Raw genomic sequence first — 71,543 nt, 5'->3', positions numbered from 1 at the left:
AAAGGCAGCTTGTATCATCCCCGAGGCCTCCTTCCAATCCCCCCTACGTCAGTCTCTCTCTCTCTCTTCTCTCGTATATTTCCTTTTTCTTCTTTTCGGTTCTCTCCCTGACCTCCCTCTGACCTCTCACTGCCCTCCTTCTGACATGCGCCCCCCGCAAGGCAGCTAAGCTGCTTCTCCCCTTTTTTTCGTTTCTCCCTCTTTTTTTCTCCTTAAAGCTGCCTTCTTATTTCTCCCGTCTCACTCCTTTTCCCTTTTTTTTTTATTATTTTCTTTTTCTGGCAGCTTTGCTGCTCTCCTATATTATATCCCCCTCTGACCTGCCTTCCATCTCCTTCTTATTCTTTTATTCTTTGCACTCCACTTCCTTCCTTTCAATTATATTTTTCGTCCGTGCTCTCCCACTTCTTAAAAAGGCAGCCATTTCAATTCACAATTAACGATCCACTTGCTCCATCTTTAATTCTTTTATTTGCTCCATTATTTTTCTAATGGTCCACCCGTGTTCCACTTTCCTGTTTATTATTTAAACCCATTTGTGCTAATTTTATTTTCTTTGCATAACAAATCCTATAAACACAAAAATAACGTAAATAGCTCAAAAATATAAGGAACTAACTAAGAAAAGACGAGTGAATTCGAAGTAAAAATATATATAAATATGATCCGATCAGATACGTGTCACGCTATGATTGGCTTCTGATATCGACACGTGTCGCGCTGTGATTAGCCTCCTAGTTTGAGGGAAATTCTTCTGGGTCCTTGACGGTATAACGTTGACTGGTGCTCAGTAGTTTCGGGATTGGTCAAGTATGGTACAAACAGTGCTCCCCTAAGTTCCCGAGTGAGGGAAGCTCCTTGGTTGGGGACTCGCAAGATCCAAGCTATTGAGTAATCACGAAACTTCTAAGTACCAAAGTGTGGTATCATTTTCACTTGCCATATATGTCTCATATATAGATGTGGCATCTTCTCTGTAAGTACTTTTCCTTCATCCAGGGATGGTATCTTTAACCGATGAAGATGCACAAGGTAATGTATCAATTTCACTTGTAGTTTACTTGTAGTTTCGGGCTTGGTCAAATGCGTACAAACCCTATAGTAGGAGTCCCCCAAGTCGCCGAGCTAGGAGATTTACCAAATGAGGTAATAGACAAGGTAAGCAATCAGACTTCCAAGCAAGCAACCTGGATTGGAGGTTCGACTTCAGCTTTCGGTTGATTGTTCTCCTTTTACTTGTGTCGTAAACAACAACAAAGATAAGGAGAAGCAAATGGAGAAGAGATGATATGAGATACTTTTGCTTTTGAAGAAGTAACTTTCCACAGTCTTATTCTGGAACTGGGCTGGAGGGTTTACTGGTTTCCTCGAAAGTATAAGGCCGACTCAAGAATTTGAGAGTCAAAACAAGTCCATCAAATCTAGAGTACGTTCGACCCTGATGATATGGGATATTTTTGCTGTTGACAAAGTAGTGGATGTATCGGTACGTGTTCTGTTAAGCTTGTCTCCACATGCTTCCTTGTATCATTCTCACTTGCCCTATCTGTTCCTCAGGCAGATGTGGTATTTTCTTTGGAAGCATAAGATGTTGAAGATGAGTACTCGAGAGCAATGCCAGGTAAGTAATCAGGCAAGGGGTTCTAAGCAGTCAGTTCTTGACTGGAAGCTTGATTCCAAGTGCTGATTTATTGCTCTCTTTCTCCTTGTCTAGTAGGTAAGAACAAGGCCAAAGGAAAAGACAAGGAAAAAGCATGATATTGGATACTCTTGCTTTTAACCCTAATGCTTGTTGGCAGAGGTATTATCGGGGGGAAAAGAAGCTGGGTATTTCGAGAGACTCTGCTGAGAGTGCCCTCTCGGATGTGAAGAAAAGTTGAGCATTTTTTTTATTTGCAGGTCTGCCTGGCTGTGGAGGATGAAGGTTGACATATATAGGAGTCTCTCTAACAACAAGTAGTAGTGTTATTCCTTTACCCTTCTTGGTCATAGTAATATAGTGGGAGCTACAAGCTAGCTTCACGTGTTTTAACTTTGTCAGAGCACTTTGAAAAAGTGGTATGTGGTATCTGGAAAACTGATGTTACGTGTGAAGATTGTAGACAAGCTTTATCCAAGGAAATCTGGCTTTCGAAGTTCGGAGAGTGGTGCCTCTTCGATTTTCGAACAAGAAATCCTGTCGGGGATCTGGCTCTCGAGATTCAGAGAACGGTGCCTCTTCGATTTTTGAGAAAGCAATCATGTTGGGAGTCTGACTCTTGAGATTCGAAGAGCAGTGTTTCTTCGATTTTTAAGAAAGTAATCAAGTTGGGAGTCTGGCTCTCGAGATTCGGAGGGCGGTGCCTCTGCGATTTTTGAGCACGTAATCCTGTTGGGAGTCTGGCTCTCAAGATTCGAAGAGCGGTTCCTCTTCGATTTCTGAGCAAGCAATCTTGTTGGGAGTGTTTTCTCGAATGTGAGTAAAGGTTGGGCATTTTTGCCAGTCTGCCTTGCCACGGAGCACGGAGGTTGACACACATTGGGACTTTCTAGTTATCAAGCAGTGGTGTTGTTCCTTTACCCTTGTGGGTAATAGTAGGGTAGCTGGACCTTCAAAATTTATGTGTCTAAACTTTGTCAGAGATCTTTGGCAAAGTTATATGTGGTACCCGAGGAGTTGATGTTGCGTGTGGAAAGTGGTGCCTCTTCGGAATCCGGAAAGTTGTGCCTTTTTTATTTTTGAACCAACGGCTCTATTGCCTTTTCTTTTATAAGGACACCAATTGTGTGCAAGAAGTACATTCAGAGCGTTGTTGCTTGTAGGAATTTTCCCCTTACTTCAAAGATTTATTGCACCTCATTTCTCCTTCATCATTTATGAGAATGTTTGGCCCATCCGACCATCGTTTTGACTTGAACTTTGGTGAAGAGGCAGCTATGCCTTCTCAAGACAACATATGGCGCCCATCTTTCTTATCCCTCACTAGTCCTCTTACCATTGGGAACTCTGTGATGAAGAATGATATAACTGTTACGATGGTGGCCAGGAACCTTCTCATTCCCAAAGATAACAAATTACTTTCCAAACGGTCTGATGAGTTGGCTGTTAAGGATTCTCTGGCTCTCAGTGCTCAGTGTGCAGGTTTTGTGTCTAATATGGTCGAACGCCTATTTGCTCGAACCCACCAAGTTGAATCATTGGTGGCTGAAGTGATAAGTCTCAAACAGGGGATCAAAGGGCTCAAGCATGAGAATAAATAGTTGCACAGGCTCGCACATGACTATGCTACAAACACGAAGAGGAAGCTCGACCAACTGCAAGAATCTGATGGTCAGATTTTACTTGATCATCAGAGGTTTGTGGGTTTGTTCCAAAGGCATTTATTGCCTTCGTCTTCTGGGGCTGTACCACTTAATGAAGCTCCAAATGATCAACCTTTAGTGCCTCCTTCTTCTGGGGTTCTGCCTAGTACTGAGGCTCCGAATAATCACCCTCTGGTGCCTCCTTTTTCTAGGGCTCTGCCAACTGCTGAGACTTCTCCTGAGCAACCTTTGTGAAGGCTCCCTCTTGTTTGTTTATTTTGATTCATGTATATGTACATATTTGTAACTTATCGGAGATATCAATAAACAAGCTTTGCTTCATTTCAACGTATTGTGTTAAATACACCAAGGCTTCCTTGTGTTGAAGCTTGTATGTTGAATCTTTGTGAGTGAAGCATGTAGGTTGAGGTAGTGCTCCATTAATTTCCCAAGTGAGGAAAACTTCTCGGTTGGAGACTTGAAAAAATACAAGTCATTGAGTGGTCGTAAGACTTCTCAGTATCAAGGTGCAGTAGCATATGGTAGGAGTCCCCCAAGTCTCCAGTCGAGGGAATTGATGAAAAAGGTGTCTTGCTAGTAGCCAAGTTTCCAAAGTAACAAAACTCCACCATTTTCCTTTCTAAGTGGTAGCCCAAAACTCCTCCTTCATATATATTTGTTACGAAAGTTCTTAGGCCTAAAGAAGAGGAGGCCTAGGCTTTTTTTTTTTTTTTTGAATTTTCAAATTTCTGAATTTTCAAATTTTCAAATTTCTGAATTTTCGAATTTCCAAATTTATGAATTTTCGAATTTCCGAAAAAAAAAATAAAATATATATATATATATATATATTAAGCTTTATAGGTGAAGCTTTAAGGTTGAAGCTTTGTTGGGTACCATGAATTGATTTTGCTTCACGCTATCTTGATCAAGATAGTGTGAAGCTTTTGTAGGTGAAGCTTTTGTGGTGGGTGAAGCTTTTGTTGGTGAAGCTTTTATGGATGAAGCTTTTGTGGTGGGGGAAGCTTTTGTGGGTGAAGCTTTTGTTGATGAAGCTTTTGTAGATGAAGCTTTTGTGGTGGGTGAAGCTTTTGTGGGTAAAGCTTTTGTGGTGGGTGAAGCTTTTGTGAGTGAAGCTTTTGTTGGTAAAGCTTTTATGGGTGAAGCTTTTGTAGGTGAAGCTATTGTGGGTGAAGCTTTTGTAGGTGAAGCTTTGGAGTTGAAGCTTTGTAGGTGAAGCTTTGGAGTTGAAGCTTTTGTTGGGTACCATGAATTGATTTTGCTTCACACTATCTTGATCAAGATAGTGTGAAGCTTTTGAGAATTTGTAGTTGTCCTCCATTGATGAAGCTTTTGGGTACCATGAATTGATTTTGCTTCACACTATCTTGATCAAGATAGTGTGAAGCTTTTGAAAATTTGTGGTTAAACTTCATTAATAAAGCTCTTATTGGCACCATTAATTGGTTTTGCTTCACACTGTCTTGATCAAGAGTGTGTGAAGCTTTCTACAAGTTGTAGTGTTTGCATTCTGGAAATGTCTGAAGCAGATGCAAAAGGGCTGAATAGCTTGATCTTCGTATGCCATGCACTGAAGTTGTTGTTGGCTTGCAATAAGACTTTGTTGGTGACTATAACTCTTGTTAGCCATAAGTGATCCCCTAGTTGATTTGTCAAGCTTAAGGGTTTTTTATTATTGGTGACTATAACTCTTGTTGGCCATAAGTGATCCACTCGTCTTCTGGTAGGTGGAATGAATGGTTAGTTGCTTTCATCACTTGGTTAATGGTACGAAGGTGAGTTCTTTCATCACCTTTCATCACATTTCATCACCTGGTTGGTGGCACAAGGTTGAGTTCCTTTTTCACCTGGTTGGTGGCATGAATGGCAAGTTACCAAATGATATTACAGTACGCGTTATACATTTCATCACCTAGTTGGTGGCATGAAGGAGAGTACGGGTTGTACATTTCATAACCTGGTTGGTGGCATGAAGATAAGTTTCTTCTTCACCTGGTTGGTGGCATGAGTGGCAAGTTGCCAAATGATATTAAAATACGAGCTGTACATTTCATCACCCGGTTGGTGGCATGAAGGAGAGTATGGGTTGTACATTTCATCACCTGGTTGGTGGCAAGAAGGAGAGTACAAGTTGTACATTTCATCACCTGGTTGGTGGCATGAAGATAAGTTCCTTCTTCACCTAGTTGGTGGCCTAAGTGGCAAGTTGCCAAATGATATTAGAGTACGGATTGTACATTTCATCACCTGGTTGGTGGCATGAAGATGAGTTCCTTCTTTACATTTCATCACATGGTTGGTAAGAATAAAGGCAAGGTGTCTAGGCACATTGTAGCAAGTGTCGAATGACACAAAGTATGTTGAACCCTTTCAAAGCACAGTTGGCTTACGTATGAATGTGTTGGAATGTATGATTGAACAAATATACTGTGAAGCTGTTCATTTATTTGTATAGTCTTGTTGACATATACTTAGACTTTGTTTCATGTTGGAAGCATTCATGTTAAAGCTTTGAACCCAAGTGTTTCATTGCTAGGAATGTAAGAGGATTAGGACCAAGTTGTCTAAATCACCTTTTTATTGAATTCATGCCAAATAGTCTTCGTTACATAGGATGCCAAACGACTGAAGCGTAACACTTGCACAATGTGAGTTTACTTCTAATAGTACTTCAAGTGATCAGCGTTCCATGGATGGCCAAGGGTCTTGCCATCAGGGCTTCTAAGCTTGTAGGAGCTAGGACGACTTTCTGATGCCAACAACTTCAAACAATTCATCCTAGTTTGGACTAAGTGTTCTTTCACTCGGGACTCTGTTGCAGAGTAATTTTTTTTCCAATACCCAGTCCCCCACTTTGAAAGAACGAGGTTTGACCCTTGAGTCATAGTAGTTGGAGATGCACTGCTTGTAGGCGACATTCCTCAACTGAGCCTGGTTTCTGTGTTCCTCGACTAGATCTAAGTTGAGGGAAGTTGTTTGTCATTTTCGCTTTGCACGTAGTTCTGGACTCAAAACGTTGCTTGCTCAATCTCAACTGGGACAACTGCCCTTGTACCAAAGGCAAGTGAGAATGAGGTTTCTCCTGTTGATGTCTGATACGAAGTGCGGTATGACCAAAGAACTTAGGGTACAAATTCTGGCCACAACCTTTAGCCTTGTCCAAGTTGGTTTTCAAAGTTCGCTTGATTATTTTGTTGATGGCTTCAACTTGTTCATTAGACTGAGGATGAGTTGGGGAGGCGAAACATAAGTTGATGTTGAACTTAAAGCAGAACATCCTAAACTTATTGTTGTCGAATTGTCACCCGCTGTCAATGACTATCGCATTAGGAATACCGAATCTGCAAGAGATGTTCTTCCATACGAAGTCTTCTATTTTTGCCTCAGTAATGGTTGATAAAGGTTATACTTCGGCCCACTTTGTGAAGTAGTTAACTGCAACGATTGCATAGCAAACTTTACCCTTCCCTGCAGGCATTGGGCCAATCAAATCAAGTCCCCATTGGGCCAAGGGCTGATCATATAAGTGAGCGGCTCGGGACGGGAGTGAGGGATAGTTGCGTAGTATTGACACTTATCACATGAGCGAGTAATTCTGATGGCATCTTGGTGGAGTGTTGGCCAGTAATATCTTTGGCGAAAAACCTTGTGTGCTAGGAGGGCTTTATATTCGACCTCATTGTTCGACGCCTTGAATTTGAAACGAAGAGCATACTCCATCGCCACTTTGTCAGGGGTCGTAAGGACTAGTCTTGCTCCACAACCCTGTTGGTTGGATGAGCCATCAACATATAGACTTCATGTTAGGGCAGTTGGTTATATTTTATGAGCTTCCGAGGGTATTGAAACCTCTTTTTTAGGCGTAGAAACAATGTCAACAGGATATGTGAAGTCAGCGATGAAGTCTGCCACTGCGTGGCCCTTCTCAGCTGGCTTTGTTGGTAGGAGATGTCAAACTCACCCAATGCTATCGCCCATTTGATCATTCACCCCGAAGTGTCAGGACTTTGGAGTATCTGTCGAAGAGGATGATTGGTAAGCACGATGATGGAGTGTACTTAGAAGTAAGGGCGAAGTTTTCAAGCAGACATGACCAATGCTAAAGCCAATTTCTCAATGTTAGAGTATCGTGTCTCCGTATCTTGTAAGCCCTTGCTAGCGTAGTAGACAGGCCATTCGACATTACCATCATTTCGAATGAGAACAGAACTTACTGCTGAAGCCGATACCGACAGATAGATAATGAGAGTGTCACCAACCTCAGGTTTGGAAAGCAGAGGGGCTTTAATTATGTAGTCTTTAAGGTTCTTGAATGTCTCGGCACATTCATCAGTCCATGTAATATACTTCTTACTCCCATTAAGTGCTTTGAAAAAAGGAGCATATCTGTATATGACCTTAGAGATAAACCTAATTAAGGATGCCAAGTTGCCAGTAAGGCTTTGGATGTCTTTTGAAGTTACCGGTTCCTTCATGTTGAGGATTGCTTTGATCTTCTCGGGATTAGCCTCAATGCCTCGTTGGCTTATCATGAAGCCTAAGAATTTGCCAAAGCCTACGCCGAAGGCACATTTGTTAGGGTTCAACCTCATTCGATACCTCTTCAGAATGATGAAAACTTCAAATAGGTTGGTGATGTGTTGGTCAGCATGTTTGCTCTTGACTAGCATATCATCAACGTAAACTTTCATGCTCTTCCCAATCTGTTTAGCGAACATCGAATTGACTAGTCTCTGATAAGTCGCCCCTGCATTCTTTAGGCTGAATGGCATGACTTTATAGCAATATAGTCCCCTATCAGTAGTGAAGGCTCTGTGTTCTTGGTACCGGAGGGTTCATGAGGATTTGGTTGTATCTTGAGTAAGCATCCATGAAGCTCAGGAGTTCACACCCTGCCGTAGAGTCTATAAGTCTGTCAATGAGAGGAAGAGGAAAGTTATCCTTCGGGCATCCTTTGTTTAGGTCGGTGTAGTCCACACACATCCTTTGGTCAGATTTTTCTTAACAATGACCACATTTGCTACCCATGTTGGGTAATTCACTTCGTGGACGAAGCCTATGCCTTTGGGTTTTCCAACTTATGCCTTCATTGTTTCGCATCGTTCAGCGTGATAAGATCTTTGCTTCTGTCTCACCAGCTTGGTCTTGGAGTCAATACACAAGCGATGACATATGATATTGGGAGAGATGTCTGGCATGTCCTCGTACGACCAGGCGAAGACCTCAGTGTTCTCTTGCAAAAAAGATATCAATGCCGACCGAATGAGTGGTGACAAGGTGGTGCCAATCTTCACCATACGATCTGGATAATCTTTTGATATAGAAACCTTCTCCAGCTCTTCAGCGGGTTATGCTTGTTGGGTGAAAGTGTCATCTCGAGGATCGTCGGGTTGACTGTTGCCACTGTGAAGATCCAAGTTGGCTTCGTCCGGGCTGGTCTTTATGACTTAGTCATGTATAGAAAAGGTTTCCTTGGGCACATGCAGGTGTTGTTGCTTGACTGAAGTGTTGTAACATGACCGTGCACTAAGTTGATCTCCTCTTATGTAACCATTGCCATAGGGAGTTGGAAATTTCATCAACAACATATGTGTGGATACCATGGCCTTGAGATCATTGATGCATGTGCGTCCAAAGATGACATTATATGCCGTTGGGCAATCAACCACCAGGAAGTTAGTGGTAATGTAGCTGTGTAAGGGCCTGTACCAATAGTGAAAGGTAAGTGTATGCTCCCTAAAGGTTGCACGATATCACCGGAAAAGCTTATCAGAGGGGAAATCGAGCGATCGAGCAAGTGTACAGTTATATTAAGTGCCTTGAAAGCTTCAGTAAACATGATATTGACCGAAGCTCCTATGTCTACCAGGATTCGTCGTACTTCAAAGTTGCCTATGTGAGCTTCCACGATCAGTGGGTCGTTGTGAGGGTCGATGATACCTATTTCTTCCTCAAGGTAGAAACATATTGGATCCCAGTTAGGCTTTGATACTTACCTCATCTGATGTCTTCCACGTGAAACACTTGTTGGCTAGACCTTAAAGCTCGTTCACTATTTTCATGGCCCTGTTGAAAGATTTAGATATGGGTATGCCACCACTTATGGAATATATCACATTCACCTGGCGTTGGTTACAGTTACCTCTTGGATGGTGAATGAGGAATTGAACAATTTTTCCTTCACGTGCCAAAGCTTCAATATGATCACGAAGAGTAATACACTTTTCACCGTCATGGCCATTATGCTCGTGGTAGCAGCAAAACGTGCCCGTGTTCTTCGTGGGCTTGTAATCCAGGTGCCTCGGCTTTGGCTTCGATATCAAATGTGCTATTCTGGGGTAAATGGGCACGCATGTGGCGTTCAAATGTGTGTATGCCTCATACCTCGGGGTAGGAGCTGTCCTGACACATGCTTAACTCACTATGTCGACTGCCTGGGGTCGGGGATTATCATGGCGATACCCTTGGTTATCGCGGTAGTGTCCCTTACTCCTTTTACTAAAATGAGACTGGTGAGGATGGAAATCTTTCCTTTTTCCCTGAGATTGATATGTCTGTTGACTTGGCAAAGTATTAAGTAAGGTAGGGGGAGGCACCGTTACCGTTTGGAAGGTCGAGGTCTTCTCATTTGGTTGGATCTGGCTTCCACTCCCTACTTGCTGATAAGGGGTGGCTGTGGGGGGGTTTCCCTTGATATGTCCTTGCCTCGGCAGAGGCATGGTTCTAAGCCTGTGCCACCACCTCAGAGTAAATCTTCCAAGTGTTGGCATTGATCATGTACTTGAAGAAACAGTCACGTAGGCCTACCGTGAAGGCTTTGAGGGCAGTCTTGTCATATGCCTCGGCATAACAGGAATACTCATGGCTTAAGCGGCCAGCATACATACGTAATGACTCGTCTGGCTTTTGGCAAATAGTGTACAAGTCATCTGCAGAGTGCAAGCAATCGGTCTGGAAAATGTGTTGAGAAACAAACAGTTTCCTCAATTCCTCAAATGAGTCTATCGTCTCAAGTGGAAGACGGCAATACCAATTTAGAGCTCCACCAGATAAGGTAGAGGGGAAGAGAAGACATCGCTATTCGTCGGTGTGCATCCGGTATGCCATGGTGGACTCAAAAAGGTTAAGGTGTTCAATCGGGTCCTTCTTTCCTGTATAGAGTTGCAAGCCAAGCTTCTGCTTTGTCTTTTCTTGAAGAAGGGTGTCGAAGATCCTCCTTGTAAGAGGGCGAAGCCTAGATTGGTTCCAATCAGGTATCTCAGCTTGTCGTTCGACCTTCAACTTGTTTACTTCCTTAAGAAGTTGTAGGACAAAAGGGTCCTGAATGGAGTCATGTATCACTGGAGCTTTCTTTCGTAAATCTTCATATCCTCTTGGAAGTATGAAGGTTTGATCAAGAGCATGTGATTTTTCCCTGGACTCACCGTACTGACTTCCAAGGTATGTTTATCGGAACATCTCTAAGCCCTCTATACCTTCGTGTCTCTCTAGGACTTGTTGCCCATTCCCCAAATTGGTAGCCGGCCTGGGACATAGGAGGGGACCGAGTCTTTTAGAGACCCTTAGGTCATTGATCTTCGAGCTTACATGGATAGGATTGTCTCAACGTTGCTTTAGGAAATATCGACAGTCGCGAAAGATAACTTTCGATCCTTCCACTCCTTCTATAAGGAGGTGCCTTCCTCCACTTCTCCTATTTTGGGTCGAAGCAGCTGGGTTGAGAAAAGTCTCATGTTGATCAATGTTTTGATGATTAGCTCGCTCCTCATCAGGGATACCCATGTCGAAGGAAGATGACCCTCCGTGTTGGGGGGCACCCAGATAATGGTTGATGTCAACAGGGGTAACGAGCTCGTGTGTTTGAGTACGCCTAGTTTCGTGGAGCATCTCAAAGAGCTTCTCATACTGCTTCTGGAGGACCTCATTCTTTATTGCTATCTTATTGTTCTGAGCTTCTAGCTCATCGACTTTAGCTTGAAGAGCAACTCTCTTTCCTTCCTTCTTTCATTGCCTCGCACCAAGTGCAAGAGGGGTGTCATTCTGCGTGTTATGGCTTCCTTCGCTCCCCATGTTGGAAAAGGATGCCTGGTCAAAAGATAGTGTACGAATGGTGGAAACCAACTTAACAAAGCTGAAGAGAGTGGGAATAACTGTCGTTCCCACAGATGGCGCCAAATGTTGATGCACAAAATCAATGAGGACTTTGGTACAACAGAAAGTGTTAAGTTTGTGACCTTCGCTAGATTGCTCCGGTCACTAGTGTGGATAAGTATGTAAACGGATAGAGACAGGGAAGTAAACACAAGATGTACGTGGTTCACCCAGATTAGCTACGTCCACGGAGTAGAAGAGTTCTCATTAATTGTGAAGGGTTTACACAAGTACATAGGTTCAAGCTCTCTTTTAGTGAATACTAGTGAATGATTTAGTACAAATGACATTAGGATAAGTATGGTACAAACACATAACACTCGAGAGAATTCTCAATTTCCAATAATCACAATATTGAATTTGATAAGAACAACTTCTCCTATGCTCACGTATTCCAAGAAAGGTGCAAAATCCAAGTGAGGTCAACATTTGAGGAATTTGTATAAAACTGGCTATAGATGATTGGTAGGGGTGGTAGGCCGTGAATCGCCGGAAAAATGGATGGAAAACCTGTCGAAAATTGTTGCAGGTGCGGGTCGGGTTGCGGGTCAAGCCAAACTTGGACGATTCCCTCCATCTCATTTTCCCTCATTTCCCTCATTGCTCTCTTCCCATTGGTCACTCACTCCTCTATCTCCTCTTTCTAATTGGGTGTCCTGCCCCTCATTTCTCTCATTTATCTCTTCTTCTAACCATTAGTTTCTTCTTTCATTCAATCTAGGCCACACACGTGGCTTTCCAGATTTTGCCCTAAAAATCTGAAGCTTTCTAGAAGATAATCAATTTACTAAAATACCCCCGACTTTAAATGTTAATATCTCCTTCATTATAACACCAAATCACATTCTGTTTGCGCCCACACGTTCGTAGCGACGAGTATTATCCAAATAAACCAATAAAATGGATCTTACGTGACATGAAAAGGTGGTCAACAAAAGTCAACACTTTGCCTAGAAGGGTATTTTTGTAAATTGACTTATCAAAATTATAAAAATCATATTTTTAAAGGACAGGTCGTTACACATGTGGTTGAATGATCAAGATTACAATGTAGTAAATTGTGTGCTATTTGCGTTGTCGCCCGAGAGGGCAGTACGTGAGCGCGATTAAGGCGCTAATTGGATGATTTATGTGTATTTCCCAATAAGGGGCAATATGGTAATATTGCACCCTCGAGAATTTGTTAATTTCTTATCGAGACAACAGTGAGTTGTCGATACCGCAGGCTGCAGACTGTAATATCGATAACTTATTTGTTGTGTTCGTTAAGCAAGTAGACAAGTAGGTCATTTTACGTTAGCATCTGTATTTTCTTATTTAATTAGTTAATTATTGTTTGGGCTTAACCCAAAGATACTACACCCTTACCTTCGAGGTATGTAACGCAATGAGTGCGTAGGTGAAAAAATATTCTATGTTTAGTTTCATTTCAGTACAATTACTTTAACTTTACGTTATTATATATATATATATATGTATGTATTCTAACAGGATGTTATATTACATATATATAAATATTTTCGACATTATGTTTTTATAAAAATAGTATATTATATTATTATGTTGAAGGAGAAGGAAAGTATGAGTTTGTGGGCATGAAGGAGGAATCACTACACACCGATCGCAACGGAATGACATTCTCTTTTATGCAACTGCTTTAACTTGATTTCTTCCTTACATATACTTTATTCCTACCTTTTTTAGTATATTATGTATAGCAAATGATTTTAAATTTCGGGGACGAACTTTTTTTAAGGTGGGTAGATTGTGACAACCTTTCCCTAATTTCACAATTTTATAAATTTTAAAAGAGTGATTTTATGAAAGTTCCCTTAGAGGTAAGGATGTTTGACTTTCGTTGGCCGTCTTTCATGACGTGTACCACCTACTATTTTTGCGAATTCTTAAAGTACTCGACAATACGAACGCATGGGCGCAAACGGAAAGCAATTTGGAGTTATAACGAAGGAGTCGTTAACGAATGAAGTCAAGGACAAAATGGTCAATTGATTATTTTCTGGAAGGCTCCAGATTTCTGGAGCAAAGAATTGTTATGCCACGTGTGTGGCTGAGATGGAAAAGATATGAAAGATAATGAGGGTGCAAACCAATTAGAAGAAGGGGGAAATGAGAGCTGTGGAATAGAAGAAATGAAGGAGTGTGAGGACGAATGAAAAAACAAAAAAAAAAGTTGCGAGAAAGAAAGGATGAAGGGAATGACCAATTAGAAATCAAGAAGGAAAGAAGGGCCAATAAGATGAGAGGTGGAGTGACCAATCAGAAGGAGAGAGGAAAAGCCGACCTAGCCTTTGACCCGACGCCCTTTGTGGCCCAGTTCTAACCCGGACACCCCGAGTGGTTTTCCAGCGACATCACGTCTTTTTCCAGTGAATCAGAACTCCCCATCACCTGCAAACACCATCGCGCCCCTCCTCCTTCGTTGATCACCCAAAAATTCAACGAGATTAGGCCCATTTCGTGGTGTACGGTGGTGTCGGCACCGTGGTGTTCTTGGTGGCAATCCGCCAATTTTTGAAGCAAATTCCCTCAATCTCTACCACCATTAGACTCCCCTTGAGCCCAGGAACAAGGCCCAAACAACCTTAAGGGCGGCGGAACATCAGTGACGGTGACTCGAAGCTCACCCTTTCTAGGGTTTCCGGCAAGTTTGAGTGAAATTGGAGCATTTCCTGGCCAAATTGGCCATAAGTATAAAACTTGCTATACTCATTGATTCAACGATCCGACCATTAGATCGTCACCAAACTTTAATACGTAATAGTACATAATATTTAAGGATATTAGGAATTGACGGATTAGGAATCTGACGCATGGATCTTCCTGGATGGGTTTTCTAAGTTTGTAAACCTAAACGTCGACCGTCACTTAATTTTGGCAATTGGCAGAGATCCGACCGTTCGATCATTTCGAAACTTTAGGATGTTGTTCTAGAAGCTTATAGAAACTCTTGGGAAGTTACCGATCAGAAATTCAAGATGAGGATCTTCTGGATCGAGTTATGTAGGGTTGTGGACCCTACCGTCGACCTTTGACCGACTGTTGACTTTTGGTCAATGGGTTACAAATCATCCTAGAACATCCTTGGGGATGTATTTTATGTAAGTTACGTGTTCTATCGATAAGAATTTTGAGACGTGATTTGATATTTGTTCTAGGCAACGATTGTTCGTGACGCCTTGATATTCATGCTAGGGAATTATAGAGTAGACTTCAAGTGAGTAGGTCTTTTCCTCTTTATAGTGTGTGTATATATATATACACATATGTGTGTGTGTGTGTGTGTGTGTGTGTGTGTGTGTGTGTGTGTGTGTGTGTGTGTGATTGATAGTTTCCATTTATGCTTTTGAAAAAGAATTTCTTACGTACTCCTGGATTAGACTAAAGTTTATAAGAATTAGCGAAATGACAGAATTTATGAAATATGCTACAACCTACAGGATACACAGGTATGCTTATGATCTTTGATGCCATAATTATATCTATGGCTATGAATGTTAGTATGTTGATTAGAAATATCGAATTACTGTGGCATGTTTATATTTATGTAGTCTGCTTATCATTACTGCACCCCAGTTTTAATGCTCGCCCAAGGCTAGGGCCAGTCTTTCACATGTATGTTCACCTCCGCACTGCACCCTCACCTTGGATCCAAGTAGGTGACAGTCCTATCGTACAAGGGCAACTCCGACTTGTAGGTGACCGCGAATAACACCAGTGTTCACATGATTGTAGCACTAGAATGTATATTATGATTACATTCAGTCTTGTCGTACAGGTTGCATTAGGCAACTCCGACTCATGTGCTAGCATAGATTGATAAGCATCAATTCAGTAGTACATGTCGCATTAGGCGACTCCAACTTGTGTGCTAGCATAGATTGTTTGAGCACCTGATTTTACTTATATTACTGTTGAGATTTTGTGATTTTGGATATCATGCCCTTAGTTACGAGATAGTGTCATAATGAATTCTTGAGATTTTGCAGGCTACGGTAAGTATTTTTATACTATACGTAGTATGTATATTTTGGAAACTATACTTGTTTTACTACAAGGAGTTATAACGCTTTCAAAAATGTTTTTATAAAACTTTATTTTTAGGCCCACTCACCCTTATTTTTTGCCCTTCTAGGTTTTAATAGCTGAGATTTCTTATTAACGAGGATTTGTGGCAAATCTTGGTATTGGAGATTACCTTCGATGGTATGATTCTCAATCCACTCTACTGTACTTTACTTATGCTCTGACATCAAGTGTGAAATGGGTTCATTCCCGCTCACAGCGCACTCTTACATTTAGGCACTTTTAGGTTTAATTTTATTCACATTTTCCACATCACTACACTTTGTGGCTTCGTCACCTTCTAGGTGTTGGCCAGCACAGTTCGATTCGGAGTTCTAGTGGACATTCCGGGTTGGGATGTGTCAGTACCCATGTAACTATTGATATTTTTTAAGAAATAACTATTAATATATTTAAAACATAAAATATATACATATAATCAACATGGGTACGTTCACAAAAAGAATATGGGTACATATAAAAATTCAAAATTATGGGTAATAATTAAAACTAAAAAGAATATTGGTACAAATTACAAATAGAAACATATGGAAAAAATAATACAAAAAGATATATATGGAAATGATTAATAAGTTTTTCATTTTTTAAATTGACAAATGATGACTTGTAAATAATTTTAATATTAAAAAAATAACATGAAAATTAGTCAAGGAACCTTGATAAAAAAATAAAGTTTCAATTAATGAGAAAGAAAAATAAGAGATGGAACCTAATTTATCTTTATTTTATTCTCCGTAACTTATAGCTTAATTAATTCCAACTCACGCAGATAGACAGCTAATTGGTTTTTTGTCTAGGTAGACAAACTACATGATAAGAACAAATTTTTTATTTTATTTTAAAGAAATAGTTATTATTGTGGTCCATGAGAAACATGTACACTTGCAATTAAAACAATTGAATTAATCTTCATTTAAGTAGATTAACAAGGATATTTTTTTTGTCAAACTTACGAAGGATACGTTTTTATGTATATATTTAGGTTGCAAGAGGGTGTAGTATTAGTATAACTAGTTGATTACTGTCAGGTTGAATGTTTCATATAGTAGGATTCTCTCTCATCTTATTATTATTCTCTTTCATTCCCTCCTCTCACATTTTTTTTTCTTTTCTTTTTATCTATATAAAAAAATTCAAAACAAAATGCAAATATGATGTAATCGTAACTATTTAAACAGAAAGAGATATAAGAGGAGAGAGATTATAAGAGGAAGAGAATTCTGCTCCTTGTTTCATAGTCAATCAAATGAAATTGGGTTTAATAAAGTCAATGACTTACGACAAGTTGAATGTCCGCTTCGAATAAAGTCAATGATATACGCCAGGTTGAATGTACACTTGGAAGCTTACCTTCACAACGACCTTGAACTTACTTCACGGGTTTACTTTGACTAGGTCTTCGGATAACTCTTTATTTTCTTAATTTGAGAGAGAGAGCTGCAGAATCCTTCTAGATATTTTACGACGTGTGCTTACATATAGTCCAGAAAAAGATGAACTGACTGAGGCCTGGTTTGGTACTGAGGTCGTACTCAGTGCACAAGGCTCTCACTTTACGCAGGGTTTGGAAGAAGTGAATGTCGGCTAGCCTTACCCCCATTTACGCAGGGTTTGGTACTGAGGTGATTTTGAAAAAAGCTGATATCAAAAAAAGCTTTTTTGTGTTTAATAAACATTCAGTTTCAGTTTTTTTTTTTCACAGTTTTGGGTGAAAAAAAGTCAAAAACAAGAAGCTGCAAAACCCAGCTTTGAAAAACCGGCTTTTTTCACATCTATTTTACATGAAAGTTTACCAAACACTATAATACTGTTTTTTTTTTTCAAAAGCATTTTTACAAAAAAGTTTACCAAACACTCTACAACTTTATTTCACAGCCGTTTATTCTCACAGCACAGCAGAAGTTGTTTTTTTTTTTCAAAGCACATCAATATCAAACCAACCCTGAGTCAGGTGATATTATTTCTTTTTTGAGAAAGATGAACTAACTGAGCCCAGTGATATTATTTCTTTTTTAAGAAAGATGAACTAACTGAGCCCAGTGATATTATTTCTTTTTTAAGATGTTAGAGGGATACATGAAAAATAAAATAAAAAACTGCTAATTTTATTCAAATTAGGACCCTAAACTATCTTTCTAGTAAAATAATTCTCTAAATTCATTAAAAACTGCTAATTTCATATTTACTATAAACTCATGAAAATAACAAATTTACCGTAAAAAGTGTATGCGACACATTAACTTAAATTGACGGAAAACTGAATAAAATAGGTTCAAATTTAACATTAGGAATGTAATTGGAAGATTTTAATTAGTTTTTCATAAAAATAGTTTAGATGCCTAATTTTTACTCAGACAATAATTAAAGGACTAAATTGAAACATTACTTAAATAAATTAGTACTAATTACAGTCTCCGATCCTAGTGTGAATTACAGTCTCAAATAAATTAGTACACAAAAAAATTAATACTAATTGGGAGTATACGTATGAAGCAGTAGATGTTATATTCATCCAGAAAAAAAAAAAAAAAAGTGTTTGGCACGTCATACGGTTGGATCCATATGTCATTGTAACTCGTAGCATACGATTTTAACTTTCACGACATACAATCATTTGTAGTCATTGCAAGTAAAGACATTTGAAAATACAGCTCATTGGACGAATAAAGACAAAGAAATAAATTAATAGAAATATGCTGTATATTCAGAAATCAAACATGACCTTCGAGGCTTAGAATTATATAAGAAACATACATCTTTTTCATTATAATTAGGTGTGACTTTGAGATTGTGAATACTTAAGAAAACATGGGGTTAACATTAACATTCTTTAAAGCATGTGGCAATATCTAATCAACTTTTTTAGATATTGAGCTAGCGCAATGAATAATAATAATACATTTTCGTTTAAGAAAATGATAATAATAATGATGTCCGTTCTTTTGTTTTATGCATATGAATGACAAAAAAGATTTATAAATTGATAATTTTTTTTGCATATTTGATCTTTAAATGATAATAAAGAGAATGAACATTTCTGATTATGATTTTTGAATAACAAAAGTTTGTCAATCATAAGTGGAGGACAAACACTTTTCATATTTACACAAAAGTAAATACCATAATGTAAGTACATATTAGCCATAGTAAAAAGAAATGCATGGATTTTTTAATTGACCACCAATTGATTTCAAGCATAACATATGCTTTGGGTAAACAACCGGTTATTAAAGCTCTATCTATCATTTCAAATTTCAGTAATTATTCAATATGTACAGTACTTCTATGTGAACTTTCATTTTGATAAACAATAAGTTGACAAACAACCGGCAATCTGCTCCTGGTTTCAAACTCAACGGTGGTAACTAAACACAATAATTGTGCTTGTTGCAGGATTTAACCCAACAGCTTACGGCATCCCTATCAAAGGAGAGTTGACATTCAGTGAGAGTCCACATATATAACAAACTGAATGAATCCTCAATTGCATGCTTGCCAGACTGGCTGGTAATTAACTCCTTAAACACGGCATTGATTTATTTGTAAATACTTGCGCAAGCATTCTAGAAACTCAAACCCTAAACCATGAGAGAGAAATTTAAATATGATATATATGTGATTTATAGTCCATTGTTTTTGACATAGCGGGTTATGGTGTCGACGTTAAAAGGAACTGGTCATATGAAAGACAATTATGTGTTTATGTTCCTCCTTTTAAAATGTCATCTTTGAAAGTCAGAGGTCTAGTGGTATTCGACAATTATGTATTTATGTTTGTTCTTTTAAAATGGGGTGTGATATTCACACATTTCATTTTACTTCACACACCGTTTTAATTTTCGGCCGTTGGATCAAATGAATTGAAGAAGATCAACGAACAAAAATTATCAAGGGGTGCGTGCGAAGTAAAATGGGGTGTGTGGATAGCATGTCATCTTTGGAAGTGAGAGGTCTAGTGGTATTCCTCTTCACTTGTAAGTGAGAGGCTTTATATTTGATTTTTGCCAAAAGCGAAGTTAAACCACATTATTGCTAGATCATTGTGTGGTTAAGTCCACCCACTCTTCTTTAATGTAGATAATATCATTTGTTAAAAAATGTCATTTTTGATGCTAGACAATGGCAAAACGTTACGATACATGTCGATAGTATACTAAAGGAAACCTTTTGTTTGTATATCATTCAACTCTATTAGTTATCTAATTACTTTATACGATTTTAGTAATATATATATATATATATATAAATGTTATTGTCATTCCAAAAATCTCATTATACACTCCTCACAAGTGTATTTTTCTTTCTAAATATAAAAAGTTTGGAGTGTAGAATGAGAATTTTGAAGTGCTAATTACTATATATATATAAGATTCTTCATTTTTACCGTGATTATTATCTTATTCAACACACATTTGAGTGTGTAAGCTTCATCAAATATTAATATTATTACCTTATCCTAACCCTTGTAAAAATAAATAATTATTATTTTTAAAGTAAACTTTGTGTTCAAACCTTATTTATGCACAGCTAGCTAGATTGGCTAATCAAGTTTACAAAGCTAGAATAAATCTAACCATGGCTAGTTATATTTAATTAGAAACAAAAGCTGCTAAATTATTTCATTCAAGTAATTTACCTAGCTAATACTTTCCCTGAGTGCTCAAGTAGTTAGTAACTCTTGTATAAAAATAAAAAAAAATAAAAAAAAAATAAAAAAGTAGCTAGTAACTGTTCGACCATAAAAAAAAGTAGCTAGTAACTGAAAGCTAAATTACGTTCAAGGAAACGACCAAAAAGTCAACACGAATAAACGAAACGAGAAGGGGGGGATTTGGTTGGGTGGCTAGAGATTTTGCAGGGATCTTCCAAGGAGCTGGAGGAGTGGGGAATATTTGCTGCGAATCAAGCTTTATGGCGGAAGCAGAAGCGGTGCGAGCAGCTTTGGTGGCGTGTGTAGAAAGAGGGTTTGGGTTTGCCCAAATTGAAACCGATTCAAAGGTCTTGGTGGACATACTCACAGGTGTTAGTCTACCGGAGGCTGCAATGGAAGGTGTTCTTTGGGACATTCATCATCTTAAGCTACAGTTATGTTCAGTTAAGTTTCTTTTCACTCTTGTTCTTGTAATGGGGTTGCGCACTTGGTGACAACTCATGTTACAAGGGTGGGGGGATGTCATATGTGGGATTATTTTGAACCGGAGTGGTTAGTCAACACTCTAGCTTTTGATGTAAACATTTCAATTCGTATTTAATAATATTCTACTCTTTGGAAAAAAAAAAAAATTTACTAAAATTCATCGTTAATTTGAAATTCACGTGAAAATAATAAAAACTCTAAAATTTTATTGATAATATTGAATAATGAACTGAACCATACATAAGGCGACATCAATTAAAAAACACAAAATCCTAATTCGTTTGAAACACTAGAAGTTCTAGAATAATGACACTATTGTTCACCAAGAAACAATTCTAGGCCAAAAGAAACAGATTTACTGATTAGATAGTAATGAGTGTTTTCTATTCTGATCACCTATTACAGAAGAAGTTCTTGGCTGAGGGTGCCTTATTAGTGGCTGCTTTTAATCCGGGTCTCTGCGTACTATGTTAATTTGTTGTTTGTTTAATGTTTTTTTTTTTTTTTTGTGACCACTTGGTATTATGGTTTTGTGATCTTCGTCTTTACTTAGTGAGAAATTTTACATTCAAATTTAGTAGATGTAGAATTCGAAATCAATTTATACTCACACCCTTTAGTATAAATATATTGTTGAATAAAAAATATATTCTTTGCGCCGTTGGAATTGATTCTTTAAATAAATATTAATGCTAGGGAGACGGGAGACCATTCATATTACATTTAATTTGACAAGTAATGCATAAACCAATATCTAATTAGATCAATTCATTAATTAATGTGACGTGTACATTAATATAATACATAAATGTGGTATCTCTTAGCAATCTTCTAATAAAAATTAGAATTCGAAATATACATGTTTAAACTGAAGAAAATTAATGTTTGACTATAGAATAATTTGACAACATAAAAAATAGCTTAACTTCATATAAGTAAATGAAAAATTCGTTAAGTTTCCAATATGAAACAACACTCCACATCCTTTAAACAACAGTATGAAAAAGAAATATGGAGATAGGCAATAAGTTTGGTTTCTTTATACTTGTTACTCTCTTCAACATAGGAATTAAGAAACAAGGAAGTTTAGTGTGATTGTTTGGACCAGCGTATTAGGAAACATACAGGTTTAATTATGTGGCCTACACGAATACAAGGATGTAGTGCCTCACTAAGTGTGCACGTACGACATGCCCCCAACTAAGGTTTAGGACAGGTGGTAGAGACTAGCTATAGTCTTTGTTTCGTGCCTGGTGGATTGTTTTAATAATAATTTTATTTAATTACTGCATCTTAAATTATTTTTTTATGTAGAAAATTTAGGCGGTATGAAGGACATAAACCTTAGTCATGGGGAGAATATAAACCTTATTCCGTATAATGCAAGAAAAAAGAGAAAAATAACATGAAAAGAAGAGAGATATAAACATTACCCCTCTAAAAGCAAAAAAAAAAGGGCAAGAAAAAGAGGGAGCATGAAACCTAATGACACATACCCCGACCCGGAATGTCCACTAGGACTACGAATCGAGCTGTGCTGGCCGACACCTGGAAGGTGACGAAGCCATAAAGTTGATTACGTGGAAAAAGAATAAATTAAAACCTAAAGGTGCCTAAATACAAGAGTGCACTGTGAGCGAAAATGAACTCATTTCACATGTGACGTCAAAGTATAAGTAAAGTACAGTAGAGTGGATTGAAAATCATATCATCGAAGGTAATCTCCAATACCAAGATTTGCCACGAATCCTCGTCCCTAAGAAAGCTCTTCAACTAGACCTGGAGGAATAAAACAAGAGTGAGTGGCCAAAAAAATAAAACTTTAGTAAAAACCTTCTAAACGATATAATCCCTCACCGTAATGCCCGTTAGCTTCCAGAAAATCATACTACGGATAAACGCGAGATCAAAAGTATACTAACATTGAATCCAAAAGTATACCACATCACAGTATTTCATTAGCAATAAAAACAATCAAATGATTAATAACTCATACTAGCACACAAGTCGGAGTCACCTATGGTGACCTGTACGACTTCCCATATTTCATCACATATGCTAGCTCATCACATATTTCATCACATATGCTATCACATATTTCATCACATATGCTAGCTCATCACATATCTTATCACATATGCTAACTCATCACATATGCTAGCTCATCACATATTTCATCACATCAGTCGGAGTCACCTCTAGTGACCTGTACGACTTATCCATAGCTCAATAAGTATACCTGCACACGAGTCGGAACCACCTAAAGTGGTTTGTACGACAGGACTGGGTGTAAATAAATACGCTCAAGTGCTACGATCACGTGAAGACTGTGTGAACAATCGCGGGTCACCTACGAGTCGGAACTACCTATAGTGGTTTGTACGACGAGACTGTGCACCTACCTTGAATCTAAGGTGAGCATAAGGTGCAGGAGGTGAACATCACGTGAAGGACTGTGCCTTGGCCACAGGCAGGAGCACTAACACCGGGGTGGAGCTCTCAATACATCTCAACATAACATGTACGACCCATGGGCAACTCGTACAACAGTGTCGGAGTTGCTTAAAACATGCATGTAGTCATGCCATAACTCCATTATTTCAACTAATACCATGAACTTACCTGAACTTACCTGGTTATCCTGCATTCACCTTGCACTTCAAAGTGTTCATAATAATTGTGCTCAATAATATACTTATGGACATGCCTTGATGCAATTCAAAACTTAACCATATCGTAGTGCTGCCAAATATATATATATACACACACACACACACACACACATTTTCGAACAATGACCCTCACCTTGCACAATTTCCCAAACAAGGCTATTGTTTCAATTCTTTAATCTCATTTATGTTATGGATGCATCTAACGTTTCGTTAGACTGCCTACGTACCCTAAATAAGGATTAAGCCATTCGTAGTACACAATAATTACTTCAAAGCATTCACTGTAATCATAAGCAATAATCAATTTATAAATGTTTATGGAATTATCAATCATATATGTGTGTGTGTGTGTGTGTGTGTGTGTGTGTGTGTGTGTGTGTGTGTGTGTGTATCTATAAGACCCACTCACCTGAGATCCACGCTACGACTCCCTAGCACGCATATCAAGACATCACGAACCATTGTCGTCTATGACCAATTATCAAATCATATCTTATAGTTCTGACCAATAAAAATACATAATTTACATAAAACAAAACCCTAAGATTTGATCCGGAACATCCGCATTACGGATTTCCAATCCGTTACTTCTAAAGATGCACATTAAGCTTCTAGAACAACATCCTAAAATTTCATTACGATCCAACGGTCGGATCTCCGCCAATTGCCAAAAACCAAGTGGTGGCAACATTTTATTTTATGAACTTACAAATCCAATTCGGGAAGATCTGTGTGTTGGATTCCCAATCTGTAAGTTTCTATGTTCCTTAAATATTATGTACTATAATGTAGTAAAGTTTGGTGACGATCCAACGGTCGGATCGTCGATTCACATCTTTACCAAGTAACGTATCTTAATGAATTTAGGTCCAGACTATCAACCTACGATATACAATCACCAAAACTGAACTCAAGATATCTAATTTAGCCTAAGAATAACATCGAAGGTCCCCTGGCCACGCGCCGCTGTGGGTGGCGGTCGGCCTCCCCAACTCGTCGGAAAATCCAACTATTTCAAAAAATTATCAAAATTTATAGGAATGAAGATCTCAATGAGTAAAGTAAACTTTATACATGTGACCAAGTCCAATTTGACCTGGAAGAGCCTCAATTTTGCTAAAAACCGGTCGGAAACCCAACAAATGTGTGTTCTTGATTCGTCCCCAATTCGACTCCGACGCTCCAACCAATGATTGGGCCTTGTTCTAGGCCTCAAGGGAAGCCTAATGGGGGTGGAGATCGACTGTAATTCATTAAAAAATAATGGATTTCCACCATAGAAGCTTTTAGGTATCCTGCCGCAAAACACCATAGTTTGGTCCAATTTTCGTCCAATCTTGAATGAATGATGAAGGAGAAGGAGTGTGAGGGTGATTACAGGTGGTATTTGGGTGAAATTCGCCTAAAAATTGGTTAGGAACCACCGGAATCCAATCGGGTCAAACAGACTAGGTGTGCAGGTCGACAGGATCCGATGTGATCACACCCCTCTCCCTTCTCTCCCTTCTCCTCCTTCTATTGTTTCTGATTGGATCTCCTCCTTCCTCTCTCTTCTCCCCATTCGGCCACTCTCTCCTTTCTCCCCTGTTCCCTCTTCTTCTCCCCCGTTTTCATTCTTTTCTGTTTTTCCCACCTTTTTTCCCCACACACACATACCAATAGTCTTTAGTTCAATGAATAATAACAATAAAAAAATAGTGTAAAATAACTAAAATAGTATTTCATTCCAAATACTTTTGAGTTCGTAACTCAATAAAACTTTAATAGTAACTCCAAAATCACTTCTACATGTGCCTACGTATCCGTAAGATCAAGCTCTATCCAAATATGTCAAGAAACATGACAAAATATACGAGAATCACATACGTCCTCGAAAAATCACACTTTGCCCGTAAGGCGTTTCCGTAATTTCACGCATTAAAATTTTAAAAACCATAATTATTAGGGACGGGCTGTCACACCTAACCCCTCTTCCTTCTCTCTCTTCATAGTTTAAATAAATTTAGTGTAGATTATTTTATTTTTCATCAGGAAACTTATTTGAAAAAATATTCAATTTAAAACCTAATTAATCTAAATTGTGAGAGAGTAAACTTAGTTAAGAGTAGAGGGAGAACTAACTACTCTAGTCAACATGATTAATCACAAATATACCAAGCTCAGAATAAAAAGAAGGGTGTTTTAACAAAACACTCACAGTATTGTTCACTTTTAACAAAAAACCACATTTTTACCTTTAACTGACACTATTCATTATACCTTTAAAAAGGGCTTTTCGTTAAAAGAGAAGTTTTTTTGAACTTTTCGTTAGTTTTCCTGAAAAAGAATTGAGGCAACTTAAATATAATATGATCTCAGCAAAAGGAAAAAAGAACTTAAATAATTAACATGATAACTAAAATAAAACATGATAATGGAATGTAACAAAACGGGACCTCGAAAAGGTTCATGAATCCTTCAGAACAAAGAATAAGAAAACATGATTGGAAAGAAGAAACCGGCCAGCCTACATCAGATTGAAATAAAAATCTAAATGCTTCCATTACACACAAAGTATTAAATTTAATTTATTTCATTTCACTTCCTAAAAGAGTAAAAAATGCTATAAATACGTGCTTTCTTTTCTCTGTTCTTTATTTATTTTGTACTCTTCAGAAAGTAATTAACACGCAAATTACAATATATAATCCAAGTGGAAAAATTTTAGTTTTTTTTTTTTTCTTTTCACAAGAGCCCATATGCCCAAGATTCTTGACCCCAGCTGCTGAAGTCATCATCCCACAAGCCCATGCTGTCATTGTTACTGTTGTTGTTGCTGTAATCACTGTCAGGCCACTCAAAATCTGGGAGATGCAATTCTTCAAGAAAATTGGATAATGAATTTGAACAAGAAGATGAAGAGGTTGATGAAGAAGGAGGAACACCAGGAACTAAAATCTCATGGGGCTCAATTAGTGGAACTTCATCTATGCAGAATCCATCAATCAAGAACTCCATTTTATCCAATCCATCACCTCCCATGTTTTTGGAATCTTCCTCTTTGGCCTGAGTAGGGGCATTTTGGTCAATTTCAAATTTGTCATTAGCTGCACAAGATTGTTCTTCTCCTCCTTCTGGCTTTTGACTTTGTGATTGTTGGCTTTGGTCATTGACATTAACAATTGGTTTGTGGGTGAGAGGATCAATCCCCATTTTTCTCAACTTCTTCTTGATGTGGGTGTTCCAATGATTTTTTATCTCATTATCTGTTCTTCCAGGGAGATGAGAGACAATCTTAGACCACCTGCCAAAATATTAAGAAACACATTAATTTAATTTTGATGATACATGACGTTCTAACATCTAACATACAAAGAGAGAGAGTTGAACTTAATTGCAATGAGAATGAACACTAATTTGACCAAATAACGCAACTCACATATACACTTAAAGAAAAAAAATATTTGACTTGTGCAGACAATAAAATAAAGAAGGAAAAACAAAACAAATTAAATAATTGTTTTAAAGTGTTTTTTTTTTCATAGAGGATTGACTTTATGGCCACAAGAAAGCTCCAAGTAAACGTCCTTCAAAAATTAAAAATAGGAGAATATACAGAAGGACAAGACTGCATATTCAGCACAGTTTTTTTTTCTTTTTTCTTTTTTTCAATGGAGCATATTCAGCACAGTTGAATTCAATGGATACTTATAAGTTATAACATGCATTTCTCTTATTTATCTGAAGTTAAAAGATAAAAAGTTTAAATAAAAATAACAAAATAAAAAACAAGGGAATATATGTTGGAGTGGGTGTAAAAACTCAGAAGTCCATTTCCCAGAAATTGTGCAAAATTTGGTATTCTACTTGCATGGTCTTATATTATTAATATTTTACTAGAAATTACAAAGAACATAATCTGTTAGAGGTGTGCAATCCCCACACCTCATTTTACTTCTCTCACATCCCTTGATAATTTTTGTCCGTTGATCTTCTTCAATTCATCCAATCCGACAGCCGAAAATTAAAAAAGTGTGTGAAAAGTAAAATGAGGCATGTGGATATCACACCCCATCTGTTATTTACTTTAGCAGTGGCAGAGCTCAATAACTCTTGAAAGTTGCTTTTGGATAAAGCACTTCCTGAAATGAATAATCACAAACCTGTTGCCAAGTTCAGCATGAAGATCAATGACCATTTTCTCTTCATATTCTGATAAAAGACCTCTCTTCAAGTCTGGCCTCAGATAGTTGGTCCATCTCAACCTGCAACTTTTTCCACACCTTAATAATCCTGCAATTCAGACCAACCCACCGCAACTATAATCAGTGAATTGTTCACTATTGTTTTCTTCACTTTTTCATTTAAATGTCAAATTAATTCGGGGAATCATGAATTTTAGTTTGGTGGTTTATCAAGCTCACTTCCTCCCCAGATTAAAAAATAAAGCACAAAACCGAAAGCAAAAAAGTTTTGAGCCACCATTTTCTTAAGAAGAATGAAAAATAAAAAACAAAGATGAAGAGGTGAAACAATGAATTAAAACAAACCCCATTTGTGAAAGCAAAAGAGAAACTGGTTAATTTTTTCAAATTTAAAAGATTAACAAAAAACAAATGTTCTCCCACCCATCTCCTGAAGGAAAGAAACAGAGTGAATAAAAGAGCATTCAAATTTGCAGAAGCTCTCTCTCTTTCTCTCTCTCACTCTCTCTCACTAGAATGGCTATGGAGTGAGAAAAATGAAGTATATAGGTGATATGATATGAGACCTGCAAGCTTAGGAACAGCTCTCCAGCAGCATTGGCCATGGGCGAGGATGAAGTTAATGAGCTTCGTGTCCTCTTCAGCTGTCCATGGTCCCTTCTTCAACCCAACTTTGTCACAGCAAGGTTTCCTTCCCATTGATTAATCCTCACCAAAATCAAACTCACCCACAAAGCTATAATATTAGTAGCTAGCTCAATCAGCTATAGTAGTCCAAGTCTTCAACTTGGCTAGCTAAAGGCCTCAGTAAACTAGTTGTGAGATAAGAGATGCAGATAACAAGGTTAGACTCGTACCAGTACCCAGCTATATATACACATATCTCATAAAATATTATATAATAATAATTCAAATTACCCCCAAGGCCAAGACTACTTCCCTTCTATGGACTTTTTTGCTTGGCTTAGCTGGCTGATGTACGTATTTTATTTGTTTTACCCTCTTTCAACTTATTCAACATTGTAGTTCATTGCGAGCAAAGTGCAAATCAAATAGTTAAAAGCGTTTACACTAATGCTGCAATTATGTGTTCATAATATTAAATTAGGAATTGTTCCTGCATTCACTCAATTCATTTTAAAAAGCACCAAACTAACATCAACACTGACCCAAAAGCTGGTACAAATTCAGCTATTATATGTGAACACTGTATGTACTAGAGAGTGTATCAATAAGTCTTTGAGCTTAACGTGCACTAAATAACATTTACCCTTTCAATTTTGCTCCCATTCATGTTATTTTGATTCCCCATTTTATCTTTGGTAAAAACTAAAAGAGAGTTTTTGTTCCGATTTTGTGTATACACGTGTTGACATGTAACGCGTACATATACGTGCGGGCATCCTAATCAGAAAGCTCCACCTCATCAACTTCCATTGCTTGCGTTTGAATCGTGATACACTCTATTAGTCCATTCCCTTACACACCGTTGAACACAAAACGACACCGCCACATTTCTTGAAGTTGAAAATATGGAACCCTAATAATAAAGAATACTATTTGGATATTCATTAGTGAGTGCTTACTTTTCGATTTTGTCTAATGAGATTTTAGCACATATTTTATTGTTTTAAAATATAATGGACATGCTATTAATTTTTCTCAAGCTTTAAAAAAAAAAGTGTGACATTTTTTTATTGAGCTAAATCAGAAAACGAGTAAATATTCATTAGTGAGTATCTAAATGTTATACAATAATAAATGCTTTTTGTATTTGTCATCATAATTTTTACATTTACACTACCACAAGAAACAATACCATCGGTATGATGATTCATTAATAGTCGTATGTATCAAGCAAAAATAATAAACATGGAAAAATAATTTAATTTAATATAATATAAATATATAAAACTATGAATTAAAAAAAATACGAGAAACCGGTACAAAAATTTGTTTTGGGGTCATTAGTAACTTCTCATTTTGATATTTTTATTATCACGTAATGTTGCGTGATATCGGAACTATATATGTTGTCTGTCACCCTATAAAGATCATCATAATAAAAAATTATCCAAATAAAAAAAAATAAGAAGGTCCAAATCAAAAATGAGAAAGTACATTAAAAAGGTCTAAATGGGGAGGTTTTTAGGATGGTTGCTTCTATTAACACCCCATGATCTTATAAATACACCCCAAGTTCAAAATTATTTTCTAAAATTCCAATTTTAGCCCTTTTTTTTGTTGAAGACACCCCACCTTTTTACAATAGTTAACAAATGAAAACCTTCCAACACCCTAGCTCAACCACTCACCTGCCGCCACCTTCTTCGTCAGTGTCGTCGACCAATGATAGCCATCTCCTTCCCGCCATTCTCTCTCTCTCGAATTCTCACTTCTGCTAATATTCTGCAAGACATGGAATACCATAAAATTGAAAATTTTAATGCCGAAATCAACCTAATCAGGGATACCTACATGATGGGCGGGAAAAATCTGGAAAAATGCTACTTGCAAAGAAGCAATCCTTCCGTTGTCAACTAGGAATTGACTTTCTATGAGTTTAATTGTAAGTGACTAGGAATTGACTTTCTATGAGTTTAATTGTAAGTCGGCATATGTTTTGGTATACTTGAGATCATTTTGTTAATGGAGGTGCCGCCATGGTAGGTGGCTGTCGAGGAGTAGTATAGTGAAGAAAGTGGTGCTGATTTTGTTTGTTTTTATTTTTTATTTTTTATTTTTATCTAATTTAAATAAGGGTTAAAAAGGAAGTCCAAACCAAATAAAAGAAACTGGGGTGTATTCATAATATTGTGGGGTGCCAATAAAACTACATTTTCAGGATTCATCTATAGTTTTCGTAACAATGTGATATTAATTTACAAGGAGCGGGAAATTTGAACTGGATTGCAAACAACAACTGTTGAGAATCGAACTCTAGAAGTAGTCTAATTCTACCTTGAAAGTGTCATGCATTTTTTGCTGGGAACCACTAGCTGTCAGTGCCGCATGATGGTACTGTACCATCTAATAATTTCTCCATCACTTGGGCTCATGAAATTCCGCTCTTTGATCATCATTATTATCATAGACATGATGAAATCTAGGATTTATTGACCAAATCAAGTATTTGTGCAATTGATGAGAAGATTAATTTAATTGCTGCTATGATTGAGAATTTAATTTCAATTCTATTTTGTTAATCAATTACCAAGTTATATAATCATCTAAGAGCCCCATGTATGGGGCACTACATATGTATTTGTATTTGTCTTTTTTTTTTTAACAAACGATATTATCTACATTAAGGGAAATGGTGGGTTTAGCCTCACAATGTACTTGTATTTGTCTTAATTTGAAAGCATCATACGTATTTTTCTTCTTTTGGGTCTGATACATGCATATATGTTCGTACACACTTTGGTTTGAAGCAAAATCTTTCATCTCCTTGTCATCAAACCTCTTCCCGTAAAAAGAAAAATATTCAATAAATGAAGGAATGGGTTCATGTAATATGTAAATCTAATTAGTATTTTGGTCCACTGCTGAAAATAGTGTTGCACCACACTTGGCAAAGAAAGCCAACCAATACCTAATAAAAGAATATCGCGGACTGCCATATACCCATTAAATTTGCAATCAGTTACAGGATGGCATGTGCATGTTGCTGCAAGTTAAATGTAAAACAGAAAATGAGACAAATTAATGAATTGGTTGCGACACAAAGGAAAAATACATAGACGCGAAACGTGAAATCTAATAGCATAAGCCAAAATCCATCATCAATTCGAAATTTTTGAATTTGTTTAATTTTGTATAAAAATGATATATAAATGATGAATTAAACTATATAAACAATTCAAATCCCTGAAAGAAGTTTCGGAATGAAAACCACAAAAAAAGTGAATTAAAATGTGTCTCCCCGGATCCTATCCCATCTATATATACATATATATAAAATAATATTTGAGTTTTGGGCTGTTTGTAACTTCATCTTTCTAAGAAATAATACAAAAGGTGCTAAATGCTAGAAGCTTAAAAGCAGAGAAGTGCGAATATGGTTTTGGTCAAAAGTGCAAAAGGTTCTGTTCTCACTAGACATGAATGAACTCGTGCACGAACCTTGTGAATGCTCATTGTTTGTATTGTTTTTCAATCCAAGCTGCATGCAAGTCAAGTCCTCGCATTTAAGTTGACTGTAATTTCTTATTTGACAGGGACACGATCTTGTCTTCTTCCCAGATACATTCTAATCTTCTATCACCAGCGAAAGTTTTTTATGACTACGTGATTTCCCTGAAATTTCGATTTCACTTGGACATGCCCCTTGCCAATTAGTTTGGTGATTTCTATTTAACCCTGAAAAGCCAATTTGTTCCACTTCTGAATGAGGAATAATAAACATTAGCGGATTAGGTGAGCAAGAGCACTCATTAGGACTCGATCATCGGTTAAAATTGTTTTCTTCTATAATTTTTAGGTCATCAAACCTTATTCATTAATTTTGATAGAGATGAGATAACCAGAAATTAGTTTTTAGGAAAACTAATGAAAATGGCTTGAAAACTTTGAGTTTTAATGATAAGGACAAAATAAAGGGTAAAGTGAATAGTACCAAGATTGACTTTTTAGTGTAAAAATGTGGTTTTTCGTTAAAGTGAACAGCACCGGATGTTTTTCGTTAAAGTTCCCTAATTTTTTTTGCTCACTAGCTAATCATGATATGCACATGTAAGTTCATAAAAATGTTGGATGATGTACTTGTGGTGTGCAAGGTTTTTTCTTATAAAAAATGGACGGACAATAAAAATTGTTCTGCCTATCAAAATCGTGACTTTATTTTTACTTGCCCAGTCAAATGTAGTCACTTCTAGGGGTCAACGCGAGTCGAGCCGGGTCCATTTTTGGTAGATCTGGACTCTTGTTTTGTTTTTTGGTAAACGATTCTGAATTGTCCTGGTTTAATGTATTTCAGTATCTTCATTTTTAGTGTTAGTTAATTAGGATAAAACACCACACCTCGAGTTACAGGTGGTTAAATTGAGAATAATATCGGTGTTGTACCATTTGGCTCATCTCTCTAAAACTTTAGCAGTTAGTTGTAAAAACTAAGACAGCTAAAAGGCTTATATGTGGTCGACAAAAGGCATATCAGTGACTCATCAGGTCATTTATAGCTAGAGGTGGCAAATCAACTCATTGGATTGTTAATGAGTACCCGTTAAAACTCATTTAGTTTGATTTTACCTTACATCATTATCATTACTACCAAAACTACCCCCTATATTATGGTGATATCAAATCAATCGGGTCTTAACAGGTACCCATTAACTCTTAATTTGCCACCTCCAGTTATAGCCCCGTTCACTCACTTCATTTAGTGCAACTAATGTAAGTGAACATTTGTCAGACTGGATAAATCAAAATGTCGTCAAGGAAACTTCTCAATGCATGTCCTTCATTTTGTTATCAACTCCCAAACGGCATGCAAGTCAATTAAGTCGCGTCCCTTATTTGTTTTCTTTGTAATAGGAGGACAACTGGTGGCAAGCCACGATTATCCACCTTTTTCGGAGGTCGGGAAGGCTCATAGAGGTATTTCAGCCTCCCTCTGGCCACAAGTTTAGCTTTTACACCAGCAGCGGGTTGCGAACCCAAGACCTTCAATTTTTAGTTTGAAGGAAGTTTCGAAATTCGCCATTTACCACTAGGTCACCAACTTGTGGTTTAAGTCGCGTCCCTTATGATTTTATCTATCCATGCAGATTGCATATTACAAGTTGGCTTTAAGGGAGAAATAGTATATTACCCCTCCACCCAATAACCTCTCGTTACACTGGTCATGCTAAGATTAAGGATGTAGATGGATTAATTTAGAGGAAGTACAAGTTGTACAACCAATGTGGCTGGTCCAAAGCCTGTATGAATATGAGTGATAATACAAAAATACTCACAACTCGTTTGGAAACACTTTTAAAATGATTGAAAACGCTTTTAAAAAAAATATTTCGAGTTCCAAAAGCACCTGAATTGCTTTTTGTAAAATGCATTTGTTATGTGCTTCTCGTAGCACTTCAAGTGGATCTTTACGATTTGCTTGCATTCTTAGTAAGAATTGATTCCAAAAAGGTGCTTCAGATTTGGGAGCCTTCATTTGAAAATTGAAATAATTTCATAGGAACAAGGGAAATATAACCAAAGCATCACACTTCGCAACTACAGAAGTACTGTACAGGTCTCTATTTGGAGAATAGCTACCAACTATAGTTACAGAGTCTCAAAACGGTTGTTTTCATCAACTCGTCTTCTCAGCGCCTGATTTGCGACTCGGAATATGTTTGATCAAAAACACCAAGCAAGGGCCATGCGTCGATCATTTTGCTGTTTTGGAGTGTTTGATAAGCCAATCAATGACAACATCTATATTTATGGAGTCCTTGCATGAGATCATATAGCAGCACACTTCTTTGTCCGTAATTGAATCAAGGCCTCTGCAAACACCCAATGAAAAGCATCAGCATTTCTAGGAGTAGATATCAGCAAAAAAGAAAAATGGTGAGTGAAGTATAAACTTCTAGAATATTCTGTACTCACAGTTGATCAACCAATGCTTGTTTGGAAAGAGCCTCAGACTTGTCGATTTTGTTGCCAAGAACAAGTAACGGAATCCCATTTAAGGAAGGTTTCATTAAGAGGTCGTGCAGCTCACTTCGAGCTATTGGAATACTGTCTCTGTCAGCAGCATCAACTACATAGCTGTGACAACATCCATCATGAAAGAAGAATTTTAAAGGGAACCTCGGCTTACAGTCACGTGTGAGAACGAATACCAACATCAAATTGAAATAACTATAAATGTACGGAAAAGACTAAAACTAATATGACAAATCTTGAAGTAGCTGGGCTGTCTGATGAACCATACATTGTTATCTCACATATATTGTTGAAAAAAAATTAATTAATGTCGCTGAAGAGAACAATAATGAGTGATAGATAGCCTACTTTGTATAATACCGGATGTAAGAATAGAAGTGAGAAGTATCTTCGTTTTTCAATGAATGATTGCCAGGTAAATTGTCATGGTTCTTAGAAGAATAAAATTCATAAAAGCAGAAAGAGTCCGATTTCGATTCAGGATTAAGTTTCAGGAACAAAATATAATGTTCCTGCACAGTGGCAGGCATTTGCTGGTTCCTGAAAAGCCGGAAACATCTGAAAAGCAATTGATGGCAAAAAAAGAGATCTGATATTAAAACGAGAGAAACCAAGAGATAGTAAAAGACTGAAAGACTTACACAATTACAGAGACGCCACGACAGTAACGCTCCCACATTGTGCGGAACCTTCTTTGACCTCCAAGGTCCCAAACCTTGATTGTCACATTTCCCTTGGTTACTTTTCGCATGTTGAATCCAACCTAGTTTTCATAGAATGAATATTCCTTATAAGTACTAGAAGTATGTACTTTTCATGTTATACACTTATTTATTTATTTGATCATATAAAATGTCAGCATAATTCCATAGTTTGTTAAAGAGATATGCTTACAGTTGGAATCATGTCCTCACTGTAGCCCCCTGTCTGGTAAAGAAAACATAGAACGATTAATGTGAAGGGAAAGAAATTATACATGCTATAAAGGACGTGGAACACTTGCGTTCACTCACAGCAATGGCATTTAAAAGAGATGTCTTTCCTGCATTCTGAAGCCCTACTAGTGAAAGTTCCATTTCCTGTTTAAAAAATAAGCTGACATGTACGCACACGGTTGGATGACACAAAGTTAGCAAACTGATAACGGATAAATCGAGGAACCTTTCAATTTGAAACAGTTTCATAATAACAGAACGGAGAACCCCAATAAGACTCACTGCAAACAATTTCAGAAAATGTGAAAGTATAGAAGCCAACAGTTCTCACACGTTACAGCTATTAAATGTTCAATCATGCAAGTATTCTAAGTACAACAACAACAACAACAAAGCCTTTTCCCACTAAGTGGGGTCGGCTATATGAATCCTAGAACGCCATTGCGCTCGGTTTTGTGTCATGTCATCCGTTAGATCCAAGTACTCTAAGTCTTTTCTTAGAGTCTCTTCCAAAGTTTTCCTAGGTCTTCCTCTACCCCTTCGGCCCTGAACCTCTGTCCCGTAGTCACATCTTCGAACCGGAGTGTCAGTCGGCCTTCTTTGCACATGTCCAAATCACCGGAGCCGATTTTCTCTCATCTTTCCTACAATTTCGGCTACTCCTACTTTACCTCGGATATCCTCATTCCCAATCTTATCCTTTCTCGTGTGCCCACACATCCCACGAAGCATCCTCATCTCCGCTACACCCATTTTGTGTACGTGTTGATGCTTCACCGCCCAACATTCTGTGCCATACAACATCGATGGCCTTATTGCCATCCTATAAAATTTTCCCTTGAGCTTCAGTGGCCTACGACGGTCACACAACACGCCGGATGCGCTCTTACACTTCATCCATCCAGCTCGTATTCTATGGTTGAGATTTCCATCTAATTCTCCGTTCTCTTGCAAGATAGATCCTAGGTAGCGAAAACGGTCGCTTTTTGTGATCTTCGCTAGATTGCTCCGGTCATTAGTGTGGATAAGTATATAAATGGATAGAGATAGGAAAGCAAACACAAGATGTACGTGGTTCACCCAGATTGGCTACGTCCACGGAATAGAAGAGTTCTCATTAATTGTGAAGGGTTTACACAAGTACATAGGTTCAAGCTCTCCTTTAGTGAGTACAAGTGAATGATTTAGTACAAATGACATTAGGAAATATTGTGGGAGAATGATCTCGTAATCACGAAACTTCTAAGTATCGGAGTGTGGTGTCGTCTTGACTTGCCTTATCTGTCTCATAGGTAGATGTGGCATCTTCTCTGGAAGTACTTTTCCTCCATCCAGGGGTGGTATCTTTAACTGGTGGAGATGCACAAGGTAATGTATCAATTTCACTTGAAGCTTACTTGTAGTTTCAGGCTTGGTCAAGCGCGATACAAACCATGTAGTAGGAGTCCCCCAAGTCGCCGAGCTAGGGGGTCTGCTGAAAGAGGTGACAGACAAGGTAAGCAATCAGAGCTCCGACTGATTGTTCACCTTCTCCCCATCTTGCAACAGCATGAAGGATAAAGAGAAGAAAAATGAGAAGAGATGATATGAGATACTTTTGCTTTTGAAGAAGTAACTTTCCACAGGCTTATTCTTGAACTGAGCTGGAGGGTTTTCTGGTTTCCTCCAGAGTATAAGGCCGACTGAAGAATTTGAGGGTCAAAACAAGTCCATCAAATCTAGAGTACGTTCCACCCTGCTGATATGGGATACTTTTGCTTTTGACAGAGTAATGGATGTATCGGCACGTGTGCTGTTACGCTTGTCTCCACATGCTTCCTTGTATCCTTCGCACTTGCCCTATCTGTTCCTCAAGCAGATGCGGAATCTTCCTTGGAAACATAAGATGTTGAAGATGAGTACTCGAGAGCAATGCCAGGTAAGTAATCAGGTAAGGGGTTCCAGGCAGTCAGTTCCTGGCTGGAAGCTTGATTCCAAGTGCTGACTGATTGCTCTCTTTCTCCTTGTCTTGCAGGTAAAAACAAGGCCAAAGGAAAAGATAGGGAAAAAGCATGATATGGGATACTCTTGCTTTTAACCCTGATGATATGAGATATTCTTGCTCTAGTATAGCTTGTTTGCAGAGGTATTATCGGGGGGAAAGAAAGCTGAATATTTCGAAAGGCTTCGTTGGGAGTGCCCTCAGATATGATGAAGGGTTGAGCATTTTTGCAGGTCTGCCTGTCCGTTGGGGATGGAGGTTGACATATATAGGCGTCTCCCTAACAACAAGTAGTAATGCTATTCCTTTACCCTGCTTGGTCATAGCACGGTAGTGGGAGCTGTCAGTTTCACATGTTTTAACTCTGTCAGAGCACTTTGAAAAAGTGGTATGTGGTATCTGGCTCTCGAGATTCGAAGAACGATGCCTCTTCGATTTTTGAGAAAGCAATCATGCTGGGGGTCTGGCTCTCGAGATTCGGAGAGCAGTGTCTCTTCGATTTTTGAGTAAGTAATCATGTTGGGAGTCTGGCTCTCGAGATTCGGAGGGCGGTGCCTCTTCGATTTTGGAGCAAGCAATCTTGTTGGGAGTGTTGTCTCGAATTTGAGTAAAGGTTGGGCATGTTTGCTAGTCTACCTTGCCACGAAGCACAAAGGTTGACACACAGGGACTTTCCAATTATCCAGCAATGGTACTGTTCCTTTACCCTCTTCGATTTTGAGAAAGTAGTCATGTTGGGAGTCTGGCTCTCGAGATTCGGAGGACGGTGCCTCTTCGATTTTGGAGCAAGCAATCTTGTTGGGAGTGTTTTCTCGAATGTGAGTAAAGGTTGGGCATGTTTGCTAGTCTACCTTGCCACGAAGCACAGAGGTTGACACACAGGGACTTTCCAATTATCCAGCAGTGGTACTGTTCCTTTACCCTTGTGGGTAATATTATGGTAGCTAGACCTTCAAAATTTATGTGTCTAAACTTTGTTAGTGCTGTTTCTTTGCTATTCTTTTACCTTTCTTGGTCAGAGCGATGTAGTGGGAGCTGCAAGCTTCACGTGCTCAACTTTGGCAGAGAACTTTTTTGACAAAGTTATATGTGGTACCCATGAGCTATTGTTGCGTGTGGGAAGTGGGTAATTGAACAGTAAGATTCATGTGCTTTCTACTTCACTAGAAATCTTCGACAGAATGCCCATAATTTCTGCAAAGCTGAGTGTGCGTGTGACAGGTGCTGACAAGGCTAGAAAAGTAGGTGCCTCTTCGATTTCTGAGATCGGCCCTCGTGGTCTCTGAGCAGCCCAGCTTTTGAGAAAGCGAGCGCCTCTTCGATTGATTCGGAGAACGATGCCTCATCGATTTTTGAGAAAACAATCATGCTGGGGGTTTGGCTCTCGAAGATTCGGGGAGCAGTGTCTCTTCGATTTTTGAGAAAGTAATCATGTTGGGAGTCTGGCTCTCGAGATTCGGAAGGCGGTGCCTCTTCGATTTTGGAGCAAGCAATCTTGTTGGGAGTGTTTTCTCGAATGTGAGTAAAGGTTGGGCATGTTTGCTAGTCTACCTTGCCACGAAGCACAGAGGTTGACACACAGGGACTTTCCAATTATCCAGCAGTGGTACTGTTCCTTTACCCTTGTGGGTAATAATATGGTAGCTAGACCTTCAAAATTTATGGGTCTAAACTTTGTTAGTGCTGTTTCTTTGCTATTCTTTTACCCTTCTTGGTCAGAGCGATGTAGTGGGAGCTGCAAGCTTCACGTGCTCAACTTTGGCAGAGAACTTTGGCAAAGTTATATGTGGTACCCATGAGCTATTGTTGCGTGTGGGAAGTGGGTGATTGAACAGTAAGATTCATGTGTTTTCTACTTCCCCAGAAGTCTTCGACAGAATGCCCATAATTTCCGCAAAGCTGAGTGTGCGTGTGACAGGTGCTGACAAGGCTGGAAAAATAGGTGCCTCTTCGATTTCTGAGATCGGCCCTCGTGGTCTCTGGGGAGCCCAGCTTTTGAGAAAGCGAGCGCCTCTTCGATTTCTGAGATCGGCCTTCGTGGTCTTTGAGCAGCCCAACTTTTGAGAAAGCAAAAGCCTCTTCGATTTCTGAGATCAACCCTCGTGATCTCTAAGCAGCTCAGCTTTTGAGAAAGCAAACGCCTCTTCGATTTCTGAGCAGGCGCCTCTTCGATTTCTGAAGCTCCGTCGAGTGCAGATTTTTATAGGGGCTGGCATTAAGTTCTAAAGCACACTTGAATCTCCACCAGTAGAAGCTTCATTCTTGCACTTCTAAGATCTTGATTTGTCCGACCTCTTCTCTCTTCAACACCTTTGAAAATGTCTGGCCCCTCTGACCGTCGTTTTGACTTGAACCTTGTTGAAGAGGCAGCCCCGCCTTCTCCAGACAACATATGGCGCCCATCCTTCGTCTCCCCTACTGGTCCTCTTACCGTTGGGGATTCCGTGATGAAGAATGATATGACCGCTACGGTGGTGGCCAGGAACCTTCTCACTCCCAAAGATAACAGACTACTTTCCAAACGGTCTGATGAGTTAGCTGTTAAGGATTCGCTGGCTCTCAGTGTTCAGTGTGCAGGTTCTGTGTCTAATATGGCCCAACGCCTATTTGCTCGAACCCGCCAAGTTGAATCATTGGCGGCTGAAGTGATGAGTCTCAAACAGGAGATTAGAGGGCTCAAGCATGAGAATAAACAGTTGCACCGGCTCGCACATGACTATGCTACAAACATGAAGAGGAAGCTTGACCAGATGAAGGAAACTGATGGTCAGGTTTTACTTGATCATCAGAGATTTGTGGGTTTGTTCCAAAGGCATTTATTGCCTTCGTCTTCTGGGGCTGTACCGCGTAATGAAGCTCCAAATGATCAACCTCTGATGCCTCCTCCTTCTAGGGTTCTGTCCAGTACTGAGGCTCCAAATGATCCCCCTCCGGTGCCTTCTCTTTCTGGGGCTCTACCGACTGCTGAGACTTCTCCTAAGCAACCTTTGTGAAGGCTCCCTCTTGTGTGTTTATTTTGACTCATGTATATGTACATATTTGTAGCTTATCGGGGATATCAATAAATAAGCTTTCCTTCATTTCAACGTATTGTGTTAAATACACCAAAGCCTTCTTCGCTAAGTTCTTTGAATTTTCTTTTGTTGAAGCTTGTATGTTGAAGCTTTCTGAGTGGAGCATGTAGGTTGGGGTAGTGTTCCCTTAATTTCCCGAGTGAGGAAAACTTCTCGGTTGGAGACTTGGAGAATCCAAGTCACTGAGTGGGATCGGCTATATGAATCTTAGAACGCCATTGTGCTCGATCCTGTGTCATGTCCTTCGTTAGATCCAAGTACTCTAAGTCTTTTCTTAGAGTCTCTTCCAAAGTTTTCCTAGGTCTTCCTCTACCCCTTCGGTCCTGAATCTCTGTCCCATAGTCGCATCTTCTAATTGGAGCGTCAGTAGGCCTTCTTTGCACATGTCCAAACCACCGTAACCGATTTTCTCTCATCTTTCCTTCAATTTCGGCTACTCCTACTTTACCCCGGATATCCTCATTCCTAATCTTATCCTTTCTCGTGTGCCCACACATCCAACGAAGCATCCTCATCTCCGCTACACCCATTTTGTGTACGTGTTGATGTTTCACCGCCCAACATTCTGTGCCATACAGCATCGCCGGCCTTATTGCCGTCCTATAAAATTTTCCCTTGAGCTTCAGTGGCATACGGCGGTCACACAACACGCCGGATGCACTCTTCCACTTCATCCATCCAGCTTGTATTCTATGGTTGAGATCTCCATCTAATTCTCCGTTCTTTTGCAAGATAGATCCTAGGTAACGAAAACGGTCGCTCTTTGGCATTTCTTGATCTCCGATCCTCACCCCTAACTCGTTTTGGCCTCCATTTGCACTGAACTTGCACTCCATATATTCTGTCTTTGATCGGCTTAGGCGAAGACCTTTAGATTCCAACACTTCTCTCCAAAGGTTAAGCTTTGCATTTACCCCTTCCTGAGTTTCATCTATCAACACTATATCGTCTGCGAAAAGCATACACCAAGGAATATCATCTTGAATATGTCCTGTTAACTCATCCATTACCAACGCAAAAAGGTAAGGACTTAAGGATGAGCCTTGATGTAATCCTACAGTTATGGGAAAGCTTTCGGTCTGTCCTTCATGAGTTCTTACGGCAGTCTTTGCTCCTTCATACATATCCTTTATAGCTTGGATATATGCTACTCGTACTCCTTTCTTCTCTAAAATCCTCCAAAGAATGTCTCTTGGGACCCTATCATACGCTTTTTCCAAATCTATAAAGACCATGTGTAAATCCTTTTTCCCATCTCTATATCTTTCCATCAATCTTCGTAAGAGATAGATTGCCTCCATGGTTGAGCGCCCTGGCATGAACCCGAATTGGTTGTCCGAAACCCGTGTCTCTTGCCTCAATCTATGCTCAATGACTCTCTCCCAGAGCTTCATTGTATGACTCATTAGCTTAATACCCCTATAGTTCATGCAATTTTGTACGTCGCCCTTATTCTTGTAGATAGGCACCAAAGTGCTCGTTCGCCACTCATTTGGCATCTTCTTCGTTTTCAAAATCCTATTGAAAAGGTCAGTGAGCCATGTTATACCTGTCTCTCCCAAAAGTTTCCACACTTCGATTGGTATATCGTCTGGGCCTATTGCTTTTTTATGCTTCATCTTCTTCAAAGCTACAATCACTTCTTCCTTCCGAATTCGACGATAAAAAGAGTAGTTTCTACACTCTTCTGAGTTACTCAACTCCCCTAAAGAAGCACTCATTTCATGTCCTTCATTGAAAAGATTATGAAAATAACCTCTCCATCTGTCTTTAACCGCGTTCTCTGTAGCAAGAACCTTTCCATCCTTATCCTTGATGCACCTCACTTGGTTTAGGTCCCTTGTCTTCTTTTCCCTTGCTCTAGATAGTTTATAGATATCCAACTCTCCTTCTTTGGTATCTAGTCGTTTATACATATCGTCGTAAGCCGCTAACTTAGCTTCTCTGACAGCTTTCTTCGCCTCTTGCTTCGCTTTTCTATACCTTTCACCATTTTCATCGGTCCTCTCCTTGTATAAGGCTTTACAACATTCCTTCTTAGCCTTCACCTTCGTTTGTACCTCCTCATTCCACCACCAAGATTCCTTTTGGTGTGGGGCAAAGCCCTTGGACTCTCCTAATACCTCTTTTGCTACTTTTCGGATACAACTAGCCATGGAATCCCACATTTGGCTAGCTTCCCCCTCTCTATCCCACACACATTGGGTGATTACCTTCTCTTTGAAAATGGCTTGTTTTTCTTCTTTTAGATTCCACCATCTAGTCCTTGGGCACTTCCAAGTCTTGTTCTTTTGTCTTACTCTTTTGATATGTACATCCATCACCAACAAGCGATGTTGATTAGCCACGCTCTCTCCTGGTATAACTTTGCAATCCTTACAAGTTATACGATCCCCTTTCCTCATTAGAAGAAAATCTATTTGTGTTTTTGACGACCCACTCTTGTAGGTGATCACATGTTCTTCTCTCTTCTTAAAGAAGGTGTTGGCTAAGAAGAGATCATATGCCATTGCAAAATCCAAGATAGCTTCCCCATCCTCGTTTCTCTCCCCAAAACCATGGCCACCATGAAAACCTCCATAGTTGCCTGTCTCCCTGCCCACGTGTCCATTTAAATCTCCTCCTATAAATAACTTCTCCGTTTGAGCAATTCCTTGCACCAAGTCTCCAAGATCTTCCCAAAATTTCTCCTTCGAACTCGTATCCAACCCTACTTGAGGTGCGTACGCACTAATCACATTGATAAGTTCTTGTCCTATTACAATCTTGATTGCCATGATTCTATCTCCTACCCTCTTGACATCTACAACATCTTGTACCAAGGTCTTGTCCACGATGATGCCAACACCGTTTCTCGTTCTATTTGTGCCCGAATACCAAAGTTTAAACCCTGAGTTTTCTAGATCCTTTGCCTTACTACCAACCCACTTAGTTTCTTGTAGGCACATAATATTTATCCTTCTCCTCACCATAACTTCCACTACTTCCATAGATTTTCCCGTTAAGGTTCCTATATTCCACGTTCCTAAACGCATTTTGCTCTCTTGAACTCTACCCTTCTGTCCTAGCTTCTTCACCCTCCCCCGTCTAATAGGATCAAAGTACTTCTTTTGTGTGTCCCGGGTAAAGTTGATAGGAGCATATGCTCCCAAACAACTTTGAGTGGAGTCGTTCGAAAAGAAGTTTCTATGGCCCCCTTGCTCATTTAACACTGCATCCGGGTGCCGATGGAGATACAGCGACCCTTGCTCACTTATCACTGTGCTCAGGCCACACAGCGCGCCACTTACGGGTGACGCCCTAGCTTTAGCGCGATTTTGTTCTGGATTCATTTTCATAAGGATTCGACGTGATCATGGAGTGCCGGCTGTCGACTACCTGACGCCCTCCCCCTCCTCCTTTATCCGGGCTTGGGACCGGCCATGTAAGACATAGGCGGAGTTGCAAGTATTCTAAGTAGTTACAGAAAAATTACATGCTTCAACCAACGAATCGCAATGTGCAAATGGATTAAAAAACTGAATGTGCATGCATACACAAGACCGATAAGCAGTTTTTTCAGCAACTTTGGTCAAACAATCAAGCGATAGCTAATACTGACAATAACTGAACTACACTCAAGTCTGTGTAAAGCTTGGATACCCTTGAATAAGGCATGAAAGGTAGAATATCCAGCTTCTACTAGCATGAATGCATCCATATCATATCCAATAGTATTACTACACATTAACATGTTTCCTGCAAGGAAGTTCAGTTGTAAAACAAGTCTATGACTCCAAGGTAGAGACCATTGTATCCTTGTATACTATGTATTTGTAATATCGATGATGTTCAGCTAAGAAAAGAGGTAAGCCTCTGTGTTGCTAGAGACGGTACAGAAATGATAGACGTGTTCAGACGAGTAGTTGGGATGGTTTAGAAGGAACTAAAGACTTAAGGGACAAAGATAATTTAGACATATGGGTCAAGAGGTTCGAGCTAAAGAGATGGAACTTAGTCCAGTCTGCTTCAAAGTCATCATCTAGGAATTCTAGGGACTTCCCATTTGGTTTACTATTCATACTTTGCTCATGTTTCAAGGATGACTTATTTCACTAAACACTACTTGACAACAGCTACTACCTCTTCCTAGAACAGAAGTATACAAACTCGAGTGTCAATATCAAGAAACAACATTAGAGAGACAACATTAGAGAGAAAGATCAGTCCAAATTGCTCCATATCTTGACAAAACAAGCCCGGAATTATTAGCTAAGATTTTCAGTATCCATTCGACTAGTTTAGAAAATGAAACCAAAAAGAAAGTTTTCATACTAATCTGGATCAGATGAGCATTCTTTTATTTGTGTCAGGATCCTGATAAATTGGGAGCAGCCTCTCCATAAATGGGGGTAAGGCTAGCCGACATTCACCTCTCCCAGACCCTGCGTAAAGCGGGAGCCTTGTGCATTGGGTACGACCTTTAAGTTTCCTTCTGAAACTTGCTTGTTTTAGCATTCTATGGATTTGAATTAAAAAAGATTTTAAGATAACATAAATTACAAGTTCCAAAGTTTTTGTACGAACTTTTGAACTTGCATGTTAAGATTATATACTTCTTTTTGTCTTTTCTTATCCTTTTTGACCATTAGAACTTCGATATCGAATGCAATAGTTTAGTGCTCAGTTGTTTTTAAGAGAATTGTAAGTCTTCTCTGTGCTCATGATCATGCTCTACTGAGGGCCCTCAGTTCTCACTATACATCTCATTCATTTACCCACAAGTTGATTCAAATTTGTCCCTGACCTAAGACCTATATATAAATATGCAATGTGTAGTCCATTTAAGTGTAGAAAATTCGATATCAAAACTGTGAAAACTACATATAAGTATTTCGAAGGAGTTCCTCAAGAACATATGACTCAAGGAACTAGATTGAAGTGTGTAACCAATGAGGGAACTGCTCTTCTCTTGCTTAATATGCTGAATTTTTCTATACTTTTCACCTCTTTGGTGGCAGTAGGACGCCTCCCTAGTTGGCCACTCTAACGCTCCCTAACTGTGGTTAAGAATGAATGAAACAGCAACCCAAAGAACACATATGAGACTGATTTTAAGGGGTTTAGGACTCCGAAATTCATGTAGTTGCTACCCCCAACTGCCTGAGTTAGCTGGACCAACTAGAATTCAACAAGAAGGCTTGCGATTGACATCCCTGGTAGCTAGGGTGTTGCAGGCACCAACCTTGTTGGAGATGGGCCAGCATCTCATGGAAGTTACTTCCAGCAACAATCATCCACATGATCCGTCCTCAAAATAAGGTAGCCACCTCTTACATATGTCTCGGCTTGCAGCCAGCACCACGGCATTGTGTTGCCTTGTGTAGCCTTCACCCAGGGCATGTTTTGCAGGATTACAGCCTTTCAAACGCAAGCCATTTACCCTAAGCACATTGCTGTGCATGGTACACGCCCAAGTGACACCCAATACATGCCCAGCCCATGCCCTGTCTGCTACTGAACCGCTTCCTTGCATTGGCTTGAATGCTGCTGCCCAGCTGCCCATGCCATGCCACACTAACATAGCAAGAGCCTGAAGCAACCGCACAATCATGTGCTTCCTCCTCCATCCTTGGTCTTGCCTTCCACATGAGGCTGCGACCCCTTCATACAGCAGCATGCTTTACACTGAAATCTGCCACACATTCCTTTCAAATTGGTCCTGCTCTTTGCACCCTGTGTTTATGCTATGCCACAGCTTGCTGGCACGTCTCAGAGCAACGCATGTGTGCTGCCCCTCCTGGAAACTTGACCCACTTATACGTTGCTTCACTTGGCGGTGTCCAGCCTTGCTTTCACATGGGCAGAACAGCCATCATGACTTGGCCTTGACCCTGGCCCCCAACTCCCAGGTTGTAACATTTATCTGCTATAATTTTACTTTCAAACTTGGTGTTTTGAATAAATTAGTGTTCCCTATCATTGTTTTGCATCCCATTACGGACATGAAAAGAAATGAGAAGCAGATTAGAGCTAGTGATTGTCTAACCTCGTGAAGCTCAGAAATCTACCCGTAATAGTGGAACTTAATGACATATGATGAAGTACCTAACTCATAAAGCAAAGGAGCAAAATCCATTGACAAACATAAAGAGTGGAAGAGATTTTTTTCTCTCCACTTAATTCCCTAAAACAAATAACTGAATGTTTCCAATATTTATGCAGTAATGCAATTAAAACTTCAAAATTCATACTGGCGCACAGACAATAGTTTGCTTATCTTAAAAAAGAGCATAATTGGTCTTTCGGTTCTGTAGATACACTGCGGAAGGCTCCGATAAGGGTTTCTTTAGCTTCCAGTAACAATAAAGTTACTTCAAACATATATTGAACCATGTTCTTTTCCCATTGGAAATTTAGGGAGGGAGGAGTAAAATGAAAACTATAACGGTATCAACATGATATCTCTCCCACCAATAATATCTTTTTGCAATCGCATGGATTTCAGTCTCGGGAGATTGAAATTCACCTTTGCAAGTGTTGCCATTATGGTTTTAACAATGAAGATAGCCTCAATCAGAAAAACAGACACAAAGTTGCAATTTTGACAAGAACAAAAAGATCAAACTCCTAAACTTTTCTGGTTCCATATATCTTTTCAGCAGCAAATTGCACCGTAAGAAAATCGTCTTAATTTTCATTATTTAACTACTCTGCTTGAACCATTGGAGTCACAAAGCCAAAAAGCAACCTAATTTGAGAGTGAAATGAAGGCATACTGAAATTGAACATAGCTCAGCGCAACACACAGATTCAACCAAAACAAAGCCACCAATGAAGCAATCACTTTCGGGTTTCGATTTTACCATTTATTGATTGTTAGCAACTTGGCATAGCATATGAAGTTCTCAAATTACCCAACTTTTTGAACCTCAAATCTTGAAAATACAAAGTTGATCACAGAAATCAGTGAACCAGAACACACATCCCAATACAAACAAATCCAAAAACTCAACAAACAAATTAACGAAACAAAGAACACAAAAGAAGAAGAATAAGAAGAAGCAGAAGGGGTTACCTGCGGAGCCAATTGAGGAAGGAATCCAGCAAACCCATTTTTCGAAAACAAATGAGGTTTTGGGTGAGAGAAGAGGAGGAAACTTGGGCCCACTGCTGATCCCTTTCCTTTTATCAATCTCTGTCTGCTTTTTAGCTTCCCCTTTGTGATGACCGACCGCTGTTTAGGTGGGCACTTAGAACCAAAAATCGAAACTGAAACGCAAACTAAATCGAACCGCATCGAACGGTTTGGTTTTGCGGTTTTGAAACGGTTTCGGTTTTAAAACCAAACCGCAACATAGAAAACGGTTTGGTTTTGGTTTTGACTTTTGAAAACCGCATCGAAACCGAACCGCACCGAAAATATTAACAAACATTTAATTAAATGTCCATATTATATTTCATGTTTTAATTGGTTGTTTGTTAGAATCCATACACTTATTATGAGACTCAACCACACTAGAATATCATCATTCATTTCTTTTGTTCATTAACTTGAAGGACCTTTGTTATTTTATACCATCACACACACATATATGTACAAGGGTGGACTAATCTTGTTATCAAGAGTCGAACAATGATCTAATGAAGTCCACTCATTTGAAGTATGATATCACATATTCTCGTATCAAAGTTTCGCTCACGTTTAATTAATTCAAATTTATTCAACTTGTTTTATGATAAACATTATAAGGGACACCCTTTTGTTGCACAAACATGTTTTAACATCACAACTGCATGCAACATGCTAATTGTTTACATTACAAATGTCTTTTTCCTATTGCTATTGGGAAATGCTTATTAATATGTTAAATTGCAAATTGTACATTTTTTCTTAAAAATCAAACCGAAACCGTTTGAAACCGCACCGAACCGAACCAAACGGTTTGGTTTTATTTCGGTTTTAGCTTCAAAACCACACCGAACCGAACCGCAAAAAATTTTGATTTCGGTTTCGGTTTCACCGAACCAAACCGTGCTCACCCCTAAACCCCCTGTTTTTTACTCTTTTTTTTTATTTTTATTTTTTTTTCACCCTCCTTCTCCCTCCTTCTCCCTCTCTCAAGTTCTTAACTGGTTCTTCGCATAATTCTATCACCCAGCATTTAATACAGAAGCTTGAGTTTTGAATTTCCTAGATTAAATATTTATCTTAAAGTTTTTTTTTTTTAACATTTTTATACTAATCAATGTCCAATAGCTTTTTTGTTAATTCAAAACTACATAATTTATCCTCATAATGAAAAAAAAATAAGATTTATCTTCAATTTAATTAAAAGTTCTTCCAGACTTATTTACTAGAAAACAATATTATCTAGTGCATTTTCTATAGATCAAACACATTCTTAAATTATTCCAAAAAGATGTAATATTCATTTTTAATGTGGTTTCATGATTGGATACGTTTCAATTCTGTGTTAGTAAGGTAAATTCGGGGTTGGTACGTTTTCCTTTGACGTTGATACTTTTTCATTTTCAATTTTCACATTTACATTCATTTAGCATGGGTACGTTTTGATTTGAAAAAATAAAATAAATATTAGATAAATAAGGATGGGCATTGAACACCTATTTCGTGTTAAGGATGAGGCGGCGTTGCGGTAACCTGACGGGATAGTAGTGCCCATAATCTACATCTTCATCTTCATCATAAATACTTTAAATTATGTTCCATCATGGACTACATGTCATCCAAAGACGTCAGGGTCAATATTGGTCTCCCTTCCCGAATCCGAGGTAATTCTCTTCTCGAAAGATTTCGTGAAGGTTGTATTCCATGCTAATTTGTTTCCTGCCACCCGTTAATGCAAATATATTGATGTATTTTTAGTTGAGGAAATTTTAAAAAACCTATATCGTCACTTGTTTAATTGTAAGAGAAAATTGTAGAAATAGTCCATCAATTTTAACTTAATTGAAGCAATTGTCTCTTAACTAAAAATTCATGATCATCGGTCGTTAACTCATCAAAACGTGTTGCTATGATCATTTTCGTTAACCCATCAAAATTCCTTCAAAATGAATCATGTTAGAAGGACAAAACTATAATTGGGTTAAAATTGAGAGATCATTCCTCTGATTGGGCTAAAGTTGAGAGATCATTGCTCCAAGTGAATTAATATTGACGGACCATTGCTACAGTTTTCTAATTTGGTTTTTCATATTTGTCCCTTGATGCAGCCTCACGTGGGTGACACGTAGCTCATTTTGACTGAAGTTATAACAAAGTTGACGAAAAAGACCATAGTTGCAAGTTTTGATGAGTTAATGGACCAATGATCATGAATTTTTAATTAAGAAACCATTGTTCCAGTTAGATTAAAATTAGAGGACCATTGCTTCAATTTCCTCAATAACTACTTTTGAACCGCCTGAATGTTTACTCTAGTTTAATTTACCCATGTCAGAAAATTCCACATCCCAATTTGGGTATCACCATATTTCACTCATCGCGTGAATTAACACAACCATAGGATCCCAGGGAAGAAGAGAACCCTCAAATCACCAAAGTACTCAGAACCATCTAATAAGATTATTCTCCAGGCAAAGAGAGAGTGCTTGATTTAGCTGAAATTAAAGACAAATAAAGGTAAATACACAACTTTAGAAAGCAAATGAAGCATTTTTCAGTTAATAAAATTTACATCGAGCTCAAAGCTAAGAGGAACAGAAGTGGTGAGAGCACAACACTACAAGGCAAACTCAGATTCGCAAATAACAGTGTTACAGAGATATCCCCCTCCGCATACAGCACAAACAGTAATATACAGGGGGTAAAGAAGATTGCTACAGATAAAATAAATATGTAGGTGAAAACGATAAAGAGAAAGAGACATGATCCCGGCTGTAATTTTTGCTCAAAATAAACTCAAGAATAAACAAATTATGCCTGACCAGAAGGGCAATGCAGAAAAGAATGCTGATCTTTGTTCAGTACTCACGGTGGTATGCGCGTGTCAGTTGATAAATACTGCTGAGAAAGCCATCGTCCACATCATGAGATATCAGGATTCGCATCTTATTCGTGCTTTAAACTAGAACTGTAAAGGTCCTCGATTCGGCTAGTCACCTCACCCATTGAAGGGCGGCTATCAGGATACTGAACTGTACATTCGAGTGCAATCTGTAAAAGCTGAACCATCTCCTCCTCAACATTCTGGTACCTGAGAAGCTCGAAGTCAAACACCTCAGCAGTCCACTCCTCTCGAACCACTGAGTGAACCCATCTTGGAAGGTCTACTCCTTCCTCGTTCATGATAGTTTGGGTTGGAGGCTTTCCTGTAAGTATCTCCAAAAGCAATACGCCAAAACTATAAACATCTGCCTTTTGGGTTACTTTGCTAGTATCTGTGAGTTCTGGGGCACGATAACCAGAAATGCGGTTCGGAGTAGATGTTGGGCTTGCAAGATGAGCAAGGCAAAAATCAGAAACACAGGCTTCATAGGATCTAGTGAGAAGGATGTTTGAAGATTTAATGTTTCCATGGGAGGTAGTGGGACCATGAGAATGTATGTATGTAATTGCACGAGCAGCTCCTACAGCAATACCAGACCTTGTTTCCCAATTCAATGGAGTCCTTCCGGAACCTCTGGTTCCTGCAGTGAAAAGATAAAGAAATGAACTGTTAACAGAAAGATGGTTAAGAAAGAGAACAAATAAAAACTTAATCATTTACTCATTCAATGTGATTTATTGTGAACGAATACTGAATTCAAAAATAAAAGATACAGACATAGTCAGAGACGCCAAAGCTCAGAAGCTTACAGCATTTTTGCACCTGGTCTATGCAAGTGCTGCTAGCATTTGGACCAAATGCCACTCTCCTAGCCAATACAAGAGACCAGTAATCAAATAACAACATCCTTCCTATGCCTATATTGCGAAATACTTTCTTAGGAACTCGCATTTTGCTTCTTTGATGTAACAGAAATAGCTGCGATGGGTCACAATCCTAGTTGTTCTCGGACGGGATTCAATATGATTTCATTATTTATTCCTTGTCTTTTAAATATTTATTGATTTGTCTGTTTGGTATATAAATGTATAGCAAGCCGTGACAAACAAAAGGCTTCCACAACACTAGTCTAATTACTAATTGAAGAGTTCATTTTAGACATGCATGTTTGGGGCAACAAAAAGACGATGCAGTTGACGAAGAAAATGTACCAAAACAACCATCCAATGGAGAAACACAGTCAAGAAAAAAACCAATAAACATAATATACCAACAGAAAACCATTTCAAGAAAAAGAAACGCGAAAACACCAACTCAAACAATAGCTGCATTATATAATGCAACGAATGAAACCCCAGCATGAAATGCTTACCGTGCAAAAGAGCAGATAAGCTTCCCATAGGCATGTAATCATACACAAAAAGCTTCTCATCCCTGCTGTAGTAGTAAGCCCTGAGTGGGACCAAATTTGAATGATCCATTCTCCCAATCTCTTCAATCTTCTCCCTGAATTCCTTCTCTGATACAGCCACTTCCTTCAACCTCTTCACTGCCACTGACACCCCCATTTCCAAAGTTGCCTTGTACGTAGTTCCAAATGTCCCCTTTCCAAGTACCTCAGCGGATGCCCTCAATAAATCCTCCAAATCAAACACCTTCACCACATGCCCGAAGAACACTAAACTCTTATTCCCACCACCACTCTTCACACTCCCTTTTGATGCAGATGAATAATCAGTACTCGAACTCCTATCCAGCACCACCTTTCCACGGGAGGTTTCAGCCTCCTGAGGCTTCCCCGGCACAGCAAAGTTTGTACCTTTTTCCCCATTTTTCTTTCTTCGGCACAAATATATCACAATGGCAACTATCACCAAGAACCCAATAATACTACCAATCACAATCCCTGCAATTGCCCCACCAGCCAACTTATTCTTCTTCCCAGCATTCTCAGTCCCATTGCAGGCCTTCAACGGCTTCCCACAAAGCAAATTCCCCTCGAACGCGTTTTCAGGCCAACCCGAAAGCTTCGAAGGAACCGACCCGTTCAACTGGTTAAAGGAAACGTTGAATTGTCCAAGAGATGGCAAACCCAGCTCAGGAATTGACCCAGTAAGCTGATTCACCTCCAAATGCAGACTTACCAAACTCGTCAAATTATTAAACGCCGACGAGATTTCGCCGGAGAATTTATTTTTCTCAAGGTTCAATCTCATAAGGCTTTTCAATTTGAACAAAAACTTAGGAATTGGACCGGAAAACGAGTTACCTTGCAAGTAGAGATTCTTGAGGTTGACTAGGTTGACAAGGTCGTTCGGTAGTGGACCGGAGAGCGCGTTTACGCGCAGAGAGAGGGTCAAAAGCTGGGTTAAGTTTCCGAGACCCAAAGGAAGCTGCCCAACTAATGCCCAACCAGGAAGCCGCAACTCGGTGACCCGGTCCGACTCGCATTTGACGCCGAGCCACGAACAGGGGTTGGTCTCCGTCACGTTCCAGCCCATTGTACGGCCTCCCACGGCGGTTCTGAGCGCCAGCAAGGCATCTCTGTCGGAAGCCAGATCAGAATTCGCAGCCATGAAAACACCAAGGCAACATAACAGTAACACAATCATCTTCGGGGGCTTCATTTTTTCAACTCCAATGGAGAAAAACAGAGGTGGGTTTTGTTGTTCGAGGCGCTTTACGAAATGGGTTTTATCCAGTTTTTTATTTGAATTCGAATTTGGTTCTGTGGTGACTGTGTTTGGCTGGTGAGAAAGTGACACAAAGTGAGAGAAAACGAGAGAAAATTGAAGGAGGGAGGGGGAAGGTTGACAGCTTGAGAGGACGCTGAGGTGGTTGCGTTGTATTAAAAGCACCGGAATTCCAGAAATGGCTTTTAAAATGCCAGACTTTTTTTGAAACATAAAGGAATGTGTGGGAAATGGTTGAAATTTTGGAGAAATTTTTTATTGGACGGAAATACGAGTGGTACACTACATATTTTTATGTAAGTGGTGAAAAATTTTATTTTTCAAGTTATTAACTTTTTAACACATATATTTCACAATTTATATAATGACACGTGGTATACCACCTTATATGTAGGTCACAATAAAAAATCTCTCGAAATATTGGGGTTTTGGAAGGATTAAGAACCAATCAAATCAAAGGAAGCTTCGAAATGGGGCCCACTGGCATTAGGACGGTGTAAAGGTATTTAAAATGTAGATGTGGTTTTATTATATAGTTTTTGGTTGTGTGATAATTGGTGGGTCTAAATTTGGTAGCATATTATGTCATGATTTGGACTTACCTTTCTCAAGAAGAAATTGGATACGGGGAATTAGGGATTGTATTAAGATAGGTCAAAATGTTTTTTATAGTAAAAAAGATTGAAAAAATGATTTCTACCCAATTTTTTTTTAGGAAAACTAATGAAAAGAATTTGAAAATTTTGAGTTTTAACGATAAAGACAAAATAAAGGGTAAAATGAATAGTATCAGGATTGACTTTTTAGTGTAAAAATATGATTTTTCATTAAAATGAACAGTACCGGAAGCTTTTCGTTATAGTTCCCTTTTTTTTTCTCCATTTGCGTAATCGGTATGTTTTTGTGTATTACTTTTTTTTTTACTTTATTCGATTTAGCTGTCAAATATAAGTATGGGATATGAAGAAAAATGATGTGTTTAAACTAGTTTCTTAAAAAAATCACTTAGCTAAAAAAGAAATTGTATAAGAAATAATTTATTATAAACGCCTTGAGCTTCTCAAATTGATTGGATTTTTTCTTAATTTGTAATCGTTTTTGTTTGTAAAAAGATTATGCATTTACTTCCTTAATAATGCTTGTTTAATGGAAATATATAGAGGTTGTGTTATTCACACACCTTTTGTATTTATGGAAATATGTAGAGGTTGTGTTATTCACACACCTTTTGTATTTATTACACGTCTATCTTAATTTTTTAGTGTTAAATTGGATGAATTAAAAAAAATCAAAACAGAAAAATTAATAAACAGTATGTGAGAAAGTAAAAATAAGCAAGTAGAAATACTATCTATAGAAAATGGGATTTTTGGGAAGTTGAGCTAATCAAACCTGCAATGATGAGAAACTTTTTAAAAATTTTAATTATGATACTCTAATCACTTGGTCAATATATAAAAATAATAAAATTATCCCATGATAAAATTAAACAAATAAAACCCCATAAGAGGCCAACAGACCAAGACAGGTGTCACATGCCTATTAGTATTACCAAAGATGAAAAGGTCTGTAGTCGTTTGAGGACAACCAGTTCATACTTTTATATATAAATATAGATATATATAGAAAAGTGTTATTGACATTTTAAAAATTTTATTTTATATTTTTATAATTGTATTTTTATTTCCAAATATAAAAAGTTTAGAATGTAAAATGAGATTTTTGAAATGCCAATAACAAGTCCATATATATATATATATATATATATATATTCTTTTGTTCTCTATAAAGAATTCAATACAAATTGACGTAATTTAATTGTAACGGTCTAAATAGGAAGAGAGAAAATGAGAAAGAAATAAACAGAGAAGAAAATTTTACTCCCACTTATACAATCCTCTCTTATATGATGAATGGAAGTTATCTTTTAAACAAAGAAAATAGTTCCAATAGTAGATTATCATCATAGTTAGGATAGCATTTCTTGCTCTTATATTTATAGAAAAGCAAACTTTATGGTTAACACGATTACTAGTGTTGATTTTCAATATTGAGCTCCACGTTTGGAATAGAGCCTTACCTATGATGGCTCTAAAAAAGCCTATAGGAAATGGGATTTTTGGGGAGTTGAGCTAATCAAAACTTCAATGATGAGAAACTTTATAATTATGTTAAATTACATTTTCATACCTTAGGTTGAGCCTATTTCAATTTCTTACAACATCTTTAAAACATTTTACTTTCATACCTTAAGTACTATTTTATTTCAAAATAATACATCCATTATATTTTCTATCCATGGATCCGTTAAGTGCTGACGTGGTTGCCACATATAAGCTACATGGCTGCCACGTGGCAATTTTTTTTTAATTTTTCTTTAAAAAACCTGAATTTTCAAAAAAAAAATAAAAAAAACCCATCCCTGACCCACCCCCTTCTCCCATCATTACCCACCCCAAAATTCCACCCGAGCCACCCCTCTCTTCCATCCCTCATCACCCCTCCCAAAAATCCCCCATCACCCACCCTAAAAAATCCCACTCGAGAAACTCAAAATCCTCAAGATGAATCTACCACAAAACCACCAGAGATTAGGTGTGATTCGGGGTCTCTATGCAAGGGAGGTGGGTTGCGGGGTCCCACCGGGGGGGGTGGTCGGGGACGAATTGGGTTGCATTTTTTTTTTCTTCCTCTTCCTCTTGTTGTTGTTGCAGGTGGGGAACTTGGGGGGGGGGGGAAACTAGGTTACAGTTTTTTTTTTTTTTTTTGTTCTTCCTCTTCCTCTTCTTGTTGTTGTAGGTGGGGAACTAGGGGGTGGGGACGACGAACTGGGGGTTGTGGGGTTGCAGTTTGTTTTTTTTTTTTTCTCTTCTTCTTCTTGCAAGTGGGGAAATGGGTTTGGGTTTTTATTTTTTATTCTTTCCTCCCTCTTCCTCTTCTTCTTCTTCTTCTTCTTGCAAGTGGGGAACTGGGGGGCAGGGGGGGTTGCAGTTTTTTTTTTATTTTTTATTTTTTCCTCTTCTTCTTCTTGCAGGTGGGGAAATGGGTTTGGGTTTTTTTTCCTCCCTCACCTTTATTTCTTCTTCTTCTTCTTGCAGGTGGGGAATTGAGGGGGGGGACGAAATGGTTTGCAGTTTTTTTTTCTCTTCTTCTTCTTCTTGCAGGTGGGGAACTGGATTTGGGGGTTTTTTTTTTCCTCCCTCTTCCTCCTGTAGGTTTTTGGGTTCTTCAGGGATGTGGGTTGATGGGGGAAGGGATAATGGGTTTTTTTTTTTTTTGAGAAAATTCAAGTTTTAGAAAGAAAAAAAAAGTTACTTTTTTTGCCACGTGGCACACATTTGGCAGCCACGTGGCATATATGTGGCAGCCATGTCAACACTTAACGGATCCATGGATGGAAAATGTAACGAATGTATTATTTTGAAATAAAATAGTACTTAAGGTATGAAAGTGAAATGTTTTGAAGATGTTGTAAGGAATTAAAATATGCCCCCAACCTGAGGTATGAAAATGTAATTTAGCCTTATAATTATGATACTCTAAGCACTTGGTCAATATATTAAAATAACAAAAATATCCCAAGATAAACTTAAACAAATAAAACCCCATAAGAGGCCAACCAACCAAGACAGGTGTCACAGGCCAATTAGTATTACCAAGGATGAAAAGGTTTGTAGTCGTATGAGGATGGAAATGGATCCTCTTCAAATTCCTTCTACCAAGTTCACTCATCCAAACCATTAAAATTTGATCCAACAGCTAAATTTATTATAACTTTTAGAGAGGTTCCCTATTTGTAGCTGTTGAACTAAATTTATCATACTTATATATGTATATATATATTTTTTTCTTTTGGCGAATGATTTATACTATGTCTTACCCTAGTGCTTAGAAGAAATTTTCTCCCCTACTCCTTTCTATTTGCTTCTCTCACATGTTTTGCCTTTAGTTCTCTATAAAGAAGTTAACACAAATTGACATAGTTTAATTGTAACAGTTCGAATATGAGGAGAGGAAATGAGAGAAAAATTAGCAGAGAAGAGAATCTTAGGAGGGTGTAGTCAAATTAGAATTTGATAGAATTTTACTAGACTTCAAAATCCGGATGTAATCAATTAGATTTAAGAAAGAAAAAAAAGATTTTAAAGGACTTTGAAATCATAATGTAGTCAAATTAGGATTTAAAAGGATTTTGAAAATACATCAAAATCCAGGAGTAGTCAATTACAATTGTAAAGAATACAATTAAATTCAAGTGTAGTGAAAATATCAAAGATTTGTTAGGATTTCAATAAAGGAATGATTTAGATGGATTTGAAGGTGGGTGGCATATATACCAAAGAGCATCAAGAATCCAACCCTCCCCCCCCCCCAATCATTATTCCTTATCCCTCCTTTCCTTACTATCGCCTTCAACCTCACAGTTCAAACTATAAACAAACAAAGTCCAAGGTGATGGATTGCAAGTAGGCCAAGGTGATTGCAGAGAAGATGTAGAGCAAGAATTTCGTGGCAGCCCTTTGGATCCATTCACACTCAAATCATCAAAATTGACCAAGCCAATATCATAACTGATATTCCAATTCCAAAACCCACTTTGTTTGTACCATACTTAGGGCCTCAGTATTTAGACCTCGTATAAATACTCGGGGAACTCAAATGTAATTATTTAATGAATGAAAGGGCAAATATGTAATAAGTGAGGAGCCATTATTCTACAAAAGGGCATCCTCACCCTCACAAACCTCAAGCCTCACTATCACATTACAAGGCTCTCATCCTCACATACAGGAAGCCCTCACCCTCACAATCCTCTCACAAACAGAGAAATACAATATCAGTGTGGACGTAGCCCAAACATTGGGGTGAACCACGATACATCTTGTGTTCTTTACTTTCTTGCAGATTCACGGTCGAATTTACGTTGTTCCAAGACCCCTTCGGTTTTGTGCATCAACATTTGGTGCCATCTGTGGGAATCGATACGAAAAGTTATGTCGGTTCTCCTTTATTTTTTCACCTCCACTGTGAATCTGCAGAAACCCAGGAACCAAAGTCACTGCAAAACCCATATCTCAAAAATGAAGAAATGAAGACTCTTTCTCTGGCTCTTCCAATCTCTGTCTTTCTCTCTCTAGACTCTCTCTTTCTCTCTCCTCAAATCCCTGTCTTTTTCAACCTCTCTTTTGTTCGCTTCTGTCTCTCCCCTCGTTCTATATACAATAATAACACTCCAGAAGAACCTCTCCCAGAGAATTGAAACCACACATCCACCTCTGGTACCACAAACCCAGCACAGCCACCAAAAACCCAGTAACTCCAGTTGCATTTCCTCATCTGGGTATCTCTTGTTTGTACCATCGAAAGCATTTTGCTGGAGGATCTTCAACCGATGGTCAAGATCTGCGTCGAAGACCTCCAATCGTCGTCGCATGCCATGAAGCAATCTGCTGCGGCCAAGCTTAGGCTTTTAGCGAAGAACCGAGCTGACAATCGCGTCTTGATTGGCGAGTCCGGAGCCATCCCTGCTCTAATTTCTCTGTTGCGGTGCAGCAATCCGTGGACGCAGGAGCACGCCATCACAATGCTGTTTAACCTCTCACTGCACGAATCGAACAAGGCAATAATCACCAATGACGAAGCTATAAAGTCGTTAGTGTACGTCCTCAAGACCGGGACGGAGACCTCGAAGCACAGAAGCAGCACCACATTGGTAAACATAGAAAGAGATTGTTTGAGAAAGATTCATGGTTAGATTTGGTATTCACCATTTCTACTTGACTATCTCTTTCTCTCTCTAGATCTACTTTATAAACAAAGCCACATTCTTTCAGTAAGTTCTGGTTTTGGAGAAAAAAATGAAAGACAGCAAGTTTCTTTCTTTTTCCATTTTCTTGGTTCTTTTTCTCGTCAATGGCGTCAATGGTGAAGACCCTTATAGATTTTTCACTTGGAAAGTCACATATGGTGACAAGGGATCTTAATCAATGGGCAATTTCCAAGGCCTCAGATCGATGTTGTGACAAACGATAACTTGGTCATCAGCGTCTTCAACTACCTACCTGAACCCTTCCTCATTTCTTGGTGGAGATTTTGCGGTGGAAGCACGTTCAGAGTAGCGTGAGTTCTTTGGGTTTACTGGAAAGAGAGAGAAACGAAAGAATTATGCTTTCTTTAGTTGAAAGCTGAAGCAATTCGATAATTGCGTTTGGTGCTTTCTTTACTTTGTCGACCACCCACAGAAAAGCTATGGATAGTAGGCACACAAATCTACAAAAACAAGGAATAAAAGGAGCATATCATGCCTGCTGACCAAACCCCATGCTGTAAACCTGCAATGGGAAGAAAAGAGAAAAGAAAAAGCAAAAGGATGTTTGGAAATGGAGTGGGAAACGAAAGTAGAAAGCAAAAGAAGATAAAAAGAAGCAAACATAATTGCGGTGGTGATGGCATGTAGAAAAGGGAATTATGGGCATGACCCATTGAGCAGAGGGTCAGATTTATTTTTGAATGATATGATTTATTTTTCTTATCTTTCGAAGACATCTGTATAACCCCATCAGAGCGTAATAATAATTATAAAAAAAAAGGCAAGCCCAAAATAATGGGCTAGAATGTTATTGTAGACATCGAAATTTTGGTAAATAAATGTTGACCGATAAATCAAAGTTTCAACGCTCATATATTACATAAATTTTACACGTAGCGTGTGACTCGACGAAAATTTGAAATGAGTCAGAAAAGTCATCAAACAGGACACATGTCAACACCTGGCAGAAACGACTTATTTCATCTGGAATATTATATTCAAAATTAGGCCTTGGAAAATTCTATAAATAGAAGCCAATTTCATGCATTTGAGAGGACCAATTCATATTACACCTTGAAGCTCTGAAGCTCTGAAACTCCGAAGCTCTCAAGCATCCAGGTTCCCGAAGAATCAAGAAAGCCTTCTTCGTTCTTCGTTCATCGTTCTTCCAAGATCAAGCCCCGACAGCCCTTGGATCAACAATCTTCCACCAATTCAAGATCAAGCCCCAAAGGCCCTTGAAGAACTTCCACCAATTCGAGATCAAGCCCCAACGGCCTTTGAAGAAAGTGTTCATCGTTTATCATCCGTTCATCCCAAAGAATCAAGAAAGCCTTCTTCGTTCTTCCAAGATCAAGCCCCGACGACCCTTGGATCAACAATCATCCACCTTCAAGATTAAGCCTCGACGACCCCTTTGAAGAACTTCCACCTTCAAGATCAAGCCCCGACGACCCTTTTGAAGAACTTCCACCAATTCAAGATCAAGCCCCAAAGGCCCTTGAAGAACTTCCACTAATTCAAGATCAAGCCCCGACGGCCCTTGAAGAAAGTGTTCATCGTTCATCATCCGTTCATCCCGAAGAATCAAGAAAGCCTTTTTCGTTCTTCGTTCATCGTTCTTCCAAGATCAAGCCCCGACGACCCCTTTGAAGAACTTCCACCTTCAAGATCAAGCCCTAAAGGCCCTTGAAGAACTTCCACCAATTCAAGATCAAACCCCAAAAGCCCTTGAAGATCCGTTCATCACTGTTCTTCAAGATCAAACCTCAAAAGCCTCTTGAAGATCCGTTCATCACCGTTATTCATGATCAAGCCTCAACGACCCTTGAAGAAACGCTCATCCTCAAGATCAAGCCCCAATGGCTCCTTGAAGATCCGCTCAAATCCACCTTCAAGATCAAGCCCACGGCCCTTGAAGAACGTTCATCCTTAGATCAAGCCCAACGGCCCTTTGGATCAATCGCACATCCACAAATCAACACCTTATGGAGATCGAATCAGATGATCAAATTTGAGAGAGATTGTAACCCAAAATCATCAAATACAAACATTATTTTGTGCACGTTGTTCTTGTCTCTTTCGTTTCAGGAAAATTTCGTGTTCACAGTTATGTGGAGGGCAAAGACCCATATGCCCAAAAGAGCCAGGCCCTATGGCTTCAAATTTATTCGGCACCCAGCCACTATTATCACCAACCAGGTGATCAAAAGTACGTCCGGTACTCCAAATTTATTCGGCACACTGCCCCTATTATCACCAACCAAGTGATCAAAAGTATGCCCAGTACTTCAAAATTATTCAGCACCCTACCGCTATTATCACCAATCAGGTGATCAAAAGTACGCCCAGTACTTCAAAATTATTCGGCAGCCTGCCGCTATTATCACCAACCAGGTGATCAAAAGTACGTCCAGTACTCCAAAATTATACATGAGCATCACTCATGTCAATCATGCATAAACATTTATGAGCATCACTCATGTCAATCATACATAAACATTCATGACCATCATTCATGTCAACATTCATGAGCATCACTCATGTTAACATTCATGAGCGTCACTCATGTTAACATCCATGAGCATCACTCAATCAACATAAACATTCATGAGCATCACTCATGTCAATCTAGCTTCGAAAGCTTCATTTACAGAGCTCTAGCTTCGAAAGCTTCATTTACAGAGCTCCAGCTTCAAAAGCTTCATTTACAAAAGCTCCAGCTGCGAAAGCTTCATTTACAGAGCTCTAGCTTCAAAGCTTCACTTGCAAAGATTCACCTACAAAGCTTCAATGCAGGGTATACAAATACCGCCTCCGAACAACCGCCACTTCGGCCCATACATGGATTCAATTTGAAGTCTCCAGCCAGCAGACCCTATTGACTTAAGACTTGGGGGACTACATTATGTACCATTTATTGGGCCTCAACTGGGCCTCATGAAAAATACTTAGGAGACTTAGCCCATTATTTATGTACTGAGGAGCGAGTCCTTATTCTATAAAAGGGACTCACTTACTTTCATTATAGAGCACCCATTATTCATGTACTGAGGAGCGACCCCTTATTTTATAAAAGGGACTCTCTCACCTTCATTAGAGAGCATCGCCGCCAGTTGAGCAACCACATCGCCGCAAGCATCACTCCTAATTCATCACTTATGTATTGAGGAACAAGCCCTTATTCTATAAAAGGGACTCCCTCACCCTCATTAGAGAGCGTCGCCGCCTGTTGAGCAACCGCCTCGTTGCGAGCATCACTCATAACCCATCACTTATGTATTGAGGAGCGAGCCCTTATTTTATAAAAGAGGCTCCCTCACTTTCATTAGAGAGCACCCATCACTTATGTATTGAGGAGCGATCTATAAAAGGAACTCCCTCATCTTCAACGCCACAAGCCGAGCCAACCAAGGCAACATAAGCCACAAACCGAGCAGCCTCGCAACATGTGCTACTTCTAGTTGAGCATCATTTCATATTGAGCACCGCCTCATATCGAGTATCAGTTCAAGACGACATCTAGTTACTTCGGCCCACACATGGACTGAATTTCAAGTCTCCAGCCAAAATACTCTGTTGACTGAAGACTTGGGGGACTACTGTTTGTACCATACTTAGGGTCTCAGTATTTAGACCTCGTAAAAATACTCGGGGGACTCAAATGTAATTATGTAATGAATGAAGGGGCAAATATGTAATAAGTGATGAGCCCTTATTCTATAAAAGGACCTCCTCACCCTCACAAACCTCAAGCCTCACTCTCACATTACAAGGCTCTCATCCTCACATACAGGAAAAACTCACCCTTACAATCCTCTCACAAACAGAGAAATACAATATCAGTGTGGACGTAGCCCAAACATTGGGGTGAACCACGATACATTTTGTGTTTTTTACTTTCTTGCAGATTCACGGTCGGATTTACGTTGTTCCAAGACCCCTCCGGTATTGTGCATCAACACACTTCATAGAAACCAATTAAAACCTCCATTTTTTCGAATGCCCATATTCCAACTTGCCCAACATTTCTAAGAAATTCAATACTCACTTAAAATTTCATAGAAAATAACTTAACAAATAGCTTCACCCAACATTTCTAAGAAATTCAATACTCACTTAAAATTTCATAGAAAATAGCTTCACCTTTTCGTGTCAAAGCTGGGGCTTTATGTATCAAATTTTCTTCGGTACTATTGGCTTTTGGTGCTTCAACCATTGGAAGTCACTCTCCTTGGAAGCCATTGAAAGGCACACGAGAGGAAAATGGGCAGAGGAAGAATGAAATTTCTTGAATTTTTGTTAATTGAAGGGATGGAATCACTCTTTTTTATTTAATTCTTTTGACATCAAAAATTATTTTCTTTCTTGTACTCAAAATTATTTTCTTTTTGAAAATCCTAGGAAATCCATGGAAGACAGTCCATACAAATCCATAGAAATCTATATGGAAATCTATATAAATCTGCCAAAATCCATGTAGAATTGTAAAATTTATTAAAATCCTTTGAAATTTGTCACTTAAAAAAAATCTATTAAAATCCTATGAAATCCAAATTGACTACACCTCCCTTACTCCCACTTATACAACCCTCTCTTATATGATGAATGAAGGTTATCTTTTAAAAAAAAGAAAATAGTTCCAATAGAAAACAGTAGATTATCATGATAGTTAGGGTAGCATTTCTTGATCTCATGTTTATAGAGAAGCAAACTTTGTGGCTAACACGATTACTAGTGCTGATTTTCAATATTGAGCTCCACATTTGGAATAGAGCGATACCTATGGTGGCTAAAAAAAGCCTACTTATTTGACTATATGAGAATTGAGTGTAACTGTGGTCACTCTATTTAATATATGTCATTTTTTTTCATTAAAAAAAATTATCAAACCAAATGCATTTCAATAGAAATTAGCTGGTTGGAAAGCCAACACTCTTTCTAGAGCTGGTAGACTTACCTTCATTAAATCAAGTCTAGGTGGAATGCTGAATCACACTATGACCTGCTTCAAAATGCCCCAAAACTAACACAAGCTCTTAACAGAGAGAGTAGGAAGTTCCTTTGGAACAAAAAGTCGAATTTTTCCCTTGTGGCTAAGAAGGATACTTGCCTTCCAAGTCTTTAGGGGCCTCGGGATCAGAAAAGCTGAGAATTTTAATCTTGATTTATAGCTAAACTTGCCTGGAAAATAATTACTTACAAAGAAAATTGGTTGGTCAAAATAGTGAAGGTAAAATACTCAATGAATGAAACTTTTTGGAGTGCTAAATATAAACAAAGTCATTCTGCTGCTTGGTTTAGTTTTGAAGCCTATAATTCAAAAGGGGATGAGATGGACAGTAGGCAATGGTCGAAACATTTTGTTTTGGTCTCATAATTGAGTTTTTCTTACCGTCTATCCAATTTATTCAAGATCAAGTAAGAGACTCTTTGAATTTGAATCTTAAAAGTTTGTGATGTAATATTGGATTAAAACTTGGACTATAAGGAGTTAATACTTCAATTAGTCCCTAGCGATGTTGGAAATAAAATTCTGGCAATTCTTTTACCGTTAAATGATATGGAGGATGATTTTATTTGGAACCTCTCCAAATAGAACTTTCTCTGTTAAATCAGCCACTTGGATTCAAAACTTTGCTAAATAAAGTTTGGAAACTCAATATTCCACATAAAGTTAAATATTTTAGTTGGTTGTAAGAGAGAGACTTTCCACAAATGTTAAGACTTGGTAAGCACAATTCTAATGGGCAAACTATTTCTGCTTTGTGTAGAAATGCTGATGAAGACCAATTACATCGCTTTGTTTATTGCACTCATGCTCAGGAAGTTTGGAAATTATGCAGCAATATCTCTCCGCCTTCTTCTATTGGTAACATCAATGTTTGGTTAAATAATGTTTCCTACATTGATAAAGATGAGCTTTCTGATCTTTGAAAGATTCTTATTTTTGCTGGCAAATGTGGAAAGATAGAAACAGTTTTGTGTTTGGACAGGTTAAACCCCATCCTTCCCATCTGTAATGGGGGCAGCCATTGTTGCTAAAGACTTTCACAATGCAAACTTGAAGGAGAAAGCTACAAAACCACAAATCACTAGAGAACCTATTAAGTGGAAGGCTCCTGCTGAGGGTTTTTTCAAGCTCAACTTTGATGGATCGGTGGATGGGAACTCTGCTGCTCCGAGCTTCATCATCAGAAATCATAGGGGAATCCTTCTGCTGCCGGATCTCACCACCATGGCTAGGACACTATCACCACCACAGAAGCAATAGCTCTTCAAGGCGCTTTGAACTTTGCCAGGATCCGTGGTCTTAAGAATATCATTGTAGAGGGTGACTTGAAGATTGTCGTTGAGGCCGTCCCGAGAAAATGTGTTGTCCCCTAAAGAAATGGATCTATCGTTGAAAACATCAAATGGTTAGCTGGTGTTTTCAACTCGGTGGAATGAAATCACATCTTAAGGGAAGCTAATTGTACTGCAGATGTCATTACTTCTATTGGCCATCATTGCAAGAATTTTTATATTTGGAATGGTTGTATTCCTCAACAAGCTAAAAATGTTTTATTGTATGATTCTATAAGTTTCGAGTGTTACCGAGGTTTTGTTGTGCAAAAGCGTCAAATATGAAACCAATAAGCTACAACGGCAAAATATAATAAGACAAATAATCCAAATGACACAAGGATTTATACTGGTTCGGCGTAAGCCTACGTCCAGTTCCGAGACGGTGAGGAAATTCCACTAATATCAAAAGGAGATTACAAATAGAGTTCAACACTCAAACCCAAATCCCACATACACCCAATAACTCTCACTCATACAAAGAACAAATAGAGAAGAAGAAACACATACCAAATCCTTCTCTCTCATAAGCCACAAAATGTAGCACAATATCTTTGAATGAATGATTGCACAAATGGAGAATAGTAAAACAGCAGCACTCAATTTTCTTCTCTATCGGCTGTTCTTCTCTATCGACTGCTCTTTGTTTTTCTGTTATCTGCTGCCGCTGCGTTTCTGCTCCCTTCACTGACCAAAAGACATGAATTGCCTTATATAAGGCTGGTGCCCTTTAATCAAACCCTAGCTGCCATGTGGCTTTCAAATGGGTAACAAAAGGCCAAACCTATTTGGGCTTGAGACAAAAAACTAAAGGCCCAAGAAGTATTGAGCCACAAAATCCAACAATCTCCACCTTGGAGAAATTCCCGAAAGCAACACAGAGTCGACTCAACAATCATCATAAGCACCCAAAATACGAACTAGAGACAACGGAAGCTAAATCAAATTCCACAAGCTCTCGATACTCATAATGATCTCCACCTCGACTTAAATTGTACCAAAGCCAACAAAAGTAGACCATTTCTCTACCGTCTTCTCCAAATTTGCAAACCATAAGTGCCTTGATCAAAACAAAAGGTGATTCAAACGAAGAATTGAAATTCTTCAATATCACCAACAAAAGATTAAGCACATCATACCAAAGTTGGACACACAACGAACTCCACTTGCTCACAAACACCATGGTTTTAAATTGCACCAATAGACTCATTCACATAGCATGACACATTCTCCAAGTCAAAACTGATTACAAATTTGGCAACAAGGTCTCACATACCACATACAAAAATATGCCCTTCACTCAAGTTTACCATCATCACATGAGCACCAACAGGACAACCAAAATTTCAAATTCAAATAATCAGCAGGAGATCTAAAACCATACCTCAACTGGAGTCTTCAAGAAAACTAATTACAGATGATGGAGACCAACAGACCAAATAGCAGTGGCAAACAAATCCAACCAAATGTCCATAGACCAAACAAAGTTAGAAAGCATTTAACTTGCCTTCTACAAGAGGGTTCCACACAAATGTTCCACATTGCACGTGGTGTATCCAAAATAGTGTGGTGTCTCACTATCCAAACTTTGCATAACTCAACAAATTGGCCTTCACTGAATTCAACTTTACCAAAAAAAGCAAAACCATACCAATATCCAAAACAATAAAAACACCGATGAAGAGCAACTAACATAACACAAACATACATAGAGGCTACTAAGAAACTTTCTCAAATCATAACAAAGAATCCTTACAAACTCTTAAATCTCCATATGTAGTGGAGAGATTTAAGAGTACCCACAACACCAGATTCCCTTTTTTTTTTCTTCAAATCTGGTATAGCCAACTGTCATCATAGAACAAAGTCGAAGTCGTCATCGACGACATTCGCACTCGCACCAGCATTATCTTTCAGTTTTGGGCAATCAACTTTCCAATGCCCTTCCTTGCGACAATAGTTGCATGTGTTGTTTCTGGTCTTAGACTTCGATCTCAAATTTCCTTTATTACTACCTGAACCATATTCCCTATCTCTGCCTCTTGCTATCAAAGCCTCAGAATGAGAATCATTCAAATTTCCAAATACTTTGTTCTTTAACTCTCTTGAATTCAAAGCGGCTTTTACATTCTCCATACAAATAGAATCTCTCCCATATAACAAAGTTTTAACAAAATTCGCATACGAAGGAGGTAAAGAACACAACAAAATCAAAGATTGATCCTCATCATCAATTTTATTATCCATACTTTTCAAATCCATAATAACCTTATTAAACTCATCAAGATGGTTTTGAATAGGTGTACCTTCAGTCATACGGAGAGTGTACAAACGTTGCTTCAAATACAAACGATTGGTGAAGGATTTGGTCATATATATACTCTCCAACTTAAGCCACAAACCAGCTGCAGTAGTTTCATTATCCACCTCACGAAGAACTTCATCAGATAGTGATAACATAATTGCACTATGTGCTCGATTCAAAGCGTTTTCTTTTTCTTCAGCAGACCAATCTTGTGGCAAGGCTTCCACACCCTGGAACGCCTTAAGCAACCCTTGTTGAACTAGCACAGCTCGCATTTTAACCCACCACAAGCTAAAATCATTCCTCCCATTGAATTTTTCAATATCATATTTCACCGACATATTCGAAGGTTTCATAGACATACTAGTACAAAGCCCCAAGTCGAAACCCAGAGCTCTGATACCACTTGTTGTGCGGAAACGTTAAATATGAAACCAATAAGCTACAACGGCAAAATATGATAAAACAAATAATCCAAATAACACAAGGATTTATACTAGTTCGGCGTAAGCCTACGTCCAGTTCCGAGACGGCGAGGAAATTCCACTAATATCAAAAGGAGATTACAAATAGAGTTCAACACTCAAACCCAAATCCCACATACACCTAATAACTCTCACTCATACAAAGAACAAATAGAGAATAAGAAACACATACCAAATCCTTCTCTCCCATAAGCCACAAAATGTAGCACAATATCTTTGAATGAATGATTGCACAAATGGAGAACAGTAAAACAGCAGCACTCAATTTTCTTCTCTATCGGTTGTTCTTCTCTATCGACTGCTCTCTGTTTTTCTGCTATCTGCTGCCGCTGCGTTTCTGCTCCCCTCACTGACCAAAAGACATGAATTGCCTTATATAAGGTTGGTGCCCTTTAATCAAACCCTAGCTGCCATGTGGCTTTCAAATGGGTAACAAAAGGCCAAACCTATTTGGGCTTGAGACAAAAAACTAAAGGCCCAAGAAGTATTGAGCCACAAAATCCAACATGTTTCTCTTTAAATTATGCTATTTTTTTCCTAAAAAATATATATGCTATTGACAATTAGGAATTTAATTGAAGTCACAAAAATAAATTCGGATATGGAACTAATTTTCTTTATAAACCTACTGATTTCTATTTTATTGTTTTAGAAAATACCAAGTCAACTTATCTTTGACTTTAGTAGCCAAAATTATCCTGATTCTTCGGTGATTTAGTTCAACTTAGAGTATGTTTACTTAAAATAAATGTCATAAAACTTTAATAGGAGAATTAGGAAAGCGATTCAGATCCATTAATATTCCTCTTCCCCCCCCCCCCCAGTTGATTTAATTTGATTTTTAAATATTTGAGTTTTTATTTATTTATTTTTTATTTTTATAAAAGATACGATATTATTGAGAATTAAAAAACAATAACAAAAGGATAACAGAATAAAAGACAACCCTCTAGATCTCATATGTCTTAGAAAATGCGTGATAAAGTTAAATAAACATACTTATATTCTAATCAACATAGAGAACTAAAAATCAAAATCAACAAGTTTAACTATTTGTCGAAGGTAACGAAATATTTTGAACATCATATGAGTGAGTCGATCAACATTTTCTACATTTGACGAGAAGTCGATAAAGAGCTCTTTTATTGATCTTAGTTGGAGAGAGAACTTGTATTGGTCAATTTCCAAGTATTTCTAACATAACTTCTGTAAGTTACGATTCTTCAACTGCAACAGCCGAGGGAGATGGGATAGGCTATTGCTATAGCCCGCTGCAAGGTTTTGAAGGGAATTTGCTTCACTTGGTTGCCTTGTGTTTGAACTTGGTTGAAACGAGCTCTTGTATTCCCTCGTCCAATATCGCTTGTATAAAAAACTAAAAATGGGCAAAAATTAATTTCTAACGACGGCATATATTATACTCCTTGTTACATGTTGTAGCACAATGCATTACACATTCAGAGCATTATTTTTGAACCATATATATGACATAACATACATATGCATATGCTTAGAGCTTGCTAGTGATATTGATGTTTCGCACTCTGGATGGTTTGGGGGTCGAATCTTTTGGGACAACAATAGTGAGAACACCATTCTCAACCTGAGCTTTTATCTGATCCACCTTCACATTTTCCGGCAACTCGATTTCCCGAGAAAAGTCTCCTTTTCCCGTCCCCCTCTCCGCGACGTGCCAAACAGTGTCTTTTGCTGCATGAGCCTCCTCTCTTTCTTTCCCGCCTTCCCCTTTTATCTGCAAAATGTTCCCTTCTTCTATCTGCACTTTTATGTCCTCTTTTCTAAAACCTATTTTGCCACAAAATCTCTGTCACAAACTGTGAATTGTTGGATCCACTTCCCCTAGTGAAAATAAATTTTAGTTGAATTAAAGCTTCAAAGAACAAAACTTCTACCGAGGCAAATTCCAAAAACCAATGCTCCAATAATCTCAACCCGTGACATTTGAACAACAAAGTGATGGCATGTATTTCAACGTTTCTAAGTGATATCGCGTTATTGATATAAGATGTTATGGTGACATATTAGGTGTAATTAATTTTCACTAAAAACCTAATGGGAGCAAAGAATCCATATGATACACATAAATTTTAATTCCAAATAACAATATTTAGAAGCAGAGATGAATAAAATGAGATTAACTTATAAAACTCATTTAAGGAAAATACGGAGAAAAATAATTAAACCTGGAACATTGATCTTGAATATGTGGGCATTAGGGGATTCAAGCCAGTCCATGAGGGCCGTTGATCCTGACCATTCACGGAAAACCGGAGGGCTCCAGAGTAGGCGCCTGAACGGGTACCCAAATATGCTATCAGCTGCCATTGTTTTTGTTTCTTTTCTCCGGTCTTCCTTTTTTGTGTTTGCTGTGAACAATTTTGAAGCAACTAAAAGCTCGACGTTGATGATATTGATGGGGTTAGTACTGGTATTGGACATCCACGGAACCCAGAAGCTTCTACTCAAAACCTAGTTCTTATCCATTTCAGTTTCCATGATACTTCTACAACATTCCAGTGCGTCTATAGCAGCCGTTGGATCAATTTGATTACCAAGGTCTCTGTCGTTTTTGGGTATTGGGCTATTGAATTGGGTCTTGGAGTAATAAAGCATGTCATACTATGCAAATTGCATGTATTAAGGCACATAAAATTAACACATTTGTTGACACTAGTTCTAATAAAAGTAAAAGTAAAGGAAAACTAATGAAAAGGGCTTGAAAACTTTGAGTTTTAATGATAAGGACAAAATAAATGGTAAAGTGAATAGTATCAGGATTGACTTTTTAGTGTAAAAATGTGGTTTTTCGTTAAAGTGAACAGTACCGGGTGCTTTTCGTTAAAGTTCCCATTATGTGATACAATACATATGTATTGTAGATTGTTGTGTATTTAAATAACGAGCCATGTTGTCTTGGTTACATGGTGACCTAAGATTCATGGTCACGAGAGGTATTTTTAGAAGGGGCGTTTTGATATAAGTGCCTGAGTTTTCAACTCTATAGACTAAACATTTGTTGGTTTTAGAGATTTAATTAAACATTTTTCCTACAAATTTGGAGTCTCATCTATCATAAATATCCTTTATTTGTACCAAAATTACAGATCTTACCACTACTGCCTAAATTCTTCACGTTAGGAAAAAAATGCAGAGATATTGAATTTGAAACAAATTCCTACAATCTAGGTCGTTTGATTCCCTCTAAAGATAATTATACAAAAAGAAAATTATTATATACAATTTATTAAGGAATAAAATACCCTGCCGTTTGATTTTTTTTTTCCTTTCAATGAAGAAATAAAATACCATTTAAGATATTTGTAGGAATCCATATATAAATTTTTGTAGTAATTCATATAAGAAAATAACATCGAGAATGATACAAACGTACCAATAAAAAAATATATGTATGAAAACAAACCTACTAAAACCGGAAATAAACGTACTAGTAAACAACGTTGAAGAACAAAAGTAAATGTACCAATCAACGATATGTATAATATTAATCGTACCCATATGATACTAAATGGTGCAATCCATAATGTATACAAAAACAATCGTAACAAAATCGTGAAAAAAAATCTATCAATCAACGAGAACAAAACTAAACGTACCGGAAGCTAAAACTAAACGTACTGAAAGTTAAAATAAAACGTACCAAAAGCTAAAACTAAACGTACCAATCAACGATA

General features: G+C 38.4%; 5 protein-coding genes and 1 long non-coding RNA gene across 8 annotated transcripts; 1 reads left to right on the top strand and 5 right to left on the bottom strand.

Annotated features, from left to right (window-relative positions):
* Window positions 1-25,850: 25,850 nt before the first annotated feature.
* LOC103444230 (transcription factor MYB20-like) lies at window positions 25,851-28,454 on the bottom strand. Its single transcript, XM_008383153.4, has 3 exons — window positions 28,118-28,454; window positions 27,510-27,639; window positions 25,851-26,650 (listed from the first exon to the last, which is right to left on the bottom strand). The coding sequence occupies exons 1-3, from the start codon at window positions 28,248-28,250 to the stop codon at window positions 26,092-26,094; spliced, it is 822 nt and encodes a 273-aa protein (XP_008381375.3). The 5' UTR covers window positions 28,251-28,454; the 3' UTR covers window positions 25,851-26,091.
* A 5,219-nt stretch (window positions 28,455-33,673) lies between these two features.
* LOC103421904 (ADP-ribosylation factor-like protein 8c) lies at window positions 33,674-48,349 on the bottom strand. 3 transcript variants are annotated; one of them, XM_070805007.1, is made up of 7 exons: window positions 48,221-48,349; window positions 47,256-47,414; window positions 35,222-35,303; window positions 35,103-35,135; window positions 34,850-34,971; window positions 34,149-34,310; window positions 33,674-34,045 (listed from the first exon to the last, which is right to left on the bottom strand). In XM_070805007.1, the coding sequence occupies exons 2-7, from the start codon at window positions 47,291-47,293 to the stop codon at window positions 33,928-33,930; spliced, it is 555 nt and encodes a 184-aa protein (XP_070661108.1). In that variant the 5' UTR covers window positions 47,294-47,414; window positions 48,221-48,349; the 3' UTR covers window positions 33,674-33,927. The 3 variants fall into 3 exon arrangements, with proteins under 3 accessions (XP_070661108.1, XP_070661109.1, XP_070661110.1); XM_070805008.1 differs by having other exon boundaries at window positions 48,229-48,334; XM_070805009.1 differs by having other exon boundaries at window positions 48,243-48,301.
* A 1,490-nt stretch (window positions 48,350-49,839) lies between these two features.
* LOC103411766 (probable inactive receptor kinase At1g48480) lies at window positions 49,840-53,201 on the bottom strand. The gene is made up of 2 exons (XM_008350387.4): window positions 51,566-53,201; window positions 49,840-50,833 (listed from the first exon to the last, which is right to left on the bottom strand). Exons 1-2 carry the CDS (start codon window positions 53,097-53,099, stop codon window positions 50,256-50,258), a joined length of 2,112 nt encoding a protein of 703 aa, XP_008348609.3. The 5' UTR covers window positions 53,100-53,201; the 3' UTR covers window positions 49,840-50,255.
* Window positions 53,202-58,278: 5,077 nt separating this feature from the next.
* LOC139187914 (U-box domain-containing protein 12-like) lies at window positions 58,279-59,005 on the top strand. The gene is made up of 2 exons (XM_070804536.1): window positions 58,279-58,636; window positions 58,932-59,005. The coding sequence occupies exons 1-2, from the start codon at window positions 58,279-58,281 to the stop codon at window positions 59,003-59,005; spliced, it is 432 nt and encodes a 143-aa protein (XP_070660637.1).
* Window positions 59,006-64,818: 5,813 nt separating this feature from the next.
* Window positions 64,819-68,329, bottom strand: LOC139188018 (uncharacterized). The gene is made up of 2 exons (XR_011571095.1): window positions 68,003-68,329; window positions 64,819-65,092 (listed from the first exon to the last, which is right to left on the bottom strand). It is a non-coding gene; the product is annotated as an uncharacterized lncRNA (long non-coding RNA).
* An 893-nt stretch (window positions 68,330-69,222) lies between these two features.
* On the bottom strand, window positions 69,223-70,369 carry LOC103444228 (15.7 kDa heat shock protein, peroxisomal-like). Its single transcript, XM_008383151.4, has 2 exons — window positions 70,035-70,369; window positions 69,223-69,636 (listed from the first exon to the last, which is right to left on the bottom strand). The coding sequence occupies exons 1-2, from the start codon at window positions 70,288-70,290 to the stop codon at window positions 69,341-69,343; spliced, it is 552 nt and encodes a 183-aa protein (XP_008381373.3). The 5' UTR covers window positions 70,291-70,369; the 3' UTR covers window positions 69,223-69,340.
* Between the last annotated feature and the right edge of the window lie 1,174 nt (window positions 70,370-71,543).

The sequence above is a fragment of the Malus domestica genome, chromosome 09 (genome assembly GCF_042453785.1).
Source record: "Malus domestica chromosome 09, GDT2T_hap1".
NCBI classification, from domain to species: domain Eukaryota; kingdom Viridiplantae; phylum Streptophyta; class Magnoliopsida; order Rosales; family Rosaceae; genus Malus; species Malus domestica.
The sequence above is the reverse complement of the archived record's forward strand: the minus strand, read 5'-3'. Positions and strand labels throughout refer to the sequence as shown.

Bases quoted from the DNA above. Each gene is read 5' to 3' on its own strand.
- LOC103421904 (XM_070805007.1), bottom strand. From the start codon at position 47,293: ATGGGTTTGCTGGATTCCTTCCTCAATTGGCTCCGCAG. The intron at 34,972-35,102 runs GTAAGCATATCT...TATGAAAACTAG, and splicing joins GTGAGGACATGATTCCAACT to GTTGGATTCAACATGCGAAA. The intron at 34,046-34,148 runs GTGAGTACAGAA...GGGTGTTTGCAG, and splicing joins CAAGCATTGGTTGATCAACT to AGGCCTTGATTCAATTACGG.
- LOC103411766 (XM_008350387.4), bottom strand. From the start codon at position 53,099: ATGTTTCAAAAAAAGTCTGGCATTTTAAAAGCCATTTCTGGAATTCCG. The intron at 50,834-51,565 runs GTAAGCATTTCA...TTTTCACTGCAG, and splicing joins CTTATCTGCTCTTTTGCACG to GAACCAGAGGTTCCGGAAGG.
- LOC103444230 (XM_008383153.4), bottom strand. From the start codon at position 28,250: ATGGGAAGGAAACCTTGCTGTGACAAAGTTGGGTTGAAGAAGGGACCA. The intron at 27,640-28,117 runs GTCTCATATCAT...TCTGAATTGCAG, and splicing joins AGCTGTTCCTAAGCTTGCAG to GATTATTAAGGTGTGGAAAA. The intron at 26,651-27,509 runs GTTTGTGATTAT...ATATTTTGGCAG, and splicing joins CATGCTGAACTTGGCAACAG to GTGGTCTAAGATTGTCTCTC.
- LOC139187914 (XM_070804536.1), top strand. From the start codon at position 58,279: ATGGTCAAGATCTGCGTCGAAGACCTCCAATCGTCGTCGCATGCCATG. The intron at 58,637-58,931 runs GTTAGATTTGGT...CTTGGTCATCAG, and splicing joins TTGTTTGAGAAAGATTCATG to CGTCTTCAACTACCTACCTG.
- LOC103444228 (XM_008383151.4), bottom strand. From the start codon at position 70,290: ATGTCCAATACCAGTACTAACCCCATCAATATCATCAACGTCGAGCTT. The intron at 69,637-70,034 runs GTTTAATTATTT...GTGGCAAAATAG, and splicing joins ATTCAAGATCAATGTTCCAG to GTTTTAGAAAAGAGGACATA.